General features: G+C 48.2%; 3 protein-coding genes across 4 annotated transcripts; 1 reads left to right on the top strand and 2 right to left on the bottom strand.

The window, feature by feature from the left end:
- Positions 1-2,759: 2,759 nt before the first annotated feature.
- Positions 2,760-11,659, top strand: Hap1 (huntingtin associated protein 1). Its single transcript, XM_036196120.1, is given in 13 exon segments — positions 2,760-3,083; positions 3,085-3,430; positions 4,381-4,457; positions 4,778-4,894; positions 5,006-5,178; positions 5,415-5,514; positions 5,592-5,658; positions 6,944-7,074; positions 7,456-7,518; positions 7,766-7,891; positions 8,007-8,098; positions 9,354-9,727; positions 10,102-11,659. Coding segments are annotated over 13 exon segments (1,869 nt in total). The 5' UTR covers positions 2,760-3,038; the 3' UTR covers positions 10,260-11,659.
- An 8,271-nt stretch (positions 11,660-19,930) lies between these two features.
- On the bottom strand, positions 19,931-26,450 carry Gast (gastrin). 2 transcript variants are annotated; one of them, XM_036198179.1, is made up of 4 exons: positions 26,310-26,450; positions 24,956-25,026; positions 20,233-20,448; positions 19,931-20,120 (listed from the first exon to the last, which is right to left on the bottom strand). In XM_036198179.1, the coding sequence occupies exons 1-4, from the start codon at positions 26,432-26,434 to the stop codon at positions 20,017-20,019; spliced, it is 516 nt and encodes a 171-aa protein (XP_036054072.1). In that variant the 5' UTR covers positions 26,435-26,450; the 3' UTR covers positions 19,931-20,016. The 2 variants fall into 2 exon arrangements, with proteins under 2 accessions (XP_036054072.1, XP_036054073.1); XM_036198180.1 differs by lacking the exon at positions 24,956-25,026 and having other exon boundaries at positions 26,310-26,350.
- A 12,280-nt stretch (positions 26,451-38,730) lies between these two features.
- On the bottom strand, positions 38,731-40,977 carry Eif1 (eukaryotic translation initiation factor 1). The gene is made up of 4 exons (XM_036196399.1): positions 40,784-40,977; positions 40,010-40,173; positions 39,796-39,897; positions 38,731-39,569 (listed from the first exon to the last, which is right to left on the bottom strand). Exons 1-4 carry the CDS (start codon positions 40,812-40,814, stop codon positions 39,525-39,527), a joined length of 342 nt encoding a protein of 113 aa, XP_036052292.1. The 5' UTR covers positions 40,815-40,977; the 3' UTR covers positions 38,731-39,524.
- Between the last annotated feature and the right edge of the window lie 19,971 nt (positions 40,978-60,948).

Genomic DNA, 60,948 nt, shown 5'->3' with positions numbered 1-60,948 from the left:
TCTGGCTTGTTTCCTTGTTCATCTGTCTCTCCTCTAGACTCTAAATTCGAGGAGAGCAGAGCTGGAGCGTCTCTCGATCCCCACACAGTATCGCAGTACCTGGCATACAGAACAGGCACTCAGAGCTGGGGAGATGCTCAGTGGGTACAAGTGCTGGCTGTACAAGCATGAGGAACTGAGTTTGGATCTCCAGTGTCCATGGAAAAAGCTGGCCATGGCTGCAAGAGCTTGTACCTAGAGCTGGGGGATGGGGCTCAGGGAGAAGAGACTCTCTGGGGCTTGCTGGCCAGCTAGCAAGAGCTGAAAAGTGTCAAGCTCCAGGTTCATTGAGAGACCTTGTGTCAAAGGAGTAAGTTGGGTAGCAAGGGAATTTCCTCTAGCTTCTGGCATCCGTACAAACACTCTCTTTCTCTCTCTCTCTCTCTCTCTCTCTCTCTCTCTCTCTCCCCCCCCACATGCATAAACACACAAATTAGAATAGGTACTCAGTATGTTTGCTGAATGAATGAATGAATGAATAGAAGTAGAAGGAAATATTGTCCTTGGGTAGGGGTGGGTGGGCATTAAGACATGTTCTCATGTAGCCCAAGCTGGCCTCAAACTTGCTGAGTAGTCCAGGTTGGCTTCAAACTTGCCATGGGGTCCAGGTTGACCTTGAACTCATGATTCATCTGTTTCAGCTCCCGAGGGCTGAGGCTGCAGATGTACAGTATCGTGTGGTAGAAAGACATATTCGAATGTCAATGCCTCTTGACCGGGTACTGATGGAGAGGCACTTTGGCTCTTTCTGGATTGTCTTGCTTGTTCTAGACTGTGTGGAAACCTGACCCCAAAGGCACTAGGAGCCCCCTATGCTAGGCAAAAACCTTGAGTACCAGCCCTACCTAGGGCTCAGGCAAGGATGGTTGTGAGGGAAGTGGGGCCAGAGTTCCTTAGCTTAGGAAAGTGTGTTATGAATTGACTGGACTAGAAGTAAAGAATGTACCTGGACCCAGGAGGGGGTAAGGCAGGTGTGTGGGGTGTGGGGGGGGGGGGTGTGTAGGGAGCCGGATACTACAGCAATCTGAGAAGAGAGAATGAACGCTCTGTTTGGAAAACAGAAGAGCTGAGCAGGTGAACATTTGAAAAGCAACACACACACACACACACAAAGTCTCAATCTGTAGCTTTGGCTGACCTGGAACTTGCTATATCTGAGATGTATTTAAAATGCAAATTCTAACTGGGTATGCTTGAAATCCCAGCTTAAGAAAGGCTGAGGCAGAGGAATTACAGCCAGCTGGGGCAACATAGTGAATTTTAAACTAACCTGGACTACATAGTGAGACGCTCTCTCAAAACCAAGAGAAAATAGGGGGGCTGGAGAGGTGGCTCAGTGGTTAAGAGTACAGAGGACCTGGATTCTTTTCCCAGCTCACAGCCATCTGTGATTCCAGTTCTAGGGGATCGATGCCCTCCCTCTTCTGGCCTCTGTGGACAACAGGCACACATGTGATGCACAGACATACAGGCAGACAAAACACCCCTCCAAACACACCCCCCCCCACCCCCCCACATGCACAAAACAAGACAATATATAGGGACCCGGTAAATGGCTCCATGGGGAAATTGTTTGCTGGGTAAACATAAGGGCCCGTCTTTGGATCCCTAGCACCCACCGAAGGCCTGGTATGGTGGCACCTATCTACAACCCTAGGTTGAGGGTGGGGTGGAGTTAAGTAGATGCCAGACAGTCTAGTCAAAGTACTGAAAGCACTGAGGAGAGTCAGTGAGAGACCTTGTCTCAAAAAATGAAGTGGAAAGTGATAGGCAAAACTGATGTTGGTATGTAAAATGAATAGAAAATATAATAAAATAAAACAAAAACAAAAAAACCCAATGTTGACCACTGACTTCGGCCCACAGACATGGACACATTCATACACCACAAACAAACATTTAAAATAATCCGGGCGTGGTGGCGCACACCTTTAGTCCCAGTGCTCGGGAGGCAGAGCCATTTTTAAGAAGGAACTGGAGGGACTGTGGAGGAGAATGGGATTTGAATCAAGGAGCCACCCATTTTCTTCAGCCTGTCTCCCAGTCTAAAAGCTTAGAAATGGCTCCTGCCCTCCGCAGCTCCCACCCCTACCCTGGTTTATTCAGGATGTAGAGCAACCTTCCAAAGTCTCTAGTTTTCTGGGGAGCACACCATCCGTGGACTGGAGAGCACAGGTCTTGAGGACCGACATCGGTCCTTTCAGACCTCAGGATAACGGATGCTTTGGGGAGGGGTGTGTGTGTGTGTGTGTGTGTGTGTGTGTGTGTGCGTGTGTGTCTGGAAGAGCGGTCACAGCGAAACATTTAAGCGGGATCTCCTCAGAAGATGCACATTCTAGAATGTCTGAAGAACAAGGACGGTAGGCCTTGCGAATTAGGGTTGGAAATACAGAACGAGTAAACGCACTAAGATGGAAGACGTCCAGGGGCAAGTGCGGGAGTGTGTGCGCGAGGACCTGTGGGTGACACGCAACACGTTGAAAGCCATACTGGAGTTTGCATTTCTCGCTTAATTCACCTGGGAAGACACAGGCGTACTGTTCCGACTCGCAGGTCACCCGGATCTGTATTCAATGTTGGGGACGACGACGACGACAGAGAAAGCAGCTGGAAGCCTGGGGCCGGGGGGGGGGGGGGGGGCGGCGGGAGGGGGGAAGGCTGCTTCTAGACAGAAGCTCGGGGTCCCTCGGCCCAAGTCCAGGGAAGCGGCGGCTTTGGACAGAACCATTCTCAGAGGATGGAAGGGGGACAGAAGCTCTGCACCGTGAACCCGATCCCGCAGAACCAACTAGGCACTCACTCATCTCTTTCTTTCCTCTTTTTAATTTTTTAATTTCCTGTTCCATCACCACTTGCCGCTCTCTCTCACGATCCTGAGTCCTCGGCACCAGTAACTGATCTTCGTCCACCCCCAGCGCCACGCGTGGTACAGCCCAGTGGAGCCCGCTCCGGGCGCAGGTTATAAAGGCTCGGCTGCGGCAGCCCACTGCGGAGTCAAGATGCGTCCGAAGGAACAGGTGCAGAGCAGTGCGGGGGACGGGACAGGGGTCGGGGGACCCAGCAGCAGGGACCCCCGCGACCCAGCCTGCCGCCAATCCGGCCCCGGAGCCCTCGGCGGAGCCCAAACCTGCTCCGGCGCAGGGAACCGGGTCCGGACAGCGAGCTCCAGGATCCCGCACCAAGACGGGAAGCTTTTGTCGGTCCATGATTATCGGCAATTCGGACGCGCCATGGACCCGCTACGTATTCCAGGGGCCTTATGGTCCCCGGGCCACTGACCTGGGCAAAGGAAAGGCCGAGGGGATCTGGAAGACGCCAGCTGCGTACATCGGCCGGAGGCCCGGCGTGTCCGGCCCTGCGCGCGCGGCGTTTATTCGAGAGCTGCAGGAAGGTAAACTGAGTCTATGGGATCCCTCACTGGCTGCTACTAGGGCATCTCCGGGGAGGAGGGGACCCACCGACTCAGGCGCCCCGCCCCCCTGTGGCGCTCAGTCCCACCTTTCCACCATCCCCTTGAGACCACTGTCCGTGGTGCCTGTTAAGGCTCCCTTTCCCCATCTCTTCCTCCTTCTCGGGTTCCACGGATTTTGTGGGTGCGTCAGGTCCAGGGCTTGCGCGCTCCCCGCCCCCTCTTCGCGCCTGTTGCTGCGGCAGATCTGCGCACTCTCAGTGCCCCCTCCCCGTCTACCGCAGTGCCAGCAGAGGGGCGGGGGCTGCTGGAGGGAGCTGCTGGTCACGCTCTGAGCCTGCGCTAGCCTGTGAACCAGCCTGCGTGGGTGGATGGAGGGGGGGAGCTCTTGACCACTACTTGGCTGCAGGGGGCTGGGTCGAGCTTTCTCGGAGCAGGGCTGAGGCGGGAGGAGTGGGTGGGGCCCTGGGCTTCTGTCCCTCCTCTTCTGGGCGGGGGCAGTTTTAAGCTCAGGTGCCCCCTTCTGAAGAAGTCTCCTTGGCCCTCTTGTCACACGCAACAGGTGTAAGATGGGTGACTGCATCTGTTTTTATTGACCGAGGAAGCTCTAGTGAGCTGGCTTCGCAGCCGATTGGGTCAGGCATGATGAGTCGGTTTCCCGCTGTATTTCCCTTGACTTCCTATGTCTAGGAACCAAGGACCCAGGGGTCCTGGGAGTCCAGTTCCTGAACCTGGAGGATGGCTTTGCTCTTAACAGCACCTAGGCCCCTCCTGAGGAAGCAGGAATGCTGAGATCCGAGCTATGGAGAGGGTGCTAGGGCCCGATGGATCTCAGTCTCCTGGCTCCTTGACCTTTGATGTGAGGGACACAGTGGGCTACGTGGGCAGCCGTTGCTCCTTTCCCTGACGCACCCAGGCCTTTCCTTCTGCAGCGCTGTGTCCTAACCCACCTCCCTCCAAGAAGATCACCGAAGATGATGTGAAAGTGATGCTCTATTTGTTGGAAGAGGTGGGTACTGCCGTCCTCATCCAGGCCAGCCCTAGATTGACTCTGCCCTGCAGGACTTAGGGATTTTGTCTGTGTTTCTGCTTGCCTGGGGGCCAGCTTGCGGGCCCCTCTCCTGGAAGGCAAGTAGCTTTCAGAGGGCCAGTCTGGGCTGATTTCCCCATGATGGGAAACTGAGTCAGACCCCAGAGTTGGTTAATAGTCTCTAGACAGTTGGGTGTTGGGGACGCTTTCTTCTCGTGTCTAGTCCTTGCTTCTTCCTCCTGTTTGGGAGGTCCCAGACACTGGGAAAGTATGAATAGTAGGTGGCTCTTCTTTTGCAGAAAGAACGGGACCTGACCACAGCTGCTCGCATCGGCCAGTCCCTGGTGAAACAGAATAGTGCTTTGATGGAGGAGAATAACAAACTGGAAACGATGCTGGGCTCAGCCAGGGAGGAGGTATGGGGTACTCAAGGGAGAAGGGGAGGGGTCGGCGTGTTCCCTCCCCCAAACTAGCCCCATTCTGTGCTTCCTTACTCACCTTTTAGTGGCTTCTCTCTCTTCCCCTAGATCTTACATCTCCGGAAGCAGGTAAACCTTCGAGACGACCTCCTTCAGCTCTACTCGGACTCCGAGGATGAGGATGAGGAGGAAGAGGAGGAAGAAGAGGGGGAAGAAGAGGAACGTGAAGGACAGCGGGATCATGACAGGCAGCATGATCATCCTTACGGTGCCCCCAAGCCGTACGTGTTCTGCCTTTGTGCCTGCACCATCCCTTTTCTGAGCCTCAGTTGCTCATTTGTAAACAGGGACATGGGCAGCGAGCCTGTCAGGAGAGCTGTTGGGACTTGCCACCCTTAGCCAGTATGGGGAAGCCTTGGGGACTGGGATCCACTGTTCACCCCTGACACACACACACACACACACACACACACACACACACACACACACACACTGACTCTCATCGACCTGTTGCCAGGCCCCCTAAGGCGGAGTCCCAGCACCACTGCCCACAGCTGGAAGCCCTGCAGCAGAAGCTGAAGCAGCTGGAGGAAGAGAATGAACACCTGCGGGAGGAGGTGAGGACAGGGAGGAGGGCGTGCCCTTTGGCAGGGGATGGTGACAGCCTTGCCCCTTCCTCTTTCCCTTCCTCCAGGCCTCTCACCTTGACAACCTGGAAGATGAGGAGCAGATGCTTATTCTGGAGTGTGTGGAGCAGTTTTGTACGTGACACTGTAATTCGGGGAAGGGCACTGTCCCGAGGGATGGTGGGAAGAATTCAGGGGTTTGGAGGCTGGAGGTCTGAGCTGAGGTCCTGGCTCCGGGACTTGGCAGTTGTGTAAGCACAGACAAATTCCTCGGCTTCTCTGAACGTTCATCTTTAGGACGAGGATTGATAACCATGGCCTGATGATCATCTCGGGCTTTATGAGGATCAGGTGAAAGCACCATGCTGAGCATGGAGGTGCACACCTGGAGTCCCAGCACTCACCAGAGACAGGAGGATCGGGTGTTGGAGACCACCTGTATGAGACTTTGGAGAGACAGGATGGAGAGAGAGCAAGCGAGCTAGCTAGCTAGCTGAAAAAGTGCTTGTGCCAAGTGTAGAGCTCTGCAGAAACCACAGAGGTCCCTAAAGTCTGTTATTTGGGACAGTACAAGCTGGGAAGGTGGATGGGGACAGTGCGGAGGGAGCCAGGAGCCGCCAGAGTCTGGGCAGTTAGGACTGGGGGAGTTCACAGTTACATATCGGGGTCTGGGCTGTGCCTAGCGCCAACCTGGGCTTTGTCTGCCCCTGAGGACCTCAAGTCTGCTTGCCGAGATGCAGACTCAGAAGGGCAGCATTTAGCTTCTGCTGTCCCCGCACGTCACCCCTGGCCTTCCTTCCCCCTGATTTCCACAGCTCTCAAGTCTCAATGTCTCTAGCCTGTGACACCTCATAATGCATAATGGGATCTCTCTTCCCATTCAGGGCCTTTTTCCTGCAGCCCAGATGAGTTTTCTGAAACCAAATCCGGTTCCAGCTTCCCATTGACCAGAGGATAATCCCGACCCCTTCCCCCACCTTTGTCCTCGGCGGCTCCCAGCTGCCCTCACCCGCCTCACTGCCTACACTCTCCATCTTCCTCTTTGTGTGGTGGGGCCTACTTAGCCAGTGGCTCCTTCCAGAACCCTTCCCAGGCTTTGCAGCGCTGTTTGATGCTCCACCTGTGATGCCCTTTTCTCTGCTGCTATCCCCCTTGTCACTGACTCCATCATAGCCCATACTATCCCAAATTGTGAGTTCCTTTCCCAGCTGCCTGAGGTCTCCACTGTCCTGGAGCTCGGTGTGGGCTCGGCTCAGGTCTTACCAACCACACACCCCCAGTCCCTGCTCTGTGTTAATAAGCCGTTTCTGAAGAAGAAGAAGACCTGAGCAAAGAATGCCAAAGCCCCATGGGACCCCTGAGGGGTGGGACAGAGGCCCAGAGCCAGGGCTGACCTGCGCTTGTCCCGCCTGTCCCTTAGCTGAAGCCAGCCAGCAGATGGCAGAGCTCTCGGAGGTGCTGGTGCTCCGGCTGGAGGGCTATGAGCGCCAGCAGAAGGAGATCACCCAGCTGCAGGCCGAGATCACCAAGCTACAACAGCGTTGTCAGTCGGTAAAGCTGCACTGTGGAAGCCCGTTTCCACCCCATTTCCCTTATCAGGGCTCCATGGGACCCCAGCCCCCTCCCCCGGCTCTGCCAGGCCCAAAGGCCTTCCCTGTGTAGGCCTCAGAGTTAGCAGAGATAACTAGAGAGCATTCATCCTGCCCAGTCATGTCCCTAACCGGGCCCTCACAGGATCCCACACTCTCTCGGGTATCAAACTGAATGACCCCCACGTTATGACTTCTGTTCCATGTGATGTCCTCCTAAAAGGGCTGTCAAAGACTCCCTGATGTGGGAAGACTGTTGGGGCAGGGGGGAACAGGAGTGGGAGGCCTTGAGGGTGTGTGTGTGTGTGTGTCTGTGTGTCTCACACATCCTTGTTCCTTCCAGTATGGAGCCCAGACGGAGAAACTGCAGCAACAGCTGGCTTCTGAGAAGGGAGTCCACTCAGAGGTGAGGCTCCGTGTATCCCTGACCCAGATCTGGGATGCAGGCCCCTGGGGTCTGCTTGGCTCTCCACAGAAGATAAGTAACTTACAGGCAGATCTGGCCCCCACCCTGACTGGCTTATGGCCCAGGGGTAGCAGCTCATTTGAGGCCGGAATGGGTCTCACTGTTTGGATCTAAGGGGGCAGGACTTGTCTCTGCCAAAGGCGGGTGCAGGCGGAGTGCCTGACGGGGTACTCCTGGATCCTAGCAGAGCCTGCGAGGGGGCTCCCACGTGCAGGATTATGGGAGCAGGCTTCGTGAGCGCCAGGAGGATGGGAAGGGCCAGCGCCAGCGCTCCTCGGGTTCTGTCACCCACTACGGATACAGTGTGCCTCTGGTGAGGATGCCCCTTTGACCTCCGTGTACCCTGTGTTCAACTCTGTTGGCCGGTTTCTGCCCTCAGACTTTTTTTTTCTGTGAGTGTGGGGGTGTATGTCTCCCCTCTGTTGTAGGATGCACTTCCGAGTTTCCCAGAGACACTGGCTGAGGAGCTCCGGACATCTCTACGGAAGATCATCACTGACCCTGCGTATTTCATGGAGAGGTGTGTGACCAGGCTCCTCAGGCCTGGTTCAGCTATGCTCAGTTTGGTTTACTCAGGGGCAACTCCCTTCTGAGTGGGGCATGGTTGACCCTCACCTTCTGACCTCCATGCTCTCCCCACCACTGCTCCTGCCTCCCTGTCCGGCCCTCCTCACACAGCCTAACCCCTTACCCTGCGGACTCTGTGTTGGATTGGTCATTTCTACCCGAGACTTCTTTTGTTTTAGTCTTTTTGAGACTAGGTTTCTCTGTATAGCTCTGACTGTTCTGGAACTCACTCTGTAGCCCAGGCTGGCCTCGAACTCCGAGATCCACCTGCCTCTGCCTCCCCAGTACTGAGAGGAAAGGCATGTGCCCCCATGCCTGGCTTCTGTGACTTTCCACTATGTTTGTGCCCCAGGGACTGGGCAGTGTGAGTTTCCTCTGTACACTGAAGGTCCTGTTCTCTGTGGAGGACTTAGGGGGTGTCTGTGTGGGAGACATCAAACCTGGGGTGATCTTGGCTAAGGGCTCCCTATCATTTGTCTTCAATTCAGCAGCCAGACAACAGCTGGTTGCTGGTTCTGTGACTGGAAAACCCTGGGAAGGCGTATTCTTGGGGGCTGCTCGTCTGAAAGTTGTTTTGGGGAATGGGCTGTCCCCTTTCCGTTCAGATCACAGCACCTAGGTGGCTGTTTGATTTAAGGCTGCTCTATGTAGAAACCACGGCTTTTATTTTCCTTCACCTGACCACGGGCTGAGAGGTGAATGGCTCAGCCGATGGGAACACCTGGGACTCAGTCCCAGTTTGGCTCCTTTGTGTCCTTGGGCAAGTCACCTGACCCCTGTGAGCCTGCCTGCAATGGATTCGTTTCCGTGACAACTGGCTCTGGGATGAAATAGCCCAGTTGCTCTTTTCTAGACAGGAGGGTGGGGAGTGGACAAGAAAATGGAACCTGTTTGGTGCTGATGACCCTCCTTCCTGCTAAGGGGCATGGGTTGGGTATTGGACACCTTGAAGATGATTCTCTTTCCCCTCACTCCTGGCTGGGATGGAACTGGGGAGGACCACGAGGGTCAGCAGGCTAGGGCAGGGCAAGAGAACTCACAGAGAGCTAAGGGGTAAGGGTGGGGTTGGGATGTCCTCCTCATTTCCCTGGTGGGAGAGTCCTGGGGAGCAGAGTAAGTGCCGGGAAGCCCAGCGTGGGTGACGTGGGTGACGTGGGTGACGTGGGTGACGGGTGTGGAAAGACCGCACTGTCTCCCTCCCTGCCTAGATGCGACATCCGTTGCAAGGAGGAGAGAGAGCAGGAGAAGGGGGTGATGCCACCGCCCCCACCGCCGCAAGATCTCAAGCCGCCTGAAGACTTCGAGGTTCCAGAGGAGCTGGTGCCTGAGGAGGAGCTGGGGGCCATCGAGGAGGTGGGGACGGCAGAGGAGGCAGAGCAGGCATCTGAGGAGACCGAGGCCTGGGAGGAGGTGGAACCAGAGCTGGATGAGGCCACGAGAATGAATGTGGTGGCCTCTGCCCTGGAGGCCAGTGGCCTGGGCCCTTCACACCTGGACATGAAGTACGTCCTCCAGCAGCTGGCCAGCTGGCAGGATGCCCATGCTAAGCGACAGCAGAAGAAGCAGAAGGGGGCCCCGAAAGGTGAGTGCTCCCGTAGAGGGCACCCTCCTGCCGGTGGGACAAGCTTCCGCCCATCAACCTTGTGAGAGGTGAGGGTAGGTGAGCCCCCCCCCCAAATGCTCACTTACCTCAACTTGTCCCACTCAGCGTGCTGATTTGCATGGACTTGGCATACTATCCACACAGCCCCCTCCAGCCCCCTCGGCTACAGCTGTTACCTCAGTGCTCACTTATGTGGAATTTGCTTACAAGTCCAATTGTCCATCCACCTTCCGGGGGGCGGGGCGCTGAACTAGGGACCAGGGCTGGGACTCTATGCCCCCTTTGTACCTCAATTCCTATCTCTGCCCACCCTTCTTCCCCTCTCCTTCATCCCTGATTCCTCTACCCCCAAGACTCCCCACCGGCCCTGCAGCAAACAAACCTGGGGGGCGGGATCATGGAGCAGCAGCAGCCCAGGGTGCAGACCCAGGACTCTCAGAGGCTGGAGAAGGAGAGGGCCACTCACTCTCCCAGTCCCAGGGAGGAAGAGGGGCCTTCTGGGGCCACCTAGGCCTGGGACGAAGGCCTCTGCCAGCAAGGGCCACAGTCGGACCAGTCCCCCGGGTGAGTGAGGGACTCCTGTAGGGTGGTAGGGTGGGTCAGGGTCTCCTTTGTCTATCTAGAAACCCTGGATTTACATGCTCTGAGGGCCGGCTTTTTAGGCTCTGCCTATGAGGAGCTGTCCGTGAGTTCAGATGATTTGGCCCCTGGGTCTTTTCCTTGTAATAGTTCCTTTGTCTACACACCCCTGTGGATAGGTATATGTGATTGTGCACCATTTATTAGAAAAAGACCCAGAAGTTCGGAGAGCTGAGCTGACTTGTCCGAGGTCCCACAGCTAGGAGCAGAGCCAAGCCTGTGTTTGTCTCTGAGTAGGGAGACCATGGTGTGGTCTCACTGCCGTGCAAAACTCCTGCGCTCCACCTGAAGTTTGTCACTTGTTGGCAGCCTCCTTTCATGTCTGGCCTGCTCTCTCTCTCTCTCTCTCTCTCTGGCACCAGTGGGTAGAATATCACTGGCTGCAGCACAGTAAGACTGTGCAGGTTATAAATGGAGTCAGCACTTCTGTGGCTGACAGCGGGAGACCTGAATACTGTATGTGGTGTTTTTGTTTGTTTGTTTGTTTTGTCGTCTCCTGACACACCCGACCGGGTCTGAGGTGGGTAGTCAGGCTCCTGGTTCACATCCCCTCTTCTCTTCCAGGCGTTGCTGTTCCCCAGCAGCCTGCAGAGGCCCCACAGATAGCTTGAGACCCCTCCTACTACTGCCTGGCTAATTCACACCCTTTCTTCCCTTCCTCTGAAATGACCTCACGTCTGTCAGCAGGCCTTTCTCTGTCCTGACAGGCCTGGGCCCAAGCCTCCACCCTCTTCTAGGACAGGCAGAAAGAACCCTAGTCCTTCATTCTGAAACTGGTGCCAAAGCTGTGGCTACTGGGGCCCCAGGGGCGGAAGCAACCTGTGGGCAGATTGGCTGGGTACCAGACCCAGCTCTGAGATGGGTGTGAGTGGGCAGGGCAGGGGGCCCAGGTCCTTAGGGTAGGCGGTTATTGGGAGGACCCCCCCTCTACCCCTGGAACTGCTCACATAAAGGGACCTCCTCAGTCCTGGTTGGCTTTTGAACCTGGCTCTTTCTGCTGTCCCTCATCCTTCTTCTGTTTCTATTACTGTGTGTACCGTGAAGTGTATCTGAGTGGGGGTGATGGAGGGGTCCCTCCGCCCAGTGGTGTTGTCTCAGTTTCCTGTGGCCTGTGAGTTCCCCTGGAGTTCTGCCCTTCCCCACTTCTTTGCTCAGACATAGCTGTGGCCTCGGCGCCTGCCCTGCTCCTGCGGTGCCTCATAGTCTTGTAGCTTGTCAGCCTTTGTATTGATGTATGTGCCAATGTGGAAATAAAGAACTTGTGAGCTACCAGACCTGTCTCAGTCACATTTCTTAGGAATCATGGTGTGTGTGTGTGTTGGGGGGGGAGTTGAGGGGAGGACAGAGCTGTGGAGAGAAGATGGATCGGTACTGAATGACATGCCAGGGACTCTTACTAAGTGTAAGTCACATGACCCACTGCTGTGAAGTGGCAGGTGATGTCATATACATTTGACAGATGGTGAAACTGAGGCCCAGACAATTCTGGTGATCCAGGAGTCTAACAGCTGGCTAGAGTGATGAGTTTGAACCCAGGTCTTTGAAGTTGACCAGGCTCCCTTTCCTGATCCTGGCTGCCCCGAGGTCTCTGTCCCTGTGTTAAATGGATAAAGTGGGAGGAGAGTTGCTGTCTGGCTTAGGTCAAGCCTCCTAGACATTGAACGGGAATAAATAGCTCATCTTGGAGATACCCCAGGAAACAGTCTTAGGGAAAGGGGAAGTAATAGGAATCTAATGTGGAGACAAGGAGGCTTAGTGGTCTACCAGCTAGGGACTGAACTCTCAATTTATGAGCCATTTGGGGGTGATTCTTCATATCCAAACAATAATAATCCACTCATTATTTCAAAAAGGTTCCTGTCTACCAAAGGTTCCTGTTGGTAGGTTCAATCTCTCTAAGAATCCCCCAAATCTTTAACAGTTAAAATACTCCTCAAAAGTACAAGTTCATGCTAGGTGTGGAGGCACACACCTTTAATCCCAGCACTCAGGAGGCAGAGGCAGGCAGATCTCTGAATTTGAGGCCAGCCTGGTCTACAGAATGAGTTCTAGGACAGCCAGGGCTACACAGAGAAATCCTTTCTCAAAATACAAAATCCAAATTCAAAGTGACCTGTAAACCGGGCGGTGGTGGCCCACGCCTTTAATCCCTGCACTCAGGAGGCAGAGCCAGGCAGATCTCTGTGAGTTTGGGGCCAGCCTGGTCTATAGAGCGAGATCCAGGACAGACATCAAAGCTGCACAGAGAAACCCTGTCTTGAAAAACAAAACAAACCTCTCAGGGACAGTAGTATACACCTGTAATTTCAGCACTTGGAGGCAGAAACAGATGGATCAGGAGTTCAAAACCAATTTGGGCTCCATAGCAAGACTATCTCTAACAAAAACACCCTCCCCCCAAAAAAGACAAGTAGAGGCCGGAGAGACGGGGACCTGAGCGCCCAGCACCATGGAGAGTGGAGAAAAGGAGGCTCACTGGGTTTTTTGGCTACCAGCCTAGTTCAAGGTTCATTGAGAGGCCTTGTCTCCTAGGCTTAAAGCAGAGATTATAAGGCAGGACACCCAATATCCTCCTCTGGCCCCTGAGCACAGGTACAGGTGCATACACCTGCACGTGCACATACACACACACCACATACACACATACGCACACAAAGAATAAAATAAGACAACCAGACCTCATTCTTACTGTGGCATGTATATGCACACATACACACACACACACACACACACACACACACACACACACACACACACATACACATATATACATATATACATACATAAATAAATACATGTAATTACTTGCTGGGTATGGTGGCGAATGTCTTTAATCCCACAATGGATTAAAGGGACAGGTGGATCTCTGTGAGGTGGAGGTCAGCCCGTTCTAGCCAGCCAGAGCTATACGGCGAGAGCTTGTCTCAAAAACCAAATGAAAACAAAAGGCAACCAGAAGATACATGGTATAAGCTGTGGTCATCACTCCAACGAACCCTAAATGGTAGCTGTCATGTCCTTCCTCTGCTGCTCCACATTCTCCTCCCAGGGAGCTCTTTGGCTGGTCCACGTTACCTTCCTGGTGGGGTGACCTAGATCTGCACTCCTGAGCGAGCTGAAGCTGGGTCGTGCTGCCTGCATCAGGCCGGTTTGTTTGAATTTCCTACTTACAGTTATGAGACTAAAAACACCAAGAGCAGCCCTCTCCCCCAGGTCAGGCCGATGAATCCCCGACATGATCCTTCTTGTCCCTGACGAGAGGCTTTCCCTCATGGAATGCAGGTACAGTAACCTCTGAGGGTCATTCACTTTCTTCTTTGGCTCGCAGATAGGAAGACCCAGACATGGCCAAGAAGCAGTTGTAACTTTATCTTTTGTGGTGCTGGAGATTGGGCCCGGGGCCTTGCACATGCTCAGGCAGTGCTCTACCATGGAGCTACATCCCTAGCCCTGTAATTTTATATTTTACTTTTTTTGAGACTGAGTCTCTTGTAGGCTCAAACTCCATATATAGTCAAGTTTGATCGTCAACTTCTGATCCTCCTGCCCCTGGCTTCCCAGTCTGGGATTATAAGTGTATACCATTCTGCTGTTTATAGACTGGTGGGGACTGAAGCCAGGCTTTGTGCATGTGTGATGAGCACTCTACCAACTGAGCTACATTGCCCTGCTCCAGCTAACTTTTCCTAAGGAGATGTGACAGAAATGTAGGAGATGAGTCTAGGCACATGAAAGATGCCAGCCACACATGGAGCATGTCCTATACTCAGAATGGGATAGAGGTAAAAGCCACATGGTAGAATGTAGATCAATAAAAATATGGGTTAATTAAGTTTGAAAATAAGCCTAAGCTAAAGGCCAAACTTTCATAATTAATAATTAATAAGTCTCATTGTTATTTGTGGCCCAAAGAAAAATCTTAGTACATAAAATTGTAATTATTTTGAGGAGGAGAGTATTACTATGGAGTCCAGGCTGACCTTGTACTTCCAACCCCTCTCAATCTCTCAAGTGCTGTCATTACAGACGTGTGCCAACAGCAACCATAAAATTCTTCCCAGAGACTCTCCCTCCCTCCCTTGACTTTGCCTCTTAAGGTAGGCTTGCCTTGCTAAGCCTAAACTATTTCTGATCTGGCCCTATAAGAAAGAGCTTGCCAGCCTGGGGTCCTCCCTGTTTGTCTCCTCTTGGGACTGTGCAGACAGTCTGACGTCCCTGGATACCACAGGTGCTTTGACACTGATTCCAAACATGACTTGTTTGAGCATGGACTGCGGTCTGTTCTGGCTGGGTGAGAACTCTTTCCGATCCTTCTCGACAGGATGGAAAATGCGTTTTCATTAGGTCAGCGTGTATCAGAGGTTGTGCTCATCTGTTCTAGTGACATCAGCTTATCTGTATTCATGATTGTTGTTGCTGATGTTTGCAGTAGTTCCCAGAATGGCAATGGTCCGTCTTATCCATCCAGGACCCAGGCCTGGACAGTATAATGGGGCACATCACTCCTATCTCCCTTAAGTCTTTAAGGACGAGACTCTGCTGTTTCACCTGGCACGTGGTACTATGAGGGCAGCTTCAGGGGCTTGATGATTCCTATTCCACACTGCAGGGAATTATGATGGATGTTCTGCCAGCTGTCATGTTTGTCTGTCCAAATTACATGTTCCTAGACTAAGAAACGACACGGTATGTCTAAGAACTCGCTGCACCTATGGCCAGACACTCATGTGGGGCTCTACCGGCCTCTCTGTGCCACCTCTCTACCATGGATGGAAACACCATGGCCTTCTGGCTCTCTGGGGGTAAGTGTTGGCTCAGGCTCTGTGTTCAATAGCTTAGCTTGGGAACTCTGGGTGGGGCTCTTTCCCCTGATTAGTGGCTATTCTGGGAACCCAAGTGGATTTGGAAGCCAGGCAAAGGATCACGATTTTCCAGCTCAGCAGCTGGCATCAGCCTTCGGCTCCTCTGCTCTTCATCTCTTTGACGTATACAATCACCATGGTAGAGGCTGCTACGGTCAAGCCTGCAGCTGGAACCCCCTGCTTGCCCCTTTGGTTTAGCCTTGCTGTGATAGTAAAGTCTACCTGGTCAGTGATGGTGATGGTACTGCTGCTGCTTCGTCTCTGTTTCGTCCCTCTGCCCTCCCCTATGGTACTAACGAGTCCAGGTCTGCAGCAGCAGCTCCTGCGTCAACCATGGCCTAGATCTTTACAGAGATTTTTAGATGGATTTTATATGTATGAGTGTCTGAGCTGTACATATGTAAGTGTACCACGTGCATGCCTGGTGCCCCCAGATGTCAGAAGAGAGTGTCAGATCCCCTGGAGCTGGAAGTACAGTCACGAGCCAAGATGTGAGTACTAGGAATCAAACCCAGGTTCTCTGGAAGAACGGTCCGCTCTTAACTGCTGATCTTTCTCAGCACCTATTTTATGTTTTGAGAAGGCCTTACTGTATAGCCTAGGCTGGCCTTGAATTCAGGGCAATTCTCCTGCTTCAGGTTCTAGAGTGTGAGATTACAAGTATGAGCCTCCATGCCCAGTAACTCCTCCCCAATTTAGGTACAGATCTAATCCCCAGTATCTCAGAAGGTGGCTTTTGGAATAGGATCAATGCAGATGTCATTAGTTAAGATGAAATCATTAGGGTGTGCTATAATCTATGTGACTGGTATCCTTGGTAAACATTAACACACACACATACACACACACACACACATACACACACACACACACACACACACACACACACACACACACACACGGGGGCGGGGGGGGGCATTGCACAAACACTATATATGGATAGAGACAAGAGACCTACAATCTGAACAATGCCAAAGACTGCCAACAAGCCATCAGACATTAGGAGAAAGACAAACAGATTCTCCCTCACCACTCCAAGAAGGAACCAACTCTGCCAACATGTGGGTCTCAGGCCGACACGTCTCCAGAACTTGGGGACAGTACATGGCTTTTGGGCATCCTGTGTGGTACTTCGTTAGCGATATCTCTGGGACAATCTCAGTGGTACTTCACTTCCCTCTCTATGGAATTCCTATGTCCTCTGGGAAAGGAGTGCCCTTGTACCCTCCAGAGTACTCCATCCTCTGGGGATTCCTTCATCTTACACAATAAATCTGCTCTATCATGCCCACCTCTCAGCTTTTTGACCCTTTCTCAAAACTCTGCCGAAACAATTTTGACATCTTCAATGCAGTTCTTATAGACCATTGTTTTGTCCAAGCTTCAAGGCAGTTGTCTCAGGAAGACATGAATACCGGCTCCAGATGTCCTTGCTAGAGTGAAACTCAAGTCACATGAAGATGCTGTCCAGGTGCCAAGCCCTCCGCTCTACTCGCTTAGGTCCACTGTAGTGGTCCACAGCTTCAAAAGCCTACTCCTTTATGGGTTCTCCTAGCTCCTCCTGGTGCATCTCTCTAGATTACTCTGGTCCCGCCAAATTTTGAAGTCAGTAGGCCTTTCTCTCCTGCCCAGGACAATGTTTCCCCACATGCTCAAGCTTGGTCTTAGTTTCTGGTTTAGAGGCCCTGAAGGAGGCAGGTTCAGACCTTGTGAAGATGTGCCGTCTTCTGAAAGGTCTGCCTCTAGGAGGCTCTACTGACTGGTTTTGTGTGTCAACTTGACACAAGCTAGAGTCATCAGAGGGGAAGGAGCCTCAATTGAGGAAATGCCTCCGTGAGATCCAGCTGTAAGACATTTTCTCAATTAGTGATCAATGGGGAGGGTCCAGCACATAGTGTGTGCTACCATTCCTGGGCTGGTGGTCCTGGGTTCTATAAGAAATCAGGGTGAGCAAGCCAGGGAAAGCAAGCCAGTAAGCAGCACCCCTCCAGGGCCTCTGCATCAGCTCCTGCCTCCAGGTTCCTTCCCTGTTTGAGTTCTTGTCCTGACTTCCTTTGGTGATGAACAGCAATGCTGAAGTGAGGGCTAAATAAACCCTTTCCTGTCCAACTTGCTTTTGGCCATGGTGTTTCGTAGCAGCAATAGGAACCCTGACTGAGATAGAGGCCTTGGAAAGGTCAGTGCAGGGGACACTGTTCACCTTGAGCAAGGTAGAGATTCTTCCAGCGCAGGGGATCTAGAGAAGGCTGGACGTTAAAGGCTACCCTCTCCATGTCCCACTCCCTTTCCCCTGGGACTTCAGTAGAGGAGACTTTGCTTGGGTCCTGGCTTCAGCCCATTTGGTTGCTTTGAAGCCAGGATTTCAGGCATTTTATTTGGGTGGTGGTCCCCAGGAACACTAGTAGGAGTGAGAGGATTTGAGATTTGGAAGGGGAGGAAGCCAACAGAGAATGTCACTGAGCAAACTATGTCACTGTGGAAACTGAAGAGCTCTGCTGGAGAAAGTCTGGGAGACGGTGGGACATGCCTCAGAGTCCCGCCATTCAAAATGTGGGAAGCACTGATAATTATCTTACAACTTGTCTCTGTCATTGGTGGAGAGATGCAGCTGGAGTACTAAGCTCCCCAGAGTTCCAGTTTGGCCAAAGCAATGGTCTATAGCCAGGATCCTCTGAAAGAGCAGTAAGCACTTTGTTTGTTTGTTTGTTTGGTGGAGCTGAGGATCGAATCCAGGGCCTTGCGCTTGCTAGGCAAGCACTCTACCACTGAGCTAGATCCCCAACCCCGAAGTAAGCACTCTTAACCACTGAGCTGAGAGAAGGTGCCAGAGGCAATTAGAAATACCCAAACATGAGCCTCCCTGTAGTTAGAGTTTTCCTGCCTGGCCCACAGTCAGGACAAATCTCTCTCACCCACCAGATACTGAGACCCAACCAAGTAAACACATAGAAACTTATATTGCTTACAAACTGTATGGCCATGGCAGGCTTCTTGCTATCTAGTTCTTATATCTTAAATTAACCCATTTCTGTTTGTCTATAAGTTGCCAGTACCTTACATCTTGTTTCTCATGTCGGCAGCTTGCAATACCTCCCTGGCATATGGACTCTTTTAAACTGCAGGCAGATAAGAGGATGAAGCTCCAAATAAGGCTTCCTGCCTTTCCGATAGCTGCCCAGAAGCAGAACTTCAGCATCCAGGGGATGGAGAGATAGCTCAGTGGTTAGGAACATTGGCTGCTCTTCCAGAGGAACCCCGGTTCAATTCCCAGCACCCACTTGGCAGCTCACAACTGTCTGTAACTCCAGTTCTAGGGGATCCAATGCTTCTTCTGACTTGCAAGGGTTCCTGAATGTACAAACATACATGCAGGCACATGTGTACACAAAAATAAAAGAATATTTAAAAAAATAAAAAAGGATTGCCTTAAAAACAAAACAAAACAAACTTCTGCATTCTGCCAAGGATGAAAGTCTGTCACTGGAGACAAGTCCAAACCCTCTTCAAGCTGAGAATGCCATCAAACGGTGTGCTTGACAGATTTTATTAATCTGCTTTATTGCCCCTATTTTATTTCCTACACGTGGCCCACATAGTTCACCACCCTCAGAGGCCCGTGGCCACACTCATCTCTCCACAGATGAATTGTTCTTTGATGAAGATGCTGACAGCCTGTACTCTGAGACATCGCTGTGAGGTACACATCTGAGCCCCTCCCGAGCTCAACATACAGCCTAGTTTGGTGGACTTGTTTGCTTTTCTCTTGAGGTCTTTTATTCCAGAGCTCTAGCTGTGAACCTCTGATGGGTAGAGGCAAGAATCCTTCTCTTTAGTCGTTGGGTTGATGGCTAGCAATCTGTTGACAGGCAAAAGAACAAGAAAAGACTAAGGATAAGATACAAAAACTATGCCAGTCATTCACCTGCGAGTCTGGCAGGGACCTATCAGGAAGAGGGACATGTGGCCCCAAGCCTGGCTTCCCACTTGCTGAGAAGGCAGACGTGGGCAAGAAACCAACTGCATATGTGAAATGTGTATGAAGGACAAGGAGCAGAAAGGGCAGATCTCCGGGGGACACCTCGAGGAGGAAGGGGAGCCTGCCATGTTTGGTCTGAGAGGAGAACATTCCAGGAGCTGGGAACAATGAGGACCAAGGAGCCGGAAAGAGCATGATGTGTCTGTGTGAGGAAAGGAAAAGAAAAGAGGCGGAAGACTGGATTCTCCAGGGCAGGAAGAAGGCAGCTGAGCCAGCACAGGGCTTTAGAACGGAGTCCCAGGCTCACTGTAAATGGAATGGGTGGCCTTGGGAGGTTTAAACTAAGAGTGACACATTTTGATTCATCTTATATTTTGTTTTGAAGATATTTTGGTTTTTTAACGATCTGTTTCTATGTGTAGGTGCATGAGAGTGCCAGTGTCCATGGAGGTGAGAAGAAGGTTCGATTCCCTGGAACTGGGGTTACAGGCCACCTGATATGGATGCTGAGAACCAAATCAGGATCCTCTGAAAGAGCAGGAAGCACTTTTAACCTCTGACCATCTCTGCAGCCCCACGCAGGTAGAGTCCTGATCGCTGCTACTCTCTGGTCTCTACCACTCAGAAGCAGGAGGGAGAAGTGGAGTGCAGGTCTGCCCCCTGCCTCAACCCCTCTCTAGTCAAGCACACCACATGACTCAGTGATACACTGGAAGCTAGTTTATTGTTTTATGTTTTGCAAGGACTGAGCTGGGCGTGGCTGGAGATGGTTGGGCTCTGGATGATTGTCGCTAGTTCCGAGGGTCCTCTTCCTCGGCACTGCGGCGGCCAAAGTCCATCCATCCATATGCCTCTTCTTCCTCCTCCATCCGTGGCCTCTGCTTCTTGGACAGGTCTGAGGAGGTGACAGGAAATGAGAATGGAGAGGGAGAGGCCTAGTCTCCAGGAAATTGTGGGGCCAGGATGGGGGAGCCATGGCCAAATCTGACTGGGTCAGCGGCTCCTACCTGTTATGAAGTATTGAGGACCCTGTGGCCCCAGCTGCCTTCGATGGTGAGAGGCTGGGCCCAGCTGGTCCAGCTGGTGTGGTTCCAGGCCCCTGTTGGTCCCTGGTCCAGAGGATGCATCCTGTAGCTGGGAGTGGGGCTTCCAAGAAGCTTCAGTGAAGGCAGCCAGAGCCAGCACTAAGATCAGCATGCACACGCACAGTCGAGGCATCTTGTCTGAAAAGGGGAGAGAGGCGGGCCTCAAGAGGGGGCTATCCCTTACCTGGCAGTGGTGGCGCACACGCCTTTAACCCCAGCTCTCCAGAGGTAGAGGCAGGCGGGTCTCTGTGAGTTCGAGGCCAGTCTGGTCTACAGAGTGAGTTCCAGGACAGCCAGGGCTGCACAGAGAAACCCTGTCTTGAGAAACAAACAGAAAAAGTAGGGGCTATCCCATACAGACCCAGAGGAAAAGGGCTAGACCAGACAGGCTCTAAGTTGTCTGGCTACAGGTGAGCAACACTGTGCAGAAAGGCAAGCCAGTCCTCAGTTTCTCTTCTTCCATACCTGCCAGCAACCCAGGGCCCCAGATCTTTCCTTTACTCTTTTTTTTTTTTTTGGTTTTTCAAGACAGGGTTTCTCTGTAGCTTTGGAGGCTGTCCTGGAACTCGCTTTGTAGACCAGGCTGGCCTCGAACTCACAGAGATCCACCTGGCTCTGCCTCCCGAATGCTAGGATTACAGGCATGCGCCACCACCGCCTGGCATGCCTTTCTTCTTTATCCACTCAGTGACAGCCAGTGCTTGGGGAAAATAAAAACCTAGTATGGGGGTTGGGGAGGTGGCTCAGTGGGTGAGGGCATTTGCTCTGTGAGCATAAGAACCTAAGTTCAGGCCCCCAGGACCACGTATAAAGCTGGATGTTCCTGTAATCCCAGTATTGAAGAAGAGGGCAGAGAAAGGATTTCTGGGTGTTGCTGGCTACCAGGCAAGGGATTCACTGAGTGTGGTGGAGCACGCCTTTAATCCCAGCACCTATCAGGCAGAGCAGGTGGATCTCTGTGAGTTCAAGGCCAGCCTGGTCTACAGAATGAGTTCCAGGAAAGCCAGGGCTACATATAGAGAAACCCTGTCTAGAAAAAGAAAGAGAGAGAGAGAGAGAGAGAGAGAGAGAGAGAGAGAGAGAGAGAGAGAGAAAGAAAGAAAGAATAGACAAAATAAAATATTCAACCTTCAGATTTACAGAGACAGAGAGACCCTGTCTCAATGGAATAAGGTGTAGAGCAATAGACCTCCTCTGACCTCCACATGGGCACTGGCATTGCTACTCAAATGTACACACACACACACACACACACACACACACACACACACACACACTTTCAAAAACAAGAGAGAAAACCCACAATGACCATAGAGCAGTGTTTCCCAGACCACTCTGCCAGATGAGGCTGGGTCCAATGGCTCCTGGATGATTTAGTCTTGGAACTGAGAGTGAAATTTTAAATAGAGACCACAAAGGTGCACAAATACTCAAGGAAGTTACAGACCACACACTGCCACTTGGAGACCACCAGCCTGTCCATTGGGGGATGGGCCACACTGTTGCTAGGCAACCTTGGAGGAGAGGCTCTGCTGTGTTTAGCTGATGAACAACCTACAACTGTACTTACGCAGCTGAGAAAAACATTTAAACCCAACATTGGCTGCTAAGCAGGAGGGTGGACGAGTTTGGGGAAACCACAGCATGAACCTAAAGTGGGGTGCCCAAACAAGCATCAAGTTCCAAACCTCACCTGTTCTTTTGACTTGATACACACACACACACACACACACACACATATGTATATATATACACACACACACACATATATATATCTCTTTCCTCTGTAGGATAAATGTATATTAAAAGATATTAGCACTGGGCGGCAGTTGGCACACGCCTTTAATCCCAGAACTTGGGAGGCAGAGGCAGACAGGTCTCTGAGTTCGAGGCCAGCCTGGTTTATAAAACATGCTCCAGGACAGCCAGGATTATTACACAGAGAAACCCTGTCTGGAAAAACCAAAAAGAAAAAAAAGAAAAAAAAATCAGTGCTGTCAAGAGCCATTCTGTCCAATATGAGCCACACGGGTTGATGGATATGGTAGTCATTAGTGCCTTACGGCTCTTTAAATATAAATGAATTATTATAAAAATGTTCTGCCTTCAAACCAGCACAATGTAGATGCAAAGCCTTCCCATTACCATGGAATGTTCTTTTAGGTAGTGCTGGCCTAGGAAATGAAAGATGGGTTCCAGTCTTAGCCCTGCCTATTAAATTCTATGACTTTGGGCTAGCGATACCTAGCCTCTAGGCCTCAATTTTCTCATCTTAGCAGTGGGGTCGGGGGGGGGGGGGGGAAAGCCCTTACTGGCTCATTTCTCCAGCTGGCAGGAGTCCCAGGGTCAGGGCTGCGTCCTGAGTGAGGCTGAATGGCAGGTGGGAATCGAGGACATCAAAGTGGCCTTAGGGAGGAGACTCAGGTCCACCCTAGGCAAAGGAAACAGCCTCACCTCTGGAGACCCCAAGGTGAGAGCCCAGGTTGGAGCCATGGCCTGGAGCCTCTGTGGGAAGAGGGCCTGTCAGCTCTCATCCCTGCTGTACCTTCCCAGTTTCTCACCTGCAGAGCTGGTGGATAGATGGCTGTTGTGGCGGCTGGGTCTGCTCTGCTCAGCATGCTGCTCCAGGCCTGCCTTATAAAGCCCTCCTTCCAGGTGAGGCCAGACCCCCCACAGCAAGAGAAATGGGCGTGGGGTGTAGGTATAACCTGCCACCCTGCCCCACCCTGTCACGGAGCTGTCAATCAGTTTTTCATTCAGGATGTGGGGGGAAAGGAAGGGCTGAAACGGGGAGGGGGCAGACAGGAGACAGACTCTCTGGGTTCCAGAATGGCTCATTCTATTGTATCCCTTGGGTCACAGGCTTCCAAGTCTTCCATTGGACTTCATCCCATGGGGCGGGGAGGGGAGGAGAGGGTAGAAGAAGAGAATGCACCGAATGACCTAAGATTCGCAAGTCCCCATGTGTTGATGCTTGATGGACAGGTAGTTTGTGAATAGAGAGTGACTTATTGATCGATGTCCCCTCCACGGGGCTTTTGAAAACAGGATGTGTTGTAGTTATCAGGAGCAATGGGGCATGGACTGATGGGTTTGCTCTTTCTGCTGAGAGCGTCATGTTGGTTGCCTTGGAACCCCTTTATGCTTCCTTTACTGTGGAGAACCCTCAGCATCTCCTGTCTCCCTGTGCTTTCTATGTTGGGCTGGATCTGTCCACCCCTCCTGTACCCTCTCTCTGGGTCTGCTGCCTAACCAGGCCCTTTGACAGCTCCCTACCAGAACCAGTTCCTTGAGCGTCTTGCATTTCAAGACTCCTCCATTTTGCTTTCAGGGGTAGATGGTAATTTGTATAAAGAATTAATAACTTTGCAACATGAAAAACACATCTTAAAATAGTGAACAAAGGTATTTTTCAAAGATGTACCAGAAAAGAAAATGATACATTTCTTGGTTTATTTGATAAATTCCTGCCTGAATGGGGTTTTCAAGGTTATAACAAGCTCTAGGCTGTTTTTGATGTTTTTTTCATAGCTGAGATTAGATAATTGCTTTTGTTCGTCAGTCATTGGGCCCCTCTTCTTGTCTTGGGGAGCTTTGATGTCCCTTGGGTCTTGTATAAGGGCAGTGGTACCCACGCTCACAGCCGGCCTTGCTGAGAATTAACAGGTGATGAAGGATGCTGGCTGCACCGTGTCCATGGCAACCAGCACCCAAATGTTCTAGTGAATAACCACTCTAATCCAGAGCAGGGCGCGGTGACTCAGCAGACGGAATAAGTAAAAAATAATAAATGACAAAACCCAGCACAGGCATTGACAGCAATTAACTGAATCACAAGAATCTCAGAGATGGGAGGGATAGGAGGGGGTTGGGAGAAAAGACAGGGTGAGAGCAGCTCTTCTTGCATCCTAGGGGATGGAGATGCTGGTGTTGCTATGGTAACTGGAAATTACAAGCCTTCGGAAGAGCCAGGTTGATTTCTGCCTGTGGATCAGGTTATGCCCCTGGCTGTTCTTCCCCCAGCTAGAGGGATGGCAATTATTATAAGCAGCGGCTTGTCTCCTATTCAGCAGTGGTGACTGTCACTGTAGGCACTGCAAAGTGTGCATAATACGGGTCCTCTTCAAAGATGAGAGGCATAGCCCTCTCCCGCAGGAGTTCGTCCTACATGTCCTGCTCACAAAGGCTGGTGGTTTGATAAAAAAGGGAAGATTTCTAGCCCTCCCCTTTTCTAGGTGTTGAGATGTTTTCCCCTCCCAACAGTGAGGGAGATGACTTGAGGGCGGGTCTTGGGATGGTGAGGACATAAAGCACTTTGCACATCACCCGTGGAAATGTAATACAATTTGCACATTTCCCCCTTTGCCTACTCTGAACTTCAGTTAGCCTTCTCTGTGAAATGGGATTCGTTCACACCTGCCTTACAGGGCAGGGGTGGAGGGGAACGTGAGAAGGCCCATTCACACACTTAGCACACTTGGGAGTGCCCTCCTCCAGGTCCTAGTGGGGGGTAATCCCCATCGAAGCATCACTTTGTGACTCCAAGATTGTCTGTCCTTCAAGAGCAAGCCCCATTTAATTGTCACTGGAGGAGGTAGCAGGAATGAAGTCTCTGGAAGCTGAGCCTCCAAAGGCTATTACTTACCACTGTGCAGGAGGCCAAGGGTGAAAACCAACACTGACCTGCTGGGTGACCTCAGAGTCCACTTTCTGGGCCTGTAAAGTTGCAAACCAGACCCTGAGACTTAGGTCCTCCATGTGACCCCTGTCCCTGTCATCACAATATGACCATGGCTGTGCCAGGCAGGTAAGCCCTCTGCAGGAATGAATGTAGTTACTCTCCGCCACGATCCTAGGACCTAAGTGTTATTGTGACTATTCCCCAATGAAGAAACTGAGGCCCATGTAGAGGAACACTCTCCAGCCTGAATCCATGCACATAAAGAACTCACATAGACCCGCTTGCCTCTGCCTCTGGAGAGCTGGGGTTAAAGGCGTCCGCCACCAGGTAAGGGATAGCCCCCTCTTGAGGCCCACCTCTCTCCCCTTTTCAGACAAGATGCCTCGTCTGTGCGTGTGCATGCTGATCTTAGTGCTGGCTCTGGCTGCCTTCACTGAAGCTTCTTGGAAGCCGCAGCTACAGGATGCATCCTCTGGACCAGGGACCAATGGGAGCCTGGAACCACACCAGCTGGACCATCCTGGGACTAAAGGCAAGCACCACAACACCCAGCTTTAAATGACATATTATTTATTTATTTGTTTGTTTGTTTATTTCGGGTGGGTGTATGTGGCTATGGCTTGTGAATGGAGGTAAGAGGACAGCTTGTGAGAGGCAGTTCTCTCCTTCCACCATGTGAATCATGGGGCTTAAACCCAGGTAGTCAGGCTTGGCAGCAAACATCTTAACCTTCTTGCTGGCCAACAGGAAATGTTCTTGACTTTTCAAATATTTTAAATCTGGCTGGAAATGTAGATCAGTAGTAGACTGCTTATGCAGCTGGCATAAAACCCCAGGTTTTATCCCTAGCACCACAAAAACAGAAAAAAACCCTACCCAGACTCCAAATATTCCAAATTTAATCTCATTATGGAGCACTAGTTTAGAGCGCGGGTCCAGGTAACAAGACCCTCTCTTGGATAAGAGGTAAATATGTCTAGTACTTTCCTTGTCTGGATGAGTTGAGAGCCCAGTGGTACAGAAAGAGGCACCATTTTCAGGGAACTCCATTAGGGTGAATGTTCCCTGGAGACGGGGCTCCAGTCTCAATCCCCCGCAGCGCCTGGCTCGCTCCTGCCCACCCACACAACCTGAACCATTATTGATGAGCTAAAACCGCTGTCAGACAGGCTTATGCCTCAGCTTCCTAATTGGTTCTTAATAGCGGAAAGGGAAAGGTTGGTGATGACTCAGCCTTGCCCGGCAGCTGGGGCTCTGAGGATGTGATGGGACTAAGAGCGACACCTGTGAGGTGTTCCTGTCAATATGGGCATCTTACCCTCTGACTGGGGGTGGCAGGGTCACAGGGGTGGCAGCCCGGACGTTGTTCTCAGGCAGAGATGCTCCCTTTGTGCCCACCGTCAGAGGCCCAGCTGCATCCAGAGAGGGCATGGATGCCTCCATTCCTTCGTGAGCCTCTCCTGGGCTCCCCCTCCTCTCTCACCCAACAGCCACCTGTGCGTCTGAGGTTCCGCTTCTCCGGCAAGGCTTCACATCTTTATTGTTTGGGGATTTTGCAGCCCCTGGGGGTGAGGCCGGGCATGCAGACAGGGGTCTACATGCAGAATGAGCATTTGGGTGAGTGAAGAGACTAGGCAAAGGACACTTTGGAATTCCAGGCTCAGGTTCCCGAGCTGGCCTTAAGGCAAGGCACTTGAACATTTTGGGTCTTAGTTTTTCTACCTGTGAAGCAAGGTGGTATATGCACGGTTGTCCTTGGCATCCTTGGCTACCCAAATCTGAGGATGCTGAATTGCCTTATATAAAGTGGTACAGTAAAAGGCGAAAGATTTATACAATCTGAAGAGAAACCAGAGTATGGCTCAGAGGTTAAGAGCACCGACTGCCCTTCCAGAGGTCCTGAGTTCAATTCCCAGCACCCACATGGTGGCCCATACCATCTGTAATGAGATCTGGTGCCCTCTTCTGTATACATAATAAATAAATAAATCTTTAAAAAAATAAAAATAAAATAAAATAAAGTGGTACAGTATTTGCCTTTAACCGGAACACATCCTAGCATATGCCTTATTTTTCTTTTATTCTTTTTGGTTTTTTTTTTTTAATTATTTTTTCTTCTAAAAATTTTTTTACTACATTTTTGAGGTTTATTTTTGTGTGCCTGTGTGTGGTCATGGGTGCCCGTGGTGTAGGAGCAGAGGTCAGAGGGCAGCTAGCAAGGAGTCATCTCTCTCCTTTCACCCTATAGGTCCTAGGGGCTGAATTCAGGTTATCAGACTTGGCAACAAGTGTCTTTTTTTTTTTTTTTTCCGAGACAGGGTTTCTCTATAGCTTTGGGGCCTGTCCTGGACTAGCTCTGTAGACCAGGCTGGCCTCGAACTCACAGAGATCCACCTGCCTCTGCCTCCCAAGTGGTGCTGGGATTACAGGTGTGTGCCACCACCGCCCGGCTCAGCAACAAGTGTCTTTAGCTAGTGAACCGCCCCATAAAACTTTAAAAATTAGTTGTTTATTTTTATATACCTGAGTGTTTTACCTACGTGTGTATCTGTGCACCACGTGCATGCCTGATGCTATGGAGGCTGGAGGAGGGCATCAGATGCTCTCAAATTAGAGCTACAGACAGTTATGAGCTGCCATGTGGGTGCTGGGAACCAAACCTAGGTCCTCTGAAGAGCACCCAGCACTCTTAACTACTGAGCTATCTCTCTAGACCCAGACTGTTTTTCTTCAGAGAGGGTCTCATTGTACAACCCTGGCTTTCCAGGAACTTGATGTGTAGACCAGGCTGGCCTCAGATTCATGGAGATCCATCTGTGTCTACCTTCTGAGTGCTGGTGTTAAAGGCATGCACCACCACACCCATCCTATGAGGCAGTCTTAGGCTAGTCTCAAACTCTCTACTTAGATAAGAATGACCTTGAACTCCTGATCCTTCTGCTTCTACTCCTGAGGTGCTGGGATTAAAGGTGGGCTGCATACTTTAATTCGTCTTTAGGTCACTTACACAGCCTAAATGCCAGGTATAGTGGTGTGCGACAGGGTTAGTCTCACTACATAGCTCTGGCTGTCTTTAACTCACAGAGATCCCCCTGCCTCTGCCTTCCAAGGGATCAAAGGCGTGCGCCACCATCTCTGGTGCAAGACCCTGTCTTTAAAAATGTGTGTGTGTGCGGGAGTGGTAGAGAAATGCTCTCAGTGTTTAAGAACACCTACTACTCTTGCAGAGGAGCTGAGTGTGACCCCTACATCCATGTCTGGCAGCACTTGGGAATCCAACAGACTCTGGCCTCTGTGGATGCCCACATTCATATGTATGTACATGCCCTCCAAAATACACATAACAAAAAACAAAATGAAAAATTCAAACAAAGAAAAAAAGAGGGGGCTGGAGACATGGCTCGGTGGTTAAGTACTTACTGCTCTTCCAGAACATCCTTACAGGAGTATGGGTGAGGGGCTACTTATAGGAACAGGCATGACTCAAGGGTAGCTGCATCACTGAAAACCCACCCAAGTACAATGACTCATGAGAACTGGGACCTTGAAATTCACTGAACAACTTGGAGGCAGCTCAATAGGTCAGAGCTGTCTTCCAGGTAGCTTATCAGGTCAGCCTTTGCTAGCCTCAGCTGGTCTGATGCTCCTTAGAGCTTCTTACTGGTTGTCTAACCTTTGGAGGGAGGAGCCTTGTATATCTGGTCAGTTTCAGGAACTTCCTGAGGCTTCTCAGTTGTTTACTTCCTGAGGTTTTTGTTTGTTTGTTTGTTTGTTTGTTTGTTTTGAGGCAGGGTTTCTTTTGTAGTCCTGGCTGTCCTGGAACTTGCTCTATAGACCATGCTGGCCTCGAACTCACAGAGATTTCCCTGCCTCTGCCTCCCAAGTGATTAAAGGTGTACAACACCACCACCCGGCTCTCTTTTTGATTTCTTAAGTATAGAAGACCTTCAGTTTGATTCCTAGTATCCACATTGGGTATCTTACACCTGCCTGTAACTCCAGCTTCAGAGGATCTGAAGTCTCTTATGGCCTTCTTGGACACTCACACGCATACAAATAAATTAAACAAAAAGTTTAAAAATAACGTCTGGGGAAGGCATTCATGGGGCCTCATCCCTCCCTGAGGATTTACTATGAAGTTATCACTTAGTGGGAGAGGAAGAGACCCATTTGGCTGTAATCTACACTAATGAAATTCATTAGGTCATGTGTCCCTCTCCACATCTGCCACTGGAAAAGGGAAGAAAAGTTGAAATAGTGGGAGCTGTTTGGGAAGAGGAAGATGGTCGGCGGTAGCTAGAGAGGAGATGACAGAGAGTAAGGGGTATGTGAATGTAATCAAAATATATACATTTAAGAAAATGTCATGGAGGTGCAGGAACAGGGAGGAGAGGAGGGAAGGGAAACTGTGGTTGGGATGTAATGTATTAGAAAAAATGAATGAATGAATGAATGAATGAATGAATGAATAAATAAATAAATAAATAAGAAAGTGCCATAATGGTGCTAGGCAGTGGTGGCACACGTCTTTAATTCCAGCACTGAGAAGGCAGAGGCAGGCAGATCTGTAGGTGGACATTTTCTGTCCTGCCAACCAGCTCCCAAATCACAACATGGAGACATATTAATTACAAAAACTCCACCAAGAGCCTAGGCTTGTCCCACTAGCTCTTACAACTTCAATTTACTCACTTTAAAAACTACTTTCTGCTTTGTAGCTTTATTACCTTTACCTGTTCATGTTGCTTTCTTTCTTCCTCCATGTCTGGCTGGTGACTCCTCCTGACTCTGCCCTTCTTGCCAGCATCCTCCGTGCCTGCCTAGCTATTGACCATTCAGCTCTTTATTAAACCAAAATGAGTGACACATCTTCACAGTGTACAAAAAGATTATTCCACAACAAGGATCTCTGTGAGTTCAAGGCCAGCCTGGTCTACAGAGTGAGTTCCAGGACATTCAGGACATCCAGAGAAACCCTGTTTCAACCCCCCCCCCAGGGGGGAAAAAGCCATAATGAAATACTTTATTGTGTATAATTAATATATACTAATAAAAACAATTTGTCAGGGCATGGTGGCACATGCCTTCTGTTCTAGCACTCAGGAGGTGGAGGCAGGTAGAACCCTATGAGTTCTAGGCCAGCCTGGTTTGTATAATGAGACCTTGTCTCAAAGACAATAATTTTAATGCCTTAAATGGGAAAATTAGTTGAAAAGCACCTGTGTGGCTGGAGTCGTTCTCAGAACAGTTCAGAGATGGATGAGGAAGTGAGGCTTAGCCGGGTTTATTCCCCACAGGAGAGAGATGAGAGAGCTGCAAACCCAGGTCTTCTTAACGCTCAGGGATGGCTGCCTCTCTTGGCTCTCAGCCCCATTTCCCATCTCCTCTCTAGAAGCCTCGCTCCTGCCTAGTCCAGCTCTGCTGTGACCTCTGGTCCCTCCACCTCTGGCTGCTGGCTTACCTACTGTCTATTTATTCAACAGGCCTACCCTTTCAGCTATAGGGGTACACTTGGGTTGCTGCCCCTGTCCTGCTCAGAACCTGACAGCCTGTTTCTCACTTCCTGGCAGAGGCCACCACCATCCCTTCTTCAGCTCCTGTCTCTCTCTTCCTGTAAAACCCAGCCAGAGAAAATTCCAAAAGTAGCCATCATATTCACCTGCAGATTGTCTGCCGCTGGATTGTTGCCTGGCAACCTAAGTGAATTGTCCCCTCTTCACTCCCAAGGTCAGCTGACATCAGCGCCTGAACACAGTTGTCTGAGCCCACTCTCTGTCCTTTTCTCTGTCACTGAGCAGCCTGTCAGCCTGTTCAAGGTCAGCTTCTCTTCAAGACCCTTCACCTCAGACTCTCCTGCTGGTTTAGAAGCCATGAATCCTTCACTGTCATTCATTTACTTTTCTATTTATTCAACATTATTATTATTATTATTATTATTATTATTATTATTATTGAGATAGTGTTTCTGTGTAGCTCTGGCTGTCCTGGAATTCTTTGTAGACCAGGCTGGTCTCAAACTCAGAGATTCACTTGACTCTGCCTTCTAGGTGCTGGGATTAAAGGCGCCCATCACCACTGCCTAGATATTATTATTATTTATTTTATTTTATTTTTTGTTTTGTTTTTCAAGGCAGGGATTTTCTCTGTAGTTTTGGTGCCTGTCCTGGATCTCGTTCTGTAGACCAGGCTGGCCTCGAACTCACAGAGATCCACCTGGCTCTGCCTCTCGAGTGCTGGGATTAAAGGCATGTGCCACTGCCGCCTAGCACTATTATTATTATTATTATTATTATTATTATTATTATTATTATTGACAGGATCCCATGTAGTCTAGGCTGGCTTTGAACTTGGTGGTATGTATCTGAGGATGACCTTAAACTCCTGTTCTGTGGAAGACCAGCTCCTACATTTATTTACCCCAGGGACTCTTGAGGAATGAGAGATAGAGACTTAGGTAGAAATAAAGAGAGAGAAAACACAGGATAGCCTTGAGGTGGACCTGGATCTTTATCCACCAGCCCTGAACTTTATTACAAAGGGCTAGTTATCACAATGCCAAGGGGATTGCTAGTTGCTGGTTACAGCCAAGTGTAGACACTTCCAAACACCTGGTACCCAGGCCCGTGGTCCAATCAACCTCATATGCAGTCCTGCCAGGTACAGCTGCTAGGAGACCTAGATGGGCTCCAACACTGCTATTCCTGTCTGTACCTTTTCAAGTGCCAGGATTATGGGCTATGCTATGCCACCACTCCTGGCTTAACAGCACTATGCTACCTCTGGGGACACAAGGTTGATCAGAGGGCCTGCGTTCCTTTCTCCTGGAGAGGTGACATATGATGGGAGTTTATAGATCATGGATGGTGGATGGAAACTCAGTAGGGAAGCCACCTCCCTCCATTTTGGACCTCGCACCTTCTCCTCCATGCCAGGCTTTTGGTGACTAACAATAATTTTCCTCCTTCCCACTCCCACAATAATGGTAATTGTAGAGAAGTTTGGTCCCTGCATGAGCACTTGAAGGCATTCTGTTCTCTAACCCTTACTACAGCCCTGGAGGAGGACAGTACTGTGGCTTGAGTTTATAGACGAAGGCATTGAGGCCAGGTAAAGTTTGGGATTGCTATGAGAAGGAAGGAAGGAAGGAAGGAAGGAAGGGAGGGAGGGAGGGAGGAAGGAAGCAATCTACTGTGGGTCTCCCTGTCTCTGAATATGCTGGTTGACTGTGTCAAGAATGCAAGGCCATGACCTTTTTTTGTACCGTTTCTCAGGGTTGTGTGTACAGAGCACAGTATGAGGGATGTAATGTCTCCCCCAGGAACAAAAAGTAGATTTGCGTTCTGTATAACCTGTTGATTTTCTGAGCTCAAAATTGCTCAACTTCAATGAAACGATAGCATCTTTAGTACCCATCTGAGTCCCTATTGTGTCCCCCCCCAACTTGAGGGGACAGGGGGAATTTTGTAAATCACACCACTGGTTATGTTGTAGGCAACAGAATTATTTGTTTCTGACCCAGGAGTCTTTTATTAAATTTTTAAAATTTATTTTTATTTTAGATTTATTTATTTTATATTATGTGTATGAATAATTTTTGCCTGTATGTATGTATGTGCAGCATTTATGAGCCTGTTGGATCCCCTGGGACTGGGGCTAGGGAGAGGTGGTTGTGAACCAGTCTGTGGGTGCTGGGAATCCAACCCGGTCCTTTGCAAGAGCAACATGCACTCTTAACTACTGAGCATCTCTCCAACCCCATTTTTATTTTTTGAGACAGGGTCTCACCTAGCCCAGGCTGACCTCAAACTCATTATGAAACCAAAGATAACTTTGAACTTCTGATATTCCTGCTTCCACTTCCTAAGTGCTGGTATTATAGATGCTCAGTCTGTGTGGTGATGGGGATTGGATTCAGGATTTCATTTAAGCTAGGACACCAGTCTACCAACTGTATTATATCCTCAATCTCTAACCCAGGAGTCTAGTATCTTCTATTGGTAAAGGAGTAATAGGCTAACAAATTGGGTGAAAGCAAATCCCAAATCCTACCCAGTGAGTCCCAAATTCAACCCAGCCCAGGGGAGACTTGAGCCTAGGCATTTTGATTCCAGAGGCATTTGGCCTGGAGTGGTAGTGAGCATGTATCTATAATGCCCAGCACTTAGGAGCTGAAGGAAGGGTCCTAAGTTCAGACACATTTTGTTACATAGGAAGTTCAAGACCAGCCTGGACTGCATGAGATTCTGTCCAAAAATAAGTAAAAAAAGACAGAAAACTGGCAGAGGGTGGTGGCACATGCTTTTAATCTCCACACACCTGCAGAGGCAGGAAGATCTTTGTGAATTCTAGGCCAATCTGGTCAATATATCAAGTTCTAGGTGCCACACTTCTGGTCTAGGTTTTTTGTTTGTTTGTTTGTTTGTGTCTTCTCTCTCTATGTAGCCTAGGCTGTCATGGAACTCACTATGTAGACCAGACTGGCCTTGAATTCACAGAGATCTGCCTGCCTCTGCCTCCCTAGTGCTAGAACTAAAAGTGTGCACCATTATGCCAGGCTAGCCTCAAACTCTTGACTTGCTCTAGCTTCCTGAGTGCTGGGATTGTACTTGGCTCTGGAGGCTATGTATGTTGCATATATGTGGTGTATATATGTGTGTGCATGTAATTGGAGACCAGAGGTTGACATTGAGTATTTACCTCAACTGATCTCCATATCACCACCTCATTTTTTTGAGACAAGGTTTTCTCACTGAACCTGAAGCCCACTGACTGTGCTAGACTGGCCAGCCATCCTCCAGAACTGGGGTGACATATGTTATGCCCAGCTTTTATGCGAGGACTGGGGATCTGAACTCAGGTCCTCAGGTTTGTGTGGCAGGCATTTTACTGACTGAGCCACTTCCCCAGTCTATCATTTCTTTGAGACAATGTCTCACTCATATGGCTTTGAACTTGTGTAGTCAAGAATGGCCTTGAATGTTCTGCTTTTCCTACCTCACCTCCTGAGTGCTGGGAGAACAGATAGTTTATGTGATGCTGAGGATTGATCCAGAATTTCACACATGCTAGGCACTCACTGAACTAGTTTTGAAATTTTGTGAGACAGGGGCTTACTCTGTAACCCAGGTTGGCCTTGAGCACTTGCCAATCCTGACTCAGCCTTCTGAGTGGTAGGGTTACATGAATGGGCCACTATGCTCAGATCTAGATGGTTGGCTGGGTGGCCCCTAGTGATGCTGGTCAAGCTTCTGCCATGCCGGCCTGCCTCTTGTCTAGAGGATCATCCAATCCACATTTAGTCCTTTTTATTTTTAAGATTTATTTATTTATTTATTTTTTATTATTATGCATAGTGTTCTATCTGCATATATACCTGCATGCCAGAAGAGGGCACCAAATCTCATTATAAATGGTTTGAGCCACACAGGAAAAGGGCACCAGATCTCATTAGAGATGGTTGGGAGCCACCATGTGGTTGCTGGGAATTGAACTCAGGACCTCTGGAGGAGCAGCCAGTGCTCTTAACCGCTGAGCCATCTCCACTCCACACTTAGTTCTTGTGTACTGCCCTCATTTCACTGTGGATCTAAAGAACTACCGTGGAAGGTAACTGCATGAAAGCCAAAGGGTGAAAAAGATTTACAATTCCCAGTAAAAACCAGGCAGTGGTGGTGCACACCTTTAATCTCAGCACTTGGAGGCAGAGGCAGGTGGATCTCTGTGAGTTCCAGGATAGCCATGGCTGCACAGAGAAACCCTGTCTCAAAAAACTTTAGAGACAGGGACCCACTATGTTGCTCAAGATAGCCCTAAACTCCACTATGGCCTTGCCTCCTAAGTGGCTGGGACTACAGACATGCATTACTGTACCCAACTAGTACCTTAAAAAAAAAACAACCAGTTTGTAGTCACAACAGGTGGCCTGCTAATGGTGTGGTCTAAATAGGTGTTGAAAGCCTTATTAAATAAACGTTGATAAGAGAGAATTGATTTAGTAGGGCTGGGTGAGGCTTGAAAGTCTGCAGGTCTAACAGGCTCCAGGTGAGGCTAGGCAACAGCTCTGTCGTGCTGTCTCCAGGGTGACCTGAGAGCTGACCTCCGTCATCAGCCCTGCATGTAGCTTCCTCTGCTGCTTGCTTCCACCCAGCTCACAGAAACAGAGTGAGAATCAATGGCTTGGCACACAGTGCCTTTCACGTTTATGCCCCATGTTACATTAGTTTTCAACCTCTTCCTATTTTTAACCAATTGTCCCATGATGGGCCTAAATTAACCATAAAGAACGGTGATTAATGACAATGTAAACTGCAGTGACTGGCCTGCCATGGTTGGCTTGGCAACACTATCTGTGGAGAAGGGACATCAATGCAGTGATGTGGGGGGTTTGGCCATTGTGAGGTCCTCTAGCCCAATACACACTTGATTTTGATGGTGGAGTGGTATGAGAATTAAGTCCAGGGTCTAACACTTGTGCATGCTGGGTAGGCAAGCTACCACTGAGCTATATCCCCAGCACATACACTATTATATATTTATTCATTCGTGGTTATGTATATGGTTATTTTGCCTGCATATATGTTTGTGCACCATGTGCATGTAGTGCCCTTGAGGCCAGAAGTTAGCTTCAGATCCTCTGGAGCTAATCAAAGATGGTTTGTTAGTGGGAACTGAACCCAGGTCTTCTGAAAGAGCAGCTGGTGCTCTTAACTGATAAGCCATCTCTCCAGCCCCTAATATTATTTTAAGATGGAGTCTCATGTATCCCAGACTGACCTTGAACTCCTGTTTTTCTTGACTGTATCTCTCAAGTTCTGGGATTAAAGGTGTGCCCCACCATGCTTGGTTTTATGTAGTGCTGGGATTTTTTTTTTTTTTTTTTTTTTTTTTTTTTTTAGAGACAGGGTTTCTCTGTGTAGCTTTGGAGCCTGTCCTGGAACTCACTCTATATCTCAGGCTGGCCTCAAACTCACAGAGATCTGCCTGCCTCTGCCTCCGGAGTGCTGGGATTAAAGGCGTGAGCCACCACTGCCCGGCTTTTTTTTTTTTTTTTTTTTCCTTAAAGCAGAGTGTAGCCCTGGTTGGCCTAGAACTTACGGTAGAACAGGGTGGCCTCCAACTCAAAGAGATCCATCTACCTCTGCCTCTGGAGTGCTGGGATTAAAGGCGTGCACACCATACTCTGTTTCTCTGTGTAGCCCTGGCTGTCCTGGAACTCACTCTATAGACCCATCTGGCTTTAAACTCACAGAGATCCGCCTGCTCTGCCTGCCGCTGCCACCTGTGCTGGGATTAAAGGCGTGTGCCACCACTGCCTGGCTCACACCTAGCTTTTTAATCCCAGGTAGTTTAACCTCAGCTCTATCATATCTCATTCCAAACTATAAATCATCCAAAATATGATGAGCTTACAGGTACAGCAAGCAGAGGTAAGCCAAAACATTTTCAGTTCTAGCAACCAAATCTGTAACTTTTGGAAAGATTAGTGTAAATAAAAAATTGTTAGAGTCAAAAAGAATGGGTAGTGGTGGCACAGGCCTTCAATCCCAGCAAGCGGGAGGCAGAGCCAGGTGGATCTCTGTGAGTTCCAGGTCAGCCTGGTCCACAAAGCAAGTTCCAGGAAAGGCACAAAGACACACAGAGAAACCCTGTCTCGAAGAAAAAAAAAAAAAAAACAACCAAACATTTAATTGCAGGGTATGGTGGCACACACCTGTAATCCCAGTGTGTGGGAGGTGGAAGCAAGAGGATCAGGAATTCAAGGTCATCTTTGTTCACATAGTGAATTTGAGAACAGCCTAGCCTGTATAGGCCCTTGCTTCAAAAATAAATAAAAAAGAAAAAATGAACTTCTCCCTTTGAGCTGTTCCAGTCTCAGGACTTCTCATGTTTCCTTAATAAATTTACATTCATTCTGCTTAAAAAGAAAATAAAAGCTGGTAGGTAGTGTCGAAGGCCTTTAATCCCGGCACTCTGAAGGCAGAGGCAGGCCTGGTCTACAGAGCCAGTTCCAGGACAGCTAAGACAACACAGTGAAACCCTATCTTGGTGTGTGTGGGGTAGACGTGGGGGTGGGGGGGTGGGGGTGGGGTGAAGAAAACAAACGCTATCTCAGGAGGGAGAGGTAGGTGGATCTCTTTGAGTTCAGGTCTAGAGTATAATGCAAAGTTCTAGGCCAGTTAAGATGCAGCCCCCAACCAAAACAAACTTACTATTTTATGGAGTTTTGAGTTCAAACTTTGAAGATGAAGCTTCAATTCTTTGATCCTCAAAAGCCCATGGGACTGAGCATTGTTTAGCTAATACCCATGGAGACAAACTCTTTATGAGGGGTAAAATCCCAATGTCTTTAAAAAAACTTTGTTTTCTTTATGTACATTCATATTTTGCCTGATGTATGTCTGTGTGAAATTGTCAGATTTCCTCAAACTGGAGTTATAGGCAGTTATGAGCTGCCACATGGGTCCTGGGCATTGAACCGGGGTCCTCTGGAAGAGCAACCAGTGCCTTTAACCACTGAGTCATCTCTCCAGCCCTAGAATCCCAATTTGTAACAAGATCCCTAAGAACATGAATTTTTATAAACACTAAGGAGCCATTAAGAGTATGAATGAAACATAATTAAAACCTTGTATTATGAGCTAAGTTTTGAGGTTATATGTATCTCTTGAAGTTAAAAATAATGAAGAGGGCTTTGTAACCTGGCACGTGTAGTCCCAATTCACCAGGACCCCTGGAGCCCAGGAATTCAATCAAGGCTAGCCTGAGCAACACAGAAGCCCATTAAAAAACAATCTCAGTGGGCAGGAGAGATTAAAAGCACGGGCTGTTATTCCAGAAGTCCTGAGTTTAATTCCCAGCAACCACGTGGTGGCTCACAACTGTCTATAGTGGGATTTGATGAGCTCTTCTAGTATAAAAGGTGTGTGTAGATAAGAGCACTCATATACATAAAATAAATCTTAAAAAACTTACTGACAAAGGCTTGTATATGATAAACTTATACTTTTCTTTAGTATGCTGCACTTCACTACATGTAGGGGTGTATAGAAATCAGAGGCAACCGGTGAGCCAGTTCTCTTTATACTGTACAGGTTCCCTGGGTTAGATTCACTACAAACTAAAATGGTCGCTTTGTAGTTTGCGATGTTAACAGCAAGTTGGGCAGTGGTTCACATCACCCACTGCCATTCCGCCCCACTGGATGGTTGTCTTAAGGCTTGTCCTAACAAAGTCCTTTAGCTTTTAAATAGTGCCACCATACTAGTACCAAATAATTTTTGGTGGGACCTTGTCTAGGATTTAGAACTGGCTCAGCCTCAAGATTCTTCTGAACCTGATCCCATTCTTTACAAACTGGCTAGAAAAGATCCAGATCTTTCCTACAGCCAGGACCTCCAGATTCTGAAGGTGTTTCATTAAGAATGGTCTCTCAAAACAACCTTCACCTCAAAACACCTCTAAATGAGCATGGGGCAGCCAGGATGATATATATATAGGGGGCCCTTGACTCAAAAAAATGGTCACAGTCTAACATGTTACAAAGCTCCCCCACAGCTACTAAGACAGCTCAGTAACACCACTCCAGCTGCCTATAGTGCCTTGTCAGCTACATAACACCTCCCATAACACCCATAAATGGGAAGGCACACTTCTGGTTAAATGCTCTCCAACTGAGCCCATCTTTTTGATTCTTTGTATATAAGCTTGACTCAATATGAACAGAATCTGGACATCAGGTATTTCTGAAAACAAGTTTTATTTAAATAAAGGGTTTAAATACATTACATAACATTAAAACTGGAAGGGAAAAAAGAAAACCAAAAAACCAGTTTGTTCCTTTACATGGCACTGGGCAGCTGCCACCAGTTGAGTAGAAACCTCCCCAGCTAGCCATGTGACTGATGGCATCAGTTTGGTATTTGTTCCCCTGTCGTAAGTTAACTGATACTAGGCTGGCCTCACCCTTCAGCTGTTTCGACATCCCTTAGCTAGGATATATCTGGCTAAAGATTACCCTGGTGGCGAGCCAGATGTCCATGACCTCTGAAGGTGGCCCTTTCTGAATTCTGCCTACCTGGTCAGACACCAGGGGTGCCTGCCAGAGACTCCCCCTCGTGGCACAGCTGCTGTGGTGTTACCCATTCTCTTGTTTACCTGGGTGGCTCAAGTGATGACATTCTCCTAGGACAGGGGACTCTGCAGAGGGAGAGTTGAGGAGTTTCTGGGCAGACATAGCCTATGAACTTGGGGCTCTGGGCTTGGCTGCAACATTGTTATTGCTGTGTTTCAGGCTGGACACTGCCAGGGCTTACTGTTACTGTTTGGCCTGTTTAAATGAGGGACTTCAAGACTAGACAGCATGGCTCTTTTCAGTTTATTGCATGAAGGAGTTACACTAGTCCAAGTTAAAAGCGGACCCCAAATGATTACATTATACAAGCTGTGAGGGTTTTAAACTCGTGACAAGGGACAGAAGGGAAATTCTACTCATTGCAAGGAAATCCTCACTTAAGCTTCAGAGAGTCACAAGCACTTAAAACCCATGGACCTTCAGCTGGTCGTCCTTAGCCAGTCCAATCTGCAGAGAGAAAAGGATAAAAGCTTTATCAGAGGACAGTGGTTAAGTCTGTGAACGACACTAATCACCAGTTCTCCAAGTACTACAGCAGACATCCCAAGGATGGGTTATTATCATGTCAATCCTGGTTCAACTGAGGGCATGCACATCCTCCTGACCCCAACTCCAGGAACCCCACACCTTAAAAAAAGGCTGACAGCACCGAGGCAGGCAGGGTGCAGCTCACCTCTATCAGGAACTGGCATATGTTCTTGCGCTGGTCACCCTGTAGCTGAATTACTTCTCCATATTCTGGATGCTCAATTACAGTACCATTGCAGGCAAATTTCTGTCAACAAAGGGGGTAGAGCATGACGCCACGCAACAGTACTCAATCCCTCTTGGTTTGCACCCTCTCCCCTTGTAGAGGATCAAAGGTAGTCTTTCTACAGCAGACCCACCTTCTTAAACGCCTTCACTAGTTTCTTTTTATCGTAATCATCAGCGATCCCTTGGACAGTAGTAAGGGTCTTCCTGCCGTTTCTCTGTTGAATTCTTATATGGATATAATCCTCAGTGCCAGCAGGAAGCAGGTCATCACCCTTACTTGCATCAGCAAAGGGGTCTGCGGAGAAACAATGAAAAACGTTCAAAGGCCTTGCGGCTCCTTGGTAGCTTCCCCGCTCCAACTGATCTGTTTTGGCCGTGCAGATACCAGCACTGCAACCCTCTGGGCTCCGTGCGTCCTTTGCCGTCCCTCCCAGATCAGGTCAGCTGGAGAAAGTATGGGCCTTCTGTCCAAGGCCCGCCCTCCCGCCCTCCCTCTGCAGCTGGTCACGTGCCGGAGAGCCCAAGCGGGCAGGCAGCGCCCCACCCGGCTGATGCAACCAACCGGAAGCCGGGGGCCCAAGGCGGGGCCTCCCCTCCCCGCTCCGTGACAACGACGGTGACGTAGAGGACGTGACGCAGGGGTGGCGGGAGGGGGCGGGTGTGGCCCGCAGAGAGGCAGGAGCCATTAGTAAATGCGCCACCCGAGACGTCGGGCCCGCCCAAGGGCTGACCTCCCACCGGTTCCTTCCGGCACCCTCGGAGGCCGACCCCAGCCCCAGATCTCGGGCCCACGGGCCTCGCCGCCCGAATAGAGGAGAGCCCGCCGCGCTCAGCGGTTTCGCCGAGCTTCGTTCCCGCCACCCCCAACCCGGGCCCGCGACCTTCCCCCTGCCGCCCCGGCTTACCGAAAGAGTGGAGGTTCTGGATAGCGGACATACGATACGATTCCTTTTCCTCGGTGGAAACGGCCTGCGGAAGGCGGCTGCGGGAGAAGGCGGGCGGGGGGGACGGAGCGTCGGGAAGCGAGGGGGCTCGAGGGGGAGGCAGCTGAGTCCTCGGCGGCGGCTCAGTGACTGGGGCGGAGGGGCGGCGCCTGTATTCACTTATATAGCCGCCCCTGTGACGCCAGCGCGCTGCCCTCACGTCCCGGCCCCACCCATGGCGTCAGGCTCCCCGGCGCCCCTCCGCTGCGGCTTCCTATTGGTCAGGGGGCGGAGTCAAGGCGCGGCGCTTGCGCACTGGATGGGGCTGGGAGAGGGCGTCCTGTTGATTCAGGGAGGGGTCGGGGTGGGGGGGCAGGGAAAGCTTGGTTCGGCTGCGCGCTTGCGCAGTGTGGGTGGTAGTTGTCTTGGGCGGCCAAGAAACTGGCGGAGGTTTGGAGTGCGCCTGCGCCTCTGTCACGTTCTACCATTTTGACCCTGTTGGGGTGCTGGTACTAGCTCTGAGTGGTCTTAGGGTGAGGGTCGATTGGCGTTCTTTAGTGGGGAATTACATGCCGGTCCTCCCAAACTCGACAGATCTCGGCTATGTAACAGTCACCCATTAACCCACTCTTTACCCCACGCATTCACAGATTTAACCATTTAATCCACCTAAAATAATCAAAACCTGAACCTTATAGAGTTGTCATTTGGATTAGGATGTTTTTAAATTGGTAACCTAAAGTTGTTACTTAGATTAATTCTTCTAAAGAAGGAAGTAGTTCACGATGGGGGCGTGGGACCACAGAAAAATTAAGGCACCAGAGGATACCCTTTGTCCTACAAACCTGTGTGTAAGGTAAAGCTTTTGTGAATGTTTTCTCAAAGTTGTTAGCCTTTCTATTTGTTTTTTTGAGACAGGGTTTCTCAGTGTAGTCCTGGCTGTCCTGGGACTCGTTCTGTAGTCCAGGCTGACCTCAAACTCAAGAGATCTGCCTCCTGAGTGCTGGGGTTAAGGGCGTGTACCACTCCCGCCCGGCTAGCAGTTAACCTTTCAATTTATTTTAAAAATTTAATTTTCTGCAGTGCTTGGGATGGAAATAGAGCTAGCTAGACAAGCATCCATTTCTGTTTGTTTATTGAAATAGGCTTTGCGGCAGGGGTGAATGGTGAGTAGAAATCAGGGATCTCAGATCCAAAGGCTCTGAGGAGCCAGGGAGATCAGATAAAAGAGCCGACAGCCAAGTGTGATGTAACTGGGTTCATGGGGACTAATATGAGAGTTAGAAGCTGCAGTGGCTGCCAACTACTGGGCCAGACTTTGTTCAAATACTCCCCCAAAGGTAGATGCTTACATAAAATCTCTGCACTCAGAAATACTGCCAACACGAGCTGGGCGGTGACGGTGGTCCACACCTTTAATCCCAGCACTCCAGAGGCAGAGCCAGGTGGATCTCTGTGAGTTTGAGGCCAGCCTGGTCTACAGAGCAAGATCCAGAACAGGTACAAAACTACACAGAGAAACCCTGTCTGGGAAGAACAACAAACAAAACAAACAAAAAAACTCCATATATATGTCTGTTAACTGGCTAGGTATGATGGTGCACCCTTGAAATCCGTAATCCCAGCTCATGAGAGAAGGAAGTAAGAAAAAAAGAATTCAAGGTCAAATGAGTTCAAGGCTAGACTGTGATATCCTGTCTCCAAAAAAAAAAAAAACAAACAAACAAAAAAACCCAGAAAAATAGGCCAGGTGTAGTGATGTACACCTTTGATCTTAGTGCTTGTGAGGCAGAGGCAGGCAGATCCCTGTGAGTTTGAGCCCCACTAGATCTACACTGTGAGACTCTGAGACCTTGTCTCAAAACCACAAAAAAACTTCTGGGTCCACGTGGTGGTGGTGCCTTTAATCTCAGCACTGGTGAGGCAGAGGCAGGTTCTCTGTGAGTTCAAGATCAGCCTGGCCTACAAAGTGAGTTCCAGGACAGCCAGGGCTGTTTGTTACACAGAGAAACCTTGTCTGTAAAAACCAAACCAAGCCAAACAACAATAAAAACCTTGTTGGCTGGCCCCATGAACTGTCAGTTTATGCCCAGATCACCAGTCTCACTGTCTTAAAGGGAAGGGCTAGTAGGACAGGCAGAAAATAAGGTAAGAACAGCTTGTGAGAGGTGCTGGGAGAGAAATGGGATGACATGGCAGAGTGGTGACAGGTCCAGGCTTCTTCAGATGGGGTGCTTAGACAAGGCCTGTAAGGAGGTGGTGTCTTGGCCTGAATTTACATGGTGGGAAGGCATCTGCCTTGGATGGAGGACAGGAGCTCAACTAACAGAACATTTCCCAGGGAGAAAAAGTTGGGTGGACCTGGAAGGATTTTATTTTGTAGGGGCTGGGGATTGAGCCCAAGGTCTTGCACATGCCAGGTAAGTGTTCTACACAACTACAGCTCTAGTCCTGATTTTTTTTTTAAATGTACTTGTTTTGGGGGCTGGAGAGATGACTCAGTGGTTAAGAGCACTACTACTCTTTCAGAGAACCCAAGTTCTCGTCCCAGACCCCACAATGGTGGCCCACAAGGCTCTTCTGATGTTCTTCTGGCCTACACTGTATGCATGTGGTGTGCAGACATAAAAAGAAGCAAAACACTGTATACATAAACATAAAGGTAAGAAATTTTAAAAAAAATGTGTATGAATATTTGCCTGCATGTGCATGCCTGATGCCTTCAGAGGCCAGAAGGTTCCCTGAACTGGAGTTACAGTTGTGAGCCACCATGTGGGTTCTGGGAATGGGACCTGGGCCCTCTGCAAGAACAGTAATTGTTCTTACTGCTGTGCTACCTCTCCAGCACCCCTAAAGTTTGTTTTGATTCCTATTTACTGAATGACATACACACACACTCATTATTTTGAGGCAGGGCATCATACAGCCTTGGCTAGCTCTTAACTCCTGATTCTTTTGCCCCCATTTTCCAAATGCTTGAGTACAGGATGTGCCAAGGAGCAAAGGGTCTGAACAAAATTTAGATTAAATAGTTTTAACTTCCTGGATGTCAGGAAAGAGAATGCATCTCAATATCGTTCATCCAAGTCTGAAAACCTGCGGCCCCAGCCTGCCAGCCTGTGATGTGGCTCTATGGGAGCAACCTACCCAGAATTCAAGTCTCTGTTGTGTGAGACCAGAATCTAATCTCCTTCCCCATATACACAGTACTTGTCTCTACCATTTTTGTTTATTTGTTTGTTTGGTTTTTTCGAGACAGGGTTTCTCTGTGTAGCTTTGCGCCTTTCCTGGAACTCACTCTGTGGACCAGACTGGCCTCGAACTCACAGAAATCCTCCTGCCTCTGCCTCCCGAGTGCTGGGATTAAAGGCGTGCGCCACCACCTCCCGGCCATTTTTTTTTTTTAAATGAAGTCCACCCTTCCCCTGTAGATTCATGCCCATTCCTTCTCTAAATTCTCTTTGCCCATATGTATGGGTTCCCCTCTGTTGGCTTGTTTTTCCCTGAACCCCACTTCCATTTCTTTAGAATTCTCCTGGCTGTTAGTACCCTCATTTCAGCCTGTGCTTATCACAGACCCACATTCTCTACCACCTCAGTTCTAGGAAGCTCCCTGAGCTTTCTCACCTGAGAAAGCTCGTCTAAGAGGAGAGCTGGTGTTTGCATCTGCTCCTCCCTTCCTTGGAATGTGGTCCTCCCTCCTTTGACATCTTCTAGGCATCCTTCCAGGCTCACCTGGGATGCCCTTGCTCCGAGAAGATTGTTTGTCTGCATGCCCTCAGTCTTGGTATTATTTATTTTGGTGTTATGAGACAGGGTCTTATGTCAACTAGGCTGGTTTTGAACTCACTATGTAAGACCCGCCTTGAACTTCTGATTCTCCTCAGTCTACCTGGAAAGTGCCGGGATTATAGGCATGCATCATCATGCCTGGCATAATGGTATTTATCATGCTGCATTGTGATTACTGGGGCTTTGGACTAGCTACATAATTTGCTAGCCACACTATTAAAAACATGATGGCCTTGGTACAAAGCAGTTAAAAGGTTTAAGACAGGGACAGCAGGGCATAAATTAAATGCCCTGTAAGTGAGGAGTATTGTAACATACACAGGTCACATGCCTTCCAATCTGGCCCTGCCTCTTCCCTTGTATCCCCTGCTAAGACTGTAAACTTAAGGAACGGCACAGTTTTGTCTGTTCTACTCTGTACTGAAGGCAGTGAATGGGCATGTAGGCATTCATTGGAGATGCTTGGTTACTAGGGATGGCCAATCCCTGGTTACAGGCTGAACCTCTGCCCCTCAGAGTCTGGAGGCACAGGAGTGAAGAAAACGCTTTCTGAAGGTCTGAGTCTAGATCTCAAAGGGAACTCCCGTGCCTGGCCCAATGCAGAGCAGGGAAAGTGACTCTCCCCAGGCCGCTCTCCCAGCTCTGCTGGTAGGCACTAGGTCAGCTGGAGATCATGTGCGTGCCTTGTGTCGGGTGCCAGATCTGACTGACCTCCTTGCTTGTAAACAGTTATTGACACACACACACACACACACACACACACACACACACACACTTTGACACAGGTGGGATGTAGGTGAGAGAACAGGTGACGGGGACTTAGAGACTGCTGAAAAGCACCAACTCTTCACTAGGCCCCACAGAGGTCTCATGGGTAATTAAAAGCAGGATAAGACCCTGGTATCCCTGGCTTCATGTTGCATCTGGCTACATCATAGTAACATTGCCAAAGGTCAGCTACCGCAGTGTCCAGATCCCCAGAGCAGCCCCGAGAAGCTGCCAACCATCACCGGCCACCTCAAGGCCTCACCTGCCTTTGTGACTGGCCTGTTCTCTTATCCGTGTCCTCTTCAGCTGCGTGGGATCCCAGGAACAAGAGAGGGCAGAAATGCTCCCCCAACAGCAGAGACCTTCTTAGCCCTAGTCAAGCTCCGGAGAGCCAGTCCAGAGAAAGACTGAGAGGTCATGATCAGCCTGACCTCCACCAGAGCTGCCAGGGAAGCACAGACTTTGCCTTTGTTTTCCTGACAATGGCCCTGAGACATTTCTGCTCTTCCTAGTGTGGTTACTAGAAGAAAAGCTGCCTTCACCAGCTGGCGATTCCCAAGAGATCCACCTGACTGCCTCTGCCTTGAGAGTGCTTGAGTTAGAGCAGTCCACCATCATACTTGAGATGAATTCCCAAGTCTCAGTCCCAAGGCTGACTTTGAACTTCTAAGTAGCCAAGGAGTTTATAGGCATGTGCCAACCATGCTTGGCTTGAGAAACAATATTGCTGTTTTTATTTTACTTTACTTTGCTTGTTTGTTTGTTTCTTTTGAGACAGGATTTCTCTGTGTAACAGCCTTAGCTGTCCTGGATCTCACTCAGGCCTTGAACTCACATATTTGTCTGCCTCTGCTTCGCAAGCAAGAGGATTAAAGGCATGTGCCACTGCTTCCTGGCTTTATTTGTTTGTTTGATTTTTTGAGACAGGGTTTCTCTTTATAGCCCTGGCTGTCCTGGAACTTGCTCTGTAGACCAGGCTGGCCTCAAATTCATGGAGATCCCTTGCCTCTGTCTCCTGAGTGCTAAGATTAAAGGCGTGTGCCATCACCGCCCAGGTATTTTTACTTTTGAGACAAGGTCTCATGGAACTGTCTTTGTAGACCAGGCTAGCCTAGAACTCACAGAGGACCATCTAGTAGTCTCTGCCTCCCAAGTGCTGGGATTAAAGGTGTGTGCTACCATACATACCCGGTCTTATTTCTGTTTTTTTGTTTTTGTTTTGTTTTTGTATTTTGTTTTTGTTTCGAGACGAGGTCTCACATAATTCAGGCTGACTCTATGCCTGACTTGTGTGTGTGTGTGTGTGTGTGTGTGTGTGTGTGTGTGTGTGTGTGTGTGTTGGTTATGCATCCCAGGCTTGTTTCAAACTCACGATCTGTCTACTGGTACCTCCCAAGCTCTTTCCATCAGCCTTCTGGTGACCTGGTTCTGGTATCTAGACTCTTTCTATTCCCTATAGAAGAATCGGGTGGTGTGTAGCCAGGTCTGAAGCCCAAAGCACTTTGCTGTCATGTCAGCATCATTTCCATGGAACGTCTTCTGGAGGCCACCTTCCAGGCTCAGAGTTGGTCCCTGCTCTAGGAACTTGTGCATTATGACTTCTCTGAAAGCGGCTTCGGTGCTGGCTTCTTCATAACTGCTGGGCAGTCGAAGGCAGGGCAGGAGCCCAGCTCTACTGTAAGCAATCAGCATTAGCTTGGCTACCTCCAGCCTGCCTGGTACCTGCCAGCCTTTATTTTCTCTTCTGTTCCAGAGGACCAGTAACATCCTCCTTTCAGGCTCATTTGAAGGGGTTTATGGAGCAGATACCAGTACAAGGGTATAAGTGTAAAGTTTTGAAATCACCAAATAGATTCTGCTGGTTTCCCAGAGGACCACTTCCAAGTGCCCCATGGACAGGAGCATCCCATGCACACAGGATGAAGATGAGCTCCTCTTCAGGGCAATCCTTTTGAGAGGACAACCTGGCATCTGAAGCCTTGATAAAATTCCCCAGGGCCCCAAATGTGGCGCCAGAGTGGCAGTCTCCTGCCACAGAGGAGTGGCATTCTCTGAGGTAGGAATAGGAATTTCCATGGTAACCAGAAAAGATGGATGATGTGGTCCAAGGGACCTCCCTGTGTTCTGCAGCTACTGCAGAAAACACTGTGACTGAGAGAATCCTGAGGAGACCAGGGCTCCATTATACCCAGGATTGGGCTTCTGAGCAGCCTGCTGGGGGTGCTAATTAGGGAAGGTTTCACTTGACTTAAAGAAAATCTGATTACTTAGATGTGTCTTGCATCTCTTATTTGGGACCTCCTGCCCACGAATATGAATGACTGGAATAGTTCCCTGCATGCCCCACCTACTCAGGGGATCCCAGTTAATGAATGTTGCTATTCTTACCACTTGGAAAAGGAGGGAGGCCCAGGCCTGCTGCAGCCCTGAACCAGTCAGTCAGCAAGCCCTGCAAGCCCACTTGGGACTCTTCCAACTGATGCTGGTAAGGGACAGAAGAAATCTTAGGAGAGGCTAAGGAGGCTCTCCCCTTGAAGCCAAGTGGTGAAGCATCAGGTGTATTCCAGTGCCAGAGAGTGCTTGTATGCACGTTATGATTTACTCCTTCCCTTCCCTTCCCTGCAGCCCAACTGAATCTTCCCTTGTATTCACTTTCTCTGCCCTTGTCCGGAACTCACTGCTGCCCACTTACATGGGAGCTCAGCTCTGTTCTTCTTATTTAAAAAACAAACTACATTTCAGCCAGTCAGTGGTGGCGCACGCCTTTAATCCCAGCACTTGAGAGGTAGAGGCAGGTGGATCTCTGTGAGTTTGAGGCCAGCCTGGTCTATACAGTGAGTTATAGGATAGCCAGGGCTGTTACACAAGAGAAACCCTGTCTCAAAAAAACAAAAAGTGCATTTTAAACTACTTAATTCATTAGTTTGAGTGAGGCTTGCCGTGGTACTCATGTTGAAGTCAGAAGAAAACTTGCAGGGTTTACTTCTCCTCTGTCCCCCCTCCCTCCCTCCCCTGTCTCTTTCTTTGCTTCTTTTTTTATTTACTTTTTATTCATATGCATTGGTATTTTGCCTGCAGGTATGTCTGTATGAGAGTGTCATGTCAGATCTTGGAGTTACAGTGTTGAGTTGCATGTAGGTGCTGGGAATTGAACCTGGATCCCCTGGAAGAGCAGCTGTCAGTGCCCTTAACCACCGAGCCATATCTCCAGCCCCTTTCTTTCATTTCTTAACAAAAGAGTTACAGGCAGTTGTGAGCTATCTCTCCAGCCCAAGATTTGGTTCTTGCCTTCCACTGTATGGTTCTCTGGCATCAAAATTGGGTGGCAGGTTCCTTGGGACCGCTAGTTTTATGTCAGCTTGACACAAGCTGGAGTCATTTGGGAAAGGAAAGCCTCAATTGAGAAAATGCCGCACTAGTCTATGGGCAAGCCTGTGGTACATTTTCTTTCTTTTTCTTTTTTCTTTTTTCCTTTGAGACAGGGTTTCTCTGTGTAGCTTTGGAGCCTGTCCTGGATCTCGCTCTGTAGACCAGGCTGGCCTCAAACTCACAAAGATCCACCTGCCTCTGCCTCCCGAGTGCTGGGATTAAAGGTGTGCACCACCACACCCGGCTACATTTTATTTCCTTCTCCCTGTTTCTCCTGTCTGTCTGTCTGTCTATCTATCTATCTATCTATCTATCTATCCATCTATCTATCTCTTTTGTCTTTTGAGAAAAAGTCTCTACATAGCCCTGGCTGTCCTGGAGCTCACTGTGTAGACCAGGCTGTCCTGGAGCTCACTGTGTAGACCAGGCTGTCCTGGAGCTCTCTGTGTGACCAGGCTGTCCTGGAGCTTGTATAGATCTTCCTGCCTCTCTCTGCCTTCCTCACGCTGTCACTAAAGTCGTGCGCCATTTTGCCTGGCATGGTGTGTTTTCTTGATTGATTATTGAAATAGGACCTCCTGCATACTATAAGAAAGGTTAAACAAGTAAGTCATGAGGAGAAAACAGCAGCATTTCTCCATGGCCTCTGCGTCAGTTCTTGCCTTGACTTCTTGCCCTAACTTCCCTGGATGATGGAGTACAAGCTGTAAAATGAAATAAGATGAAAAACAAAACAAAACAAAACAAATTTTGTCTCCAAGGCGGTCCTTTCCTTCCTACCTCTTCCTTCCTTCCTTCCTTTCTCCTCTCTCTCTCTTCCTTCCTTCCTTCCTTCCTTCCTTCCTTCCTTCCTTCCTTCCTTCCTTCCTTCCTTCTCTCTCTCCCCCTCCCTCCCTCTCTCCCTCCCTTCCATTCTTTCTTTCTTGAAGGGAGCCAGGAAAAGCCTGAGTTCTGCCATTTTGACTTCAGACTCCATTTTACCTGTAGGGTGAAATAAAGTTCATTTCCCAAGCCCTAGGGGAGCTGAGAACTTTTCAATGGCTGACCGACTTCCCTGAACCATAGAAATAGTCCTTATGCATTTTCAGTTCTCTAGAAACATTATGGCTGTTCCTAACAACAGAAGGAACAAATGTATCTGATTAGTTGGGCTGAAAGGCTTGCATTATATATCAGTTGACAATGATGGAACATTCAAGGAAACCTTTAATCTCTAAATCTTGATAGGTGCAAATTGTAACTATAACTTGGCAACAAATGTTTGTGATCTTTTCTCTTTCTTTCTTTTTCTTTCTTTCTTTCTTTCTTTCTTTCTTTCTTTCTTTCTTTCTTCCTTCCTTTCTTTCTTTCCTTCCTTCCTTCCTTCCTTTCTTCCCCTTCCTTCCTTCCTTCCTTCCTTCCTTCCTTCCTTCCTTTCTTCCTTCCTTCTTCCCTACCTCCTTCCCTACCTCCCTCCCTCCCTTCCTCCCTCCCTCCTTCCTTCCTTCCTTCCTTCCTTTCTCTTTGGCGAAGCAGAGTATCTATGTACCCTGACACACAAGTTCCTGTGAGACTTCACTTGTACAAAAATATGTTTGTGACTATCCTCAGGTGGTCAAGGTTGAGTTCATGTTATGGCCAGAGGGGTTAAAAACAGGAAGGCAAAAAAAAAAAAAAAAAAAAAAAAAAGCCCCAAAACATTGCTTTTCTTTTCTTTTATTAATTTAGTTTTTAGTACATGTGCATGCCTGAGCACACTTATGTGCAACCAACCATGTGAATGCCTGGTGCCCTTGGAGATCAGAAGAGGGTGTCATCTCCTGGAACTGGAGTCACAGATGGTTGTGAGCCATGATGTGGGTTCTGGGAACCGAACCTTGATCTTCTGCAAGGGATCTGGCTCTTAACCGCTGAACCATGTCTCCAGTCCCAGTTGTTTTTGTTTTTTTGAGACAGGGTTTCTCTGTGTAGTTTTGGTGCCTGTCCTGGATCTCGCTCTCTAGACCAGGCTGGCCTCGAACTCACAGAGATCCACCTGGCTCTGCCTCCCGAGTGCTGGGATTAAAGGCGTGTGCCACCATGCTCAGCTTTTGAGTAATTTAATAAATAAAAATATTGATCATTTAGTCAATATTCAACCTCTAGTTTACTAGTTTAATAAGCTTATGTGATTTCATTTTTCTGTGGCGCTGGGGATAGAGTCCATGCTAGGCAAGTAAACACTACCATTGAGAGAGACCTCAGCCCTTCATGTGATTTTCTTCCTTCTTTTTTATTTTTGAGACAAAGTCTCTTGTAGTCCAGGCTGGCCCTTACACTTGCTGTGTAGCCGAGGATAACCTTAACTTTTTGTTCCTCCTGCCTCTGTATCTCTTCCAGGCATTGGCATTATAGGTGTGTACTGCCAAGCCAGGTGGTGGGGCTTGAATCTAGGACTTCACCCATGCCAGTACCCTATAACTAAGTACTCTGCTGAGTTACAGCCCCAGCCCCAGGCCCTCAGACGGTTTGTTTTACAGAATTTGTCCACGAGAAAAATTAGTTATCCAGGTTCAGTGGTGCCAGATGCTGGTGCAATAGGAGCTGTTGGGGAAGCTGAGGCTGAAGGATCTAGAGTTCCAGACCATCCAAGGCAATGTATCTCAAAACACAACAGTCAGTCAGGCTGGCGACATAGCTTGGTGGGTAAAGGTACCTGCCATGGAAGCCAGACACCCTGAATTCCCTTCCTGGGACCCACAGTGGAAAGAGAGAAGGTTGTTATGGAGTTTGAGACTCCTGGGAAAAGACCACAGACTCAATCTCAATAGCAAGATGGCAATCTTTGAGTCAAACGAGATTGCTGTGTGGAAGGTGAGAAAAGGATTTTTTTTTTTTTTTTTTTTTTTTTTTTTTTTTTTTAACAAGGTTTCTCTGTAGCTTTGGAGGCTGTACTGGAACTAGCTCTGTAGCCCAGACTGGCCTCAAACTCACAGAGATCCGTCTGCCTCTGCCTCTCGAGTGCTGGGATTAAAGGTGTGTGCCACCATCGCCCGGTGAGGGAAGGATTTTTATTTTATTTTATTTTTGGTTTTTTGAGACAGGGTTTCTCTGTGTAGTTTTGCGCCTTTCTTGGAACTCACTCTGTAGACCAGGCTGGCCTCGAACTCACAGAGATCCACCTGGCCCTGCCTCCCGAGTGCTGGGATTAAAGGTGTGCGCCACCACCACCCAGGGAGGGAAGGATTTTTAAAGGTGAAAACCACAAGATGTTGAATCTGCACAAGTAAGCCAGGCGCTGTTCGGTTCTGCCAAGATTAGGTAGTCAAGACAACCTCAACATAGTCTTTGAATGTCTGCATAAGGAGGTTACAGAAATCAAAAAAGCAGTTAGCCATATCATAAGTACATAGTCATGGCTGTGCATTTTTAGGCAGGGGTCAAGGCATAGAACTAACTTATTTTCCAGAAATTTGAGTCAGAATCAAATAGCTCTTAGGTACCAAGATAGATGCCTAGCATAAAATGGAATTTCTCTTTTTTTTCTTTTTTCTTTCTTTTTTTTTTTTTTTTCCGAGACAGGGTTTCTCTGTGTAGCTTTGTGCCTTTCCTGGAGCTCACTCTGTAGCCCAGGCTGGCCTCAAACTCACAGAGATCCGCCTGACTCTGCCTTCTGTGTTCTGGGATTAAAGGCGTGCGCCACCACTGCCTGGCAAAATGGAATTTCTTTAGACATCACAAAGCAACTTCACAAAGTTATCCTCTGACCTCCACTGGCATGCCACGGCATACAAGCCCATGTATATTACACACATATCATCTATTTACACGACTATTAATAAAAAAAAAATGCAGCAGAGGACACCACCAACAGAAGCAACTTGAAATGACAGCTAGTTTTGTTTAGTATTATATCCACCTTACAAAATATTTTTGGACCGGGCACATGCCTTAATCCCAATACTCAGGAGATAGAGGCAGGAAAATCTCTGTGAGTTTGAGGCCAGGCTGGTCTACGTAGGAGTTTCAGGACAGCCAGGGCAATATAAGAGAAAGACCATGTCTCAACAAACAAACAAACAAACAGCCAGGTGGTGGTGGTGCACACCTTTAATCCCAGCACTCTGGAGGCAGAGCCAGGCAGATCTTTGTGAGTTCGAGGCCAGCCTGGGCTACAGAGTGAGCTCCAGGAAAGGCACAAAGCTACACAGAGAAACCCTGTCTTGAAAAACCAAAACCAAAAAACCCAAAACCAAAACAAACAAACAAAAAACAAACAAGGATTTTTTTTGGGGGGTGGGGTCTGGTTTGGGAATGCCAGCCTGGTTGTGCTGGGTAGTTTTATGTCAACTTAACACAAGCTAGAGTCATCAGAGATGAAGGAGCCTCAGTTGAGGAAATGCCTCTGTGAGATCCAGCTATAAGGCATTTTCTTAATTAGTGATCAGTGAGGGAGGGCCCAGCCCATGGTATGTGGTGCCATCCCTAAGCTAGGGGTCCTGGGTTCTATAAGAAGCAGGCTGAGGAAACCATGGAAACAAGCCAGTAAGCAGCACTCTTCTGTGGCCTCTGCATCAGTTCCTGCCTCCGGGATCCTGCCCTGCTTGAGTTCCTGTCCTCACTTCCTTTGATGATGAACAGTGATGTTGAAGTGTAAGCCGAATAAACCCTTTCCTCTCCAACTTACATTTTGGTCATGGTGTTTCGTCACAGCAATAGAAACCCTGACTAAGACACTGGTCTACACAGAATTCTAGGATTCTAGATTGTAACAAAGCCCCAGACCTTAGACCTTGAGACTTTAGCACAACTGAGTCCATGATGGAAGTACCATTCAGGCTGTAAAACTCAGCATGTAGACAGCACCACCAGACAAAATGAAACAAAGGCCTAATCCATCAAAGTCCATAGTTCTGGCAGTCTCTAAACGTACCAACCTTGCTTTTTGGCTTCTGTAGTTCTGCTTCTGGCTAACTGTTCTTGTTAACTGAAGTGTGTCAACACAGGATATGGCTTTTGTGCTTAAAAGCTCACTCTGAGAAAGGTTCAGGGGTACACTGGGATCCCAAACACCCAGTGTAGTCATCGGATAGCTAATAAAGACTTTTTCTTGGCTTAAATGCATGTCCGGCCAGTCTTCTCTGGTGAATGCCCCACAACGTAGATCAGCTGGGGCTAAATAGTGAGGCCTTGTTTAAAAAAAAAAACAAAACTCTTGTTCCAGTGAGGGAAGAGGCTGTGGAGATGGCTCAGCAGTTAAGACCATTGGCTGCTCTTGCAGAGGACCCAGGTTTGGTTCCCAGCACCCACTGGATGCTCACAATGCTCTGCAACTCCAGTTCCAGGAATTCTGATGCCCTCTTTTCTGATCCTTTTGGGCACCAGGAATACATGTGGTGTACATGCAGGTGCATGTACCGAGGAAACACACACACACAAAAATAAATCTTTAAAAGTATTTCAGGCTGGGGCTGGAGAGATGGCTTAGAGGTTAAGAGCACTGACTGTTCTTCCAAAGGTCCTGAGTTCAATTCCCAGCAACCACATGGTGGCTCACAACCATCTGTAATGAGATCTGGTGCCCTCTTCTGGCCTACAGTCATACATGCTGTATACATAATATATAAATAAATCTTTAAAAAAAATTTCAGGCTGCAGGGATAACTCAACAGTTAAGAGTACTTGCTGCTCTTCCAGAGGACTTGAGTTCAGTTCCCAGCACTCATACCTGGCCACTCACAACTGCATATAACTTGAGCTCCAAAGAATCCTCTTTCCTCTCTGGCCTCTGAGGGCACCCACACACATGTGCACCCTCCCACATACACACCCCTCCAACAGACACACACATGTAAACATAATTAAAATACAAAATAATTTGGCTGAACGTGATGGTGTATGCCTTTAGTCCCATCACTTGGAAGTAGAGACACACATTTCTCTGTGATTTCAAGGCCAGCCTGGTCTACATATCAAGTTCCAGGCTAGCTAGTTCCAGGATTGCATAGTGAGACCCCCATCTCAAAACAAAACAAAACAAAACAAGACAAAAACCCACTTTTTTTTTTTTTAAAGACAGGGTTTCTTTGGCTGTCCTGGAACTCATGCTATAGACCAGGCTGGCCTCGAACTCAGAGTTCGATCCCAAGCTCTGAAAACATGAAAAAGTAAAAAAACAAAAACAAAACCCACCTGGTCTCTCTGATACTTTTACTAAGCTAAATTAAATGATATTGTTATGGTTTGGGTAGGGTATATCCCTTCATGCTGGGGACTTGTTTGTGGTGAATAGGCTTTTGGGAAGTAATGGGGTCCTGAGCGCTCTGACTTCATAATCATAACAGAATTTGACAGCATTATTGGGAGGTGGTGGGAAAGTTACAAGGTGGAGCCTGGGTAGAGGAAGTAGGGACTGGAGCCTCTGTTATATCCTCCCTCCCTTCTCCTCTCTTTTCTTGTCTGTCTGTCTGTCCTGCCCTCCCACCCCCATTCCTGGGTGCTCTGACGCCAGCTGTTTCGTTTACTCCACGGTCCCGCAGGCAGAGCCTTGCTTCAGGCAATGGAAGCCGCTGACAGACATATCTCAAAGCATGGGTTAAAATAAATCTCTTCTCCTTTAAAACTGTTTCTCACAGGAAAAAAGAAAAACACAAAACCTGAGTCTGGAGTAGTGGCACACTCCTTTAATCCCAGTACTCAGGAGACAGAGGCAGGAGGATTTCTGTGAGTTTAAGACTAGCCCAGTCTACTTATTGAGCTCCAGGATAACCAGTGCTACAAACAGAGACTCTGTCTCAAAACAAAAACAAACAAAAAAAGAAACTGAGGCCCTGGGGAGGTGGCTCAGTGGTTAAGAACACATACTGCTCTTTGAAGGACTGAAGTTTGATTCCTAACACCCATGCCAGGTGATACATACCTATCTACCTGTGACTCCAGATTTAGGACAATTCTAGGCCTCTGGCCTCCTTGGGCATCTGCACTCATGTGCACATACCTACACACAGACACATAACTAAAAAAATAAAAATCTAACAAATACCAACACTAAAAAAAAAAAAAAAAAAACCCTAAACTGAAAAAAATCTAATTGTTTCTCTCAGGTATTTTCAACAGTGATAAAAAGTGTGACTTGGGAGCTGGAGAGATGGCTCAGAGGTTAAGAGCACTGCTTGCTCTTCCAAAGGTCCTGAGTTCAATTCCCAGCAACCACATGGTGGCTCACAACCATCTGTAATGAGACCTGGTGCCCTCTTCTGGCCTGCAGGGATATGTGCAGACAGAACACTGTATACATAATAAATAAATAAATCTTAAAAAAAAGAAACTACCAGGTTGAGCTGAATCCCCAGGGAAGTCTTGGCCCTGGAGGAGATGGAGGGGAGGGGCTGGGTGGAAGGCAGGGGCGGGGGTGGGAGGGGGGAGGACAGGGGAACCCATGGCTGATATGTAAAATTAAAACACACACACACACACACACACACACAAGTCAAGATGCTTTGCAAGCTTCCCAAACCACCCAACCATTGTTTGGAAAACATAGCAGTGTCAGCTAACCTTTACTGTAGAAAATCAATATAAATGACTATATAAAATATTTCTTGTAACTTTTTGTAGTATTCAATAAAAATTCAACAATATGAGCTTAACTAGAAGCTAAACTTTTGCATTAGATATTGGATTTTATGACACATAGGTAATTAATATGATTGAAAGAAAAAAGAAACTTTAAAAAAAGTGTGACTAAGAGATAGATATGTCATATATGTTTATGTATATATCTACATTTATTTTCTGAGGCAGTATGCCTCTATGTAATCCTGGCTGTCCTGGAACTCATTTTATAGAGCAGGCTGGCCTCAAACTCACAGAGATCCTCCTGCCTCTGACTTCCAACTTCTGGAATTAAAGGTGTACACCACTGTGCCCAGTTCTTGATATATATAAAATATTATATTATATTATATAATATTAAGGGTTGGGGACTTAGCTCAGTGGTAGAGCGCTTGCCTAGCAAGCACAGGGCCCTAGGTTCAGTCCTCAGCTCTGGCAAAAAAAAAAATTATATAATATTAATATATAATATATGATTCTAAATAATAAATTATTAAAATATATGTGTGATTTATTTAATTTTTTGAACATAAAAACAGGTTATAATTCAAAAGTCCAGGGTTATTTGAAACTGGAAAATATTTTCTCTGTAGAAAATAGTAAAAATGATAACATTTTCCACAAGCCACTTTAAGCCAAATAATAGCCGAATTATCCATATAAATATTGATTAGACTCTAGGATACAGAAGAAACCTATCTTCATCTGGTTCAGAGAGCTACATTTTACTTAAGTTGTGTGAGATTCCTATTCAAATTCCCCTTCCCTGTTTGATTTACAGCAGACATTTTTCTATAGGCTAATCCATAATCTAAAAAGATTTTAGCCTTCCCTCCTGAAAGTACAACCAGCATATTCTTTCATCAGCTTGATATGGTACAAATTCTTATCCTAATAGTGAAATGGTTTTTTTGCCCAGTGATTGGACAAAACCAAAACATTATTATAAGCCACAGTCATCCTAGGGTCCCCCCTGCTAGGTAGCCTCCCTGGATGTGTGGGTTGCAGTCTGACTGTCCTTTGCTTTATATCTAGTATCCACTTATGAGTGAGTACATACCATGCATACCATCTTTGTCCTTCTGAGTCTGGGTTACCTCACTCAGGATATTTTCTAGTTCCATCCATTTGCCTGCGAATTTCATGATGTCATTGTTTTTCTCTGCTGAGTAGTACTCCATTGTGTATATGTACCATATTTTCTTTCAAAAAAATTTAAAAATATTTATTTATTTATTATGTATACAGTGTTCTGTCTGCACATATCCCTGCAGGCCAGAAGAGGGCACCAGATCTCATTGTAGATGGTTGTGAGCCACCATGTGGTTGCTGGGAATTGAACTCAGGACCTTTGGAAGAGCAGTGGGTGGTCTTAACCGCTGAGCCACCTCTCCAGCCCCCATACCACATTTTCTTTTCTTTCTTTCTTTCTTTCTTTCTTTCTTTCTTTCTTTCTTTCTTTCTTCTTTGTTTTTGTTTTTTTTGAGACAGGGTTTCTCTGTAGCTTTTGGAGGTTGTCCTGGAACTTGCTTTGTAGACCAGGCTGGCCTCGAACTCACAGAGATCCGCCTGCCTCTGCCTCTCAAGTGCTGGGATTACAGGCGTGCGCCACCACTGCCTGGCCATAAATGTTTATGTTTTTTTTTTTCCGGAGCTGTGGACCAAACCCAGGGCCTTGCTCTTGCTAGGCAAGCGCTCTACCACTGAGCTAAATCCCCAACCACATTTTCTTAATCCATTCTTCAGTGGATGGGCCTCTAGGTTGTTTCCAGGTCCTGGTTATTATGAATAATGCTGCTATGAACATAGTTGAGCATGTATCTTTGTGGTATGGTTGAGCATTCCTTGGGTATATGCCCAAGAGTGGTATGGCTGGGTCTTGAGGTAGATCAATTCCCAATTTTCTGAGAAACCACCATACTGATTTATTTCCACAGTGGTTGTACAAGTTTGCATTCCCACCAACAGTGGAGGAGTGTCCCCCTTGCTCTGCATCCTCTCCAACATTGACTGTCATTAGTGTTTTTGATCATAGCTATTCTGACAGGTATAAGGTGGTATCTCAGAGTAGTTTTGATTTGCATTTCTCTGATGACTAAGGATATTGAGCATTTCTTTAAATGTCTTTCAGCCATTTGAGATTCTTCTTTTGAGATTTCTTCTTCTGTTTAGCTCTGTTGCCCATTTTTTAATTGGATTGTTCAGTATTTTGATGTCTAGTTTCTTGAGTTCTTTATATACTTTGGAGATCAGTCCTCTGTCAGATGTGGGGTTGGTGAAGATATTTTCCCATTCTGTAGGCTGTCTTTTTGTCTTATTGACCATGTCTTTTGCCCTACAAAAGCTTCTCAGTTTTAAGATGTCCCATTTATTTTTTATTTTTATTTATTTATTTGTTTTGATGATTTTTTTCAAAGACAGGGTTTTGCTGTGTAACCCAGACTTGGCCTCTTTTTTAAAATATATTTATTTATTAAAATTTTTTTCATTTTACATACCAACCCCAGTTCCCCCTCCCTCCCCTTCTCCCACCTCCTCACTTCCCTCCCACTTTACCTCCATCCATTCCTCAGAGTGGGTAAGGCCTCCCATGGTAGACAACAAAGTCTGGCATACCAAATTGAAGGAGAGCCTAGCCCCTCCCCATTGTATCAAGGCTGAGCAAGGTATCCCACCACAGGAAATGGGTTCCAAAAAGCCAGTTCATGCACCTGGGATAAGTCCTGGTCCTACTGCCAGGGACCCCATAAACAGATCAAGCCACATAACTGTCACCCACATTCAGCGGGCCTAGTTCAGTCCCATGCAGGTTCCCGAGCTGTCAGTTCATCGTCAGTGAGCTCCAATTAGCACAGGTCAGCTGTCTCTGTGGGCTTCCCCATTATGACCCCCTCTTCTTCTTCTCCTTCTCCTTTTCCTTCTTCTTCTTCTTCCTCCTCTTCTCCTCCTCCTCCTCCTCCTCCTCTTCTTCTTCTGAATGCCGAATGTCGTTTATTGAAGGAGGGAGGAGGTCTTAAATACAGGCTTACAGCACAGGCACAATGGGAGAACCCCAGAGGGCAGAAGTTTGCTTCTGATGTTTTTCATTTATTTATTTATTTTTTTTTTTCAGAGCCGAGGACTGAACCCCGGGCCTTGAGCTACCACTGAGCTAAATCCCCAACTCCGCTTCTGACGTTTTACAATCTTACATCTAAGCTGTTAATGCCCAATATGCTGAATACCCAGACAAGGAGCTTCCATTAAGCGTTCAGGAGGGTGGAAGGTCAGCAAGCAATGTAACAGTTACCCAAAACGGGAGCCAGAGCCCTACAGGTCCCCCCTTTTACTAAAAAATGAGCTTCTGACTTAGGTTGTGTGGGATGTCAGCAGGTCACCTTACCTGTCATGGAGACACCTGCCCAGGCCACACAGGCGCTCTGTCTTAGGTTGGTGAGGGGGGGGGGGCTGCCCCCAGGCATTACCCGTCTCTGAATACTCATTATCATACAGGCTCAATAGTATGTGAGCTGCACAGTTAACTGCTGCCAAAGATCTTAAAGTAGCGCTGGGCTTGCAATCTGTGTGTTCAACACAGAAAAGATCAACAGAAGTCCTAACCCACCCACAGCCAGTAGGCTAAAGGCAACTGAGCCATTCCCTTCCTTAATGAGCCTTACTGCAAATTGGAGTCGTTGTAAGATGGTATAGAGGTCCCATTTATTAATTGTTGCTCTCAGTGTCTGTGCTACTGGTGTTATATTTAGGAAGTGATCTCCTGTGCCAGTGCATTCAAGAGTACTTCCTACTTTCTCTTTTATCAAGTTCAGTGTAACTGAGTTTATGTTGAGGTCTTTGATCCACTTGGACTTGAGTTTTGTGCATGGTGACAGATATGGATCTATTTGCAATCTTTTACATGTTGACATCCAGTTATGCCAGCATCATTTGTTGAAGATACTTTCTTTTTTCCATTATATAGCTTTAGCTTCTTTGTCAAAAATCAGGTGTTCATATGTGTGTGGATTAATGTCAGGGTCTTCAATTTGATTCCATTTGTCTGTATGTTGGTTTTTATACCAGTACCAAGATGTTTTTATTACTATAGCTCTATAGTAGAGCTTGAGGTTAGGGATGGTGATACCTACAGAGGTTGCTTTATTGTACTGGATTCTTTTAGCTGTCCTGGGTTTTTTGTTTTTCCATATGAAGTTGAGTATTTTTCTTTCCAAGTTTGTGAAGAATTGTGTTGGGATTTTGATGGGGATTGCATTGAATCTGTAGATTGCTTTTGGTAAGATTGCCATTTTTACTATGTTAATCCTACCTATCCATGAGCATGGGAGATCTTTCCATTTTCTGACATCTTCTTCGATTTCTTTCTTCAGAGACTTAAAGTTTTTATCATACAGGTCTTTCATTTGTTTAGTTAGTGTTACCCCAAGGTATTTTAAATTATTTGTGGCTATTGTAAAGGGTGATGTATGTTTCTCTGATTTCTTTCTCAGCCCTTTTATCATTTGTATATAGGAGGGCTACTGATTTGTACAATAAAAGGATGCTTTGTTTTTGTTTTTGTTTTTGTTTTTTGAGACAAGGTTTCTCTGTGTAGCTTTTCACCTTTCCTGGAACTCACTCTGTAGCCCAGGCTGGCCTCGAACTCACAG

Source organism: Onychomys torridus, chromosome 8, assembly GCF_903995425.1.
Source record: "Onychomys torridus chromosome 8, mOncTor1.1, whole genome shotgun sequence".
Lineage (NCBI taxonomy): Eukaryota > Metazoa > Chordata > Mammalia > Rodentia > Cricetidae > Onychomys > Onychomys torridus.
This window is presented reverse-complemented; position numbering and strand designations above follow the sequence as displayed.

Coding starts and splice junctions, on each gene's coding strand:
- Eif1 (XM_036196399.1), bottom strand. CDS start 40,814: ATGTCCGCTATCCAGAACCTCCACTCTTTCG. Junction 40,174..40,783: donor CCAGAACCTCCACTCTTTCG/GTAAGCCGGGGC, acceptor GTTTCTCCGCAG/ACCCCTTTGCTGATGCAAGT. Junction 39,570..39,795: donor TATGCCAGTTCCTGATAGAG/GTGAGCTGCACC, acceptor TTCTCTCTGCAG/ATTGGACTGGCTAAGGACGA.
- Gast (XM_036198179.1), bottom strand. CDS start 26,434: ATGGAGGCATCCATGCCCTCTCTGGATGCAGCTGGGCCTCTGACGGTG. Junction 20,449..24,955: donor CCTTGGCCTCCTGCACAGTG/GTAAGTAATAGC, acceptor TCCCCTTTTCAG/ACAAGATGCCTCGACTGTGC. Junction 20,121..20,232: donor TCCTCAATACTTCATAACAG/GTAGGAGCCGCT, acceptor TCACCTCCTCAG/ACCTGTCCAAGAAGCAGAGG.